Raw genomic sequence first — 60,948 nt, forward strand, 5'->3', positions numbered from 1 at the left:
CCCTCAAAGCCACCAGAATCCTGATCAGACCATGAGTGTTATAAAATTACATGTGCAACATATTGCAAATTGGAAAGCAAGAAAAATTCATGCAAATTTTAAGATAGTTTACAGTTCAGATGCACACTTATTTTTGAATGGACGAAAAGTAGACAGTCACATGCTTCTCTAAAGTGACCCTTGTAAATAGCTGCTTTTACTTAATGTATTTTGAGACTGTATAAAGTTTTATTACAAAAACACAACCTAGTAATCATACAGAAGCCAACCTGAGTGGTATCATGGACTTTGAAAGCACAGATGTTTCTGATGATGAAGTTTGGTCAAAGATTTCGGGCCGTAAAAAAGAAAAGAAAAAAGAAAGATTCCCATTTTGAATCAAGAAGTTTGCGAAAATTTTTCCGAAGAGACCTTTTACAGAAAATGGAGCAGATGTATGGGCAATGGCCGTTTCACTAACTAACAGGGGAAACACGTCAAGTAGTATCAATCAATGATGTTTTCATGCTTATGGAGAAAACTGTAAGAGAAGAGAAAATCAAGAAGACTAAGAGCTTTATTTGTCAGAAACAAAGCGGTCGAAGACTATAAACCAAAACATCCGTGTGTTCCTAATGCGAGAACAATTGTTCAGAGTCTGAAAGCAGTGACAAATTCTTGCTAGTAAAGTCTACGTCTTACACTCCCTACAGATATTTCTTGATTATTGCATTCTTCTTCACCCTATAACTATAAACCTGCTGGACACGTTATTACTGTTGACTTAACTATAGTTAATAATGAGGACCTTAAATCACTAATTTTAAAAGGTCCTAAATATGGAGAACCCCGATCCTTCAACTGGCGTCGGAATTTCATAAATATTATGGATTCTTTAGAGGATTACGCGAGGCGATCGGCCAGACATGAAAAAGAAGACCTTGACACTTTATCAGAATGAATTAAATGTATCAGATGTATGTTAAAATCGAGCATTAAAAGATTGAGGTGCAATATGAGAACCATCTATCCTTCTGTATTCAATAATCCAGACGTGAAAAAAGAATTAGATAGATTACATGATTAGTACGTACTGGTCCCTGCTGACAAAGCAGGTAACAACACTGTCTTTGCTTGTAAGGCTCATTATATTAAATGTATTTTAGAGGAATTTGGATTTAATTCTACAAGTGGTAATTCAACTTATACTCATAGTTCTCTTTCTGAGGAAGAAATTCTTCAAAATCATATGTCAGTTTTGAATATTTTCAATATTCCAAACAACCAAAATGAATTTGATCACCTTATCTATATTGGATTCCGAAACTTCATAAATATCCAACAAACAAAGATACATAACGGGTTCCAGTATATGTTCAACCAAGCCTCTTTCTTTACTCCTCACTAAGATATTAACAGTAGTGAAGGGGAAACTTCAAGAGCACTGTGCAACAATATATTCGAGAAGTGGTGTAAATCAGACATGTATACTTCACAATTCCAAGGAACTTTTGGAAAATTTGAAATCACAAGATTTTACCAAAATCAACAGCTTAAAAACCTATGACTTTTCAACTTTATACACAACCATTCCCCACGATAAATTATAATCCAAACTTTTTGATATCATTGACAGCTGCTTTTTCAATAAAAATGGAACTCGTAAATTTACTTACCTTGTCATTGGTCATTTGCAAAATTATTTTGTTAAAAACATTCTGATTGTACACACAAGTACTCTGAAGTTGACATTAAAAAGATTCTTGAGTTTCTGATTGACATTTTCTATGTGGTTTTTTGGAGACCAGGTCTTCCCACAATCTATTGGAATTCCCATGGGTACCAATTGCGCCCCGTTATTAGCAGACCTTTGGTATTCATATGAAGCAGATTTTGTCCAAAATCTTATACGTGAAAAGAAGAAAACACTTGCTGTGGCCTTCAGATTGACATTTAGATATATCGATGACGTATTGTCAATTAACAATGGTTATTTCCATTCTTATGTCGATACTATATATCCCGGTGAGCTTCAGATAAAAGATGCTACAGAGTCTGAAACATCTGTTTCATATTTGGCTATTTTACTTGAAAAAGTGTTAATGGTAATCAAACAACCAAGCTTTATGATAAACGTGATGACTTTAACTTTTCAATCGTCAACTTCCCTTACTTATGTAGCAATACACCTTCATCACCTGCATACTAGGTTTATATCTCTCAGTTGATTCTATACGCAAGAGCATGCTCTACGTATGTACAATTTCTAAAACAAGGTAAATTATTGACAAACAAGTTGATGTAACTAGAATATCAGCAGTCTCGTTTAAAGTCATCATTTCGTAAGTTCTACGGTCGATACAATGACCTTGTCAGCAAATACAATTTACCATTGAGTCAAATGCTGACTGACGTTTTTCATACTAATTGTTAGGCTATATTTACACACTGAATTGTCGATGGATTTTTCCGTTATTCTTTATCATGACAAGGAGCACACGGCGGGGGTGACCGGTCGGCAGGGGATGCTTTCTCCTCCACGGCACCTGATCCCACCTCTGATGTTTTGGAGATCTGTGTTTGCTCTGCACCTATTTTGTAATGTTTAATGGACTTTTGAGCTTGAATACTTGAATACTGTTTGTTAACTCCATATATTTTATCTAATCTTTTCAACTGGAGACAAACCATACATTGTCAAGATATTGACAATTTAATTGACAATTTATTGATATTGATAATTTAAAACAAAATCCTTCAAGTGTTCTTGCTTTTCCTCTAACATTATACACAAGACGTCGTGTAACGCAAATGTGGATTCTCAAAAACCTCAATGAACTTTTTTTTGGGAAATTTAAAACATATCAAAGCTTTTCTTTTCAAAAATTAATTAATAGTATCAAAATATGCGACTTTTCAACACTTAGACACCAATTCCTGATGACAAATTTCATTGTACATGTAAACTGCAAGTTTTTGAAGTCAGGGACAACTGGTTCGCAATAACATTGGAACTTGGAACAATAACTGACTTTTGATGAGGTCTACTCATGTTTATAGGGATCTTGACAGGTATTGGTTGTCCAAGGCCGAAGGCCCAGGTTAATCAATACCTGACCAAGTCCGTATAGTCTCGCGTAGACCTAATTCAAAAGTAAAAACTGTTTCATTAAAAATCAGGAGTTTGACAACATTTTTACACTATAGCTCTTGTTTCCAAGAAATATAAACTTCATAATATGTGTTGTGAAATAACATGTCATAATTATATTCCAACAGTTTAAAACTGTTTAATATAATTGAGAACTATATTATTTAACAATAAATACTCAAGTATTTACAAAAAAATGAGTTCTCTTCCATGCATCCGTCTTCCATTTTAACGTTTCACACTCTTTAAAACACGGAATTTGATTGGTCGATAAAAATGTTGGCAAGTCTATGGTTTGTTAAGAGAGAAATCCCAAATAAACCTCCCCGAAGTTCATTTCGAGGTGAATATACTCTGAGATACACCCCAGGAAAAAGAATCTGAACCAATCAGAGAGCATCAAAATTCCCGATCATTTAATATCATACATGTTGTCTTTGGAGAGAAGGTCTTTCAACAATCAGTTACATTTCCGATGGTCCTTTATTGTGCTCCTTTATTGGCAAACACCTTTTTAGATATGAAGTAAAATGTGAAAGTTCTACAAGAGAAGAAGAAACTCATGCTGTGGCATTAAACTCGACATTTAAATATATATACGACCTTTTATCAATGAACAATAGTTCCTTTTATTCATGTGTCGACTCGATATATAGAATAAATCCAAGTAAAACACCACATAGTCCTCTACATCGGATTCATGTTTTAGATGTTTTACTGACCATAGAAAGTAATGACAAGCTAAATGTAAACTGTTTAGCAAATGAGATGACCTCAGTATTTCCATCGTAAACTTCCTTTATCAATCTAGTAATATTCAACTTTTGAAGGACAAAAGATAGGGTATTCATATTTGACATATAAAGTACCTGTGACAATCATTTTCAAATGTACTAAGATTTTTAACCCCGTGACATTGACCTTGCGTTTGACCTAATTTTCAAAAAAAATTAACAAAACTGATAACTTTTGACTGAGAAAAGATATGGCATTTACATTTGACAGCGTTACCTGTTTCAAGACCATTCCAATTGTTGACATGTGCATTACCTGTTTCAACACCATTCCGATCGTATAACCTTGTATTTTATATTATATTTTTTCACGTATGTATTACTTGTTACACGACCTTTCGAATTGAATTATATTTGACCTCATGACCTTGATCTTGATGTCTGATGAAGTTTTATTAAGCTATAATCTTTGCCATAACTGTTTTCAATTCAATAATTTGTCTTTTTGTATCGTGGATAGACAATACAGGTGACACAAAAAAGAAAGCTATAATACTCAGTATGCCATAAATAATGGCATCCCATCCACTAACACAACAAAAGCGGGGACCACAATTCTTTGAACGTGCTTGTTTGCTATTTTGTTGGCCATTTGCTATTGAATATAAAATAATATTTACTATTATTTGTGATCCTAAATTTTAAGACTGCAGATATTAGTCAAGATTAAGTAGTTCTATGTGTTTAAAATTTTATTTATAATTTTTAACATTTTTTTCCATCTGTATTTATAGCTAATTATATTTTTAATACACAGTCACTAAAGTAAAATGCTTACATTTTACTATATCTCAAATTATGGCGGTTCTTAAAAAAATTACTGCGGATTTTTGTTCCTTTTTGATTTTACAATTCATGATTTGGAATGAATTTAATTCTTTTGAATGTTGTCGTTTTTATAATATGAATTCATCAAAATGATATCAATCTCAATAAATCAATATGATTTCACTTCTTTAAGAGAAAAATCTGCAAATGATACTGCAATGATAAGATTAGACATCAATCGGTCATAAACCAAAAATAAATCAAATAAATATTGCTAGAAATTAATTATAGCAATATACATGATATAACAATTACGTATACATTTCAACGGTTGGAGATACGGCTTTCATTCATGTGTGAATTTTTTTTAGAAGAGACCTTTCTTTGGGTACCATTTTTTTTAAAATGTCATTGACCTTGGATTTTGACCCACATTGAAGAAATCTGACCTTGACCATCAGCTGCAATAGGAAAGGGCATCAGTGTTCCACCATCAGATCTGTTTTTCTTCTTCTTCTTCTTCTTCTTTAACAATCTTTAACAATAAAATCTGTCTCTGAAGTTCTGAAATCTTCATGTTCTTTGATTCTGTCCATCAGTAACTGTAACAAATACAGGACCAACCAAACACAACACCAGAGCGAACCCAGAGTACCCTTTGAGTTTGCTTGGGGTCCATTATTTCAAATACCTGGGTGCACTTTGGATGCGCCGTTGGAGAGCGCTCTTGATGCGCTCTTGGTGCGCTTTGCGTTTGCTTGGGGTCAGTATGGGTCAGCTAGGCGTGCGTTTTTCTCACGGGTGAGACCCTTCTTTTTCTTACCACCTGTAAGCCCCAGACCTAATGTATTCATATAGTAGCTGAAACAGTTCATTTTTGTTCAGTGGAGATCGGAAGATATAAAATGGAGTACGTTAACTAATTACATAAAATGACAAGGTAGTTTAAAGAAGTTCATGGATGTAATGAATAAAAGGAAAATTGATTGGCATCTGCTTTGAGAAATAATGTATGTTTTAATAAATGACTAAGTATTGATGATTACTACATGCACACAAAAATCAGATACCTTTACTAAAGAATTATTTTCTGTCTTTCATTTTTTTAATATTATCAAATCGTATTAGAATAACAGAGGGGAAGCCAATGTTATCCCTTGGCTAATCTTGGCTACCCGAAGGCAAGGTACAACACTGATTACTGCTCTGGATTTTTTTTTTTTTTTTGAAAAAGAACACATGGCTTGTACATGTATAACTATGTATGGTCACTTGGCACACATGCTTTGTTTTTTATTTCCCATTTCCATAAAAAGGAGTATTCCCAAAGGGTTTGTTCTCTCTGTTTCATCCGACTAATGATTTTAATAGATTTCAAGCTTCATTCTGAATTGTTTAAATAAATGATTTTTGCAAGAATTCCAAGGTATACTGACTGATGGATGTAGATTTAAAGACAAAACAAAGCACTCTCATCGCAAACAAACCACACAATGCACATTGAATATGAAAGCTAACAAAAGAATAAAAGGTATGATCACTGCATTATGAGTGGGCATGACATCAACATAGCTAGAATCCTAAATTAGAAGTATATTTAACTCTATATAATGATATTCAAGCTGTAGTCATACATAGCTAAGTTTTTAAAGACAATATATCTAATAAAAAGATTTAGAAATATCACGAAGATTAACTTATTTTACTTGATTAAACTAAAGATTAAGCTAAAATTTTATTTACCAGACTTATCTTTTTCCTAATGTAATAGTGTTGGATTTGTACAAAAATAAAGTAACAGAACTTGCCAGAATATATGTTTTAACTTTTATTTAAATTTGATATTCAAAACCTAGATCCACCCCTTAGTTCTCCCTTACCTGTACATACTTATATATTACCTAAGGGCATTGGTCAGGTGTTTTGGAAGTGGTTATTGTTATTTTGGTTTTTATTGGTTATTGATTTGAAAGGTCTGATTCTATTGGTTTTATTGACTGGGTTGGAGTTTTCCCGCTTTATTAAGACCATTCTTTGTTCAGAGGTTGATTTGACCAGACTATATATATATTCATAAAGACATTTTTGACTTTGGACAGATTTCCATTTCTGGGCTTACACAATACAACACAATATATATAATCACTCCACTGTGCAATAAATCTGATGAACCCTGACAGGAGTGTTGTGTTATATACTTCCATAGTGATATGTACATTTAAACCTTCAACATAAACTTCCAAAGCCTCTAAAGTTACCTCGTCTGGGCTTTTTGATTAAAATAATTGATCTGCGGTCTTTTGGACACTGATCGGTGCATATATTTTACTGCTTCTTGAAAGAAACGTGAGATCTGTTCAACAGAGCGAACGTTCGCAAGCGCTCGCAAACATTTCTGTTGGAGGGATACGGAATTTTTGGCGACCCCTCGGGAGCGTTCGTTCTGTTGAACAGGCCTCTGATTGACATCTTTGGTATGTAATAGCAAACACGTTCGTTTTCTGGGTGCGCTTCTAAAATGGCGTTTGCATTTGGTCCGCCCGGGGTGCGCTTTGGTGCTTTCTGGGTTTACACGGTATCGATTTTAGCTTAGGAAAGCGAATCCGGGGTTCGGTTAAGTTAGCTCTCTGTTACGTGTGTCTGGTCTTTACTGTAGATTTGCAGTAAGATATTTGAATTTTATTAAGAGTAATATAGGTTTCAGAGAACCCGAATGTAATTTAGGCATCCAAGTACACACATTAATGTTTTAAATATCTAAAAGACCCCTGGTAGTACAAGACGGACTGATGACCATTCCTGATCACTGAAACTACTAAGGGTGAAATCAAGGGGTTACACACATGGCTGAAATGTGACAAAAACTGGTTTGAGCCAAGGGTGTTCAAAACAATAAAATTAAAATACATTATAGGTAATCTTTAACACCCTTTTAAACAATATTCTAACTAAAACGTTATATTGTCGATCTCTTTTCATGTAAGTCAACATTCTGTCCATACTTTTAACAGCTCATATTTTCGATAATACCATTTTTTTTGTAAATCTTCCGAGTATCATCTCAAAAATTCTTCGTGAAATTGCTATCACGACTGTCAGGATAAGATTTTGTCTTCGTCCAATATTAAGGTATATTAAAAAAAAACAGTCTTATTTCTCGGCCATTTTTTTTTTATCGCAAAATGAAAAGAATTTATACCCTTGCTGAATCGCTTGAAAAGAAATCGATATGGGTAATAAAGGATCACATTTGAAAATTTGAAATAGTTTCAGATGAACTGAACAAGGTGATGATTAAAATTTCATATTTCCAGATCAATCAAACATTTATTGCTCACAAGTATTATATTTCTATTTCTATATCATTTTAGGACTTGATGAGAGTGCAAAGATTTGTTTTCAGCCATAATCATGAGTCATGAAGATATATCTATGGATTATTTGCAACATGAACTACTGTTCCGATACTGTACCCTAGAAATATATACAAAAACAATTATAAAATGAGTCTAGTACTATTCTGCCAGTAGCATCTCGCAGAATATACTCATATATACAGGGAGATGCACACTTTAAAAGCCCATATCATCTTTGTTACGATGAAAATAATTTTTATATATGTTGCCGTATTAGGTATGCCATTCATCTGGTTTACTGCTGGACAAAATATCAAAAAGAATGTACAATACGGTAAGAGAATGTTAGGCGCATTGATTGACATCGTTCAAGGAGTAAGTTTTACAGAGTGTACTGAAGATTGTATCAGTCGGAGACGATGTTTGTCTGTGAATTACTGGAGAAGTATACTGTTATGTGAAATGAACAGTGTAAACACATCGTCACATTCACTCTCAGGTGAACGCAGAACGGCGTTTGTTAACATTGCATTATGGGACACAGGTAAAATACTGTAACTTCACTTTACAACCGTCAAAAATAAATTGATACAAGAATCCCACATTCAGCTAGTGAGTTCTTCCTGTTTAATTCTTCAGGGTGGTCGACTTGCAAACTCATTGCGTAATATTTATTTTCACAATGAAATACAGAGTAGAAATTCCTAAAGAGATTACAGAACCTAATACTTTCATAGAATTAAGAGATAACAAAGAGATGGAACTCTTAATTTTTGAAGGATGTGTTAGTTTTCACATATTTCAATTTTTGCAAATTTTCATATCTCTATTTAATGGTCAAAAAGCAATTCCTTGTCAAACCCAAAGTATATACACCTACAGGTATATCTCACACTGTCCCTATATAATATCATTACAGTATATTATCGTAAATTTCTTTATCTTCACTGCAGTCAACACCTTACAAAAAGAAAAAAAAATTTCAACTGTAATTTTTCACTCACAAAAACCTTGAACTGAGATAATTGATACAATATTTGTAATACTGAAAAAAAAAAAAATTCTGCTAGCCCTGAAAATACTACGAGCCAAAATTATTGATAAATAACATATCACTGATTGAATCTTTTGAAATTGATTAATAGGCTGACTATAAGATTTCATTTGAAATAGCAAGGTATACAGACAAAAAGCCTGAAAACAATCTTCAATTCATATTTTATGACTTTGTTATCATTAAGTAATGAAATGGAACAAAGTAACCAATAACCTTGAATAGGTTTTTTTAAATGATAAACAAAGCTGTATTTCACAATTAAAGACTCAATTACTTGTTCAAAACATATTCATGCTATTATATAAGACTTTTCTTTACTTTTTGAAGCAATTCATCGGAGGTTGTAGAAATCATCAATGTGCAATTAACATGAAGTGTGTACCTGGTCCTCTTCAGTCTCATAGGTGTGAAATTTCAGGTAATGTAAGAATACGTAGTTATAAGGGGGATTCAAGAACAAGATCATAAAAAACACCAGAAACCTTAGTATTTGCAAATTTTGGCGAAAGTTGGAAATCTTTTGTAATAGAAGGAAAAAGATATTGTCTGAAAAACCATTGCGTGCGATTGTTTACTTTACAGAAAGAGATTTTATGTACATCTTAAAGAGTGTTGATTTACAATACTTGATTGTTTAATAAAATGAATAAAACGATCAGTTACCATGCGCAAGAGTCCAATGAAACAATCACAAATTTTGAGAAGAGCAAAAATGGACCTCTGAGAACATCAGAGAATGCACCAGGTGCCATGGAGGAGTACGCATTTTCTGCTGACCGGTCTCAGCTGCCTTATTTTCAGTAGAACATGTTTTTGGTAGATTATCATTACATAAAATTAAAACTATATCTGTATATCCTGTATTGTGAGGTTTAACTCACCCAATTCATACATTTCCAAGAGCAAATTCGATTTCAATAGCGATAATATCATGCCGATATCGTATCGATGTTGACCGAAATCAATACTATGAAATTGAAATTATTGGATACCATATATAAGATTGAGTGCTATATATATATATATATATATATATATATATATATATATATATATATATATATATATATATATATATATATATATATCGTATCGATGTTGACCGAAATCAATACTATGAAATTGAAGTTATTGGATACCATATATAAGATTGAGTGCTATATATATATATATATATATATATATATATATATATATATATATATATATATATATATATATATATGTATATGTATATATGTATATGTATATATATATATATATATATATATATATATATATATATATATATATATATATATATATATATATATATATATATATATATATATATATATATATATATATATCATAGCACTCAATCTTATATACGGTATCCAATAATTTCAATTTCATAGTACATGTATTGATTTTTTTTTATATCTTTTTTTGTATTTCCAGTTTGTGACCTTTTTCTAGCTTGAAAAACGCAATAAAAATAAAATCAAATGGACAGCTTTTAAGAATTGGTACTGGTTTCTTTAGAATATTATAATGCTATTCGGTAACATGTGTCTGATCTGACATCGGTTGAGACGCTGGATATCAATAGTAAAGAAATTGATGTACCATATGTTTACTCGAAGGGATACAAATGGATCGTAAGTCACTTAAACTAGTTTCATTTTTAAATGAATATTTTTTTTAATTTGCAACAGTTCACATCTTGATGTCAGGAAAGTGAATATTATGAAGAGTGTTTTTCCTTCTTTTTTTGTATGAACCATTAAACATTTGTCAAAAAAAAAAAAAAAAAAAAAAAAAAAAAAAAAAAAAACAATCAACAAAATAAATGCATTTTCTTACCAGATATAGATTTTGCACTCTTCTTAAGACTTTTATTGAAATAAAATATCTTTCTTCACTGTTGCGCTTGGCCTTAAGTTTGAACAAAACTGATTCAAAATATAATGAAATTGAAAATATTTCTCAACTTCTTACATTTGTTACAATCATTCAATCTAGGATTTGAGCATGAGTGTCTTCATCATCAAGTTTTTGAAGATTTATTATCCATTCTTTATACATTTGATACAGTTTTTACTGTCAAAAATCAATATCCTTATAATGCCATTTTTTGTCCAAATAACTTTTTTCTGATTGCTGGGTAGCCTTGTCATGTCAACTCTACAGCAAAAATCTGTTATATGTAGTCATAGTAAACGACTCTGAAAATCCACTATAATAATGAATAAATTGCGAAGTATTGAATGCTATATTTGTATTTGACACCTTATTTTATTAGGTGATATAAAGAAGATGTTTTAACAACACAGATTTTTATAGACGTTGGTCCAGTTACAAGACTGGTTTCGGTAACTTTAAAGAGAAATCAGATCTTTGGATAGGTATGCTTGAAAAGTGATATAGTTATGATAAGATACCCTCTTTATCAAAGAACAACCTTCTCTAAGAAAAATCTATCACTCGTATTTAGGTTCTCAATTATTTATTTCCTTTGTACTAAAATGGATACATATGTATAATTTTGCAACAGGAAATGACGCAATACATATGTTAAAAATGGCTACAATTATATGAGAGTGGAGATGCTGAACACACGACAAGTTATTGGAGGCAGAATACAAACATTTCTTGGTTGACAATGAAAGCACCGAATACAACTTAACAATCAATGGATTCAAGGGGTTATACGGTGAGAATAATACATTACAAGCATATTCGAATACAAAATTTTACAATCACTGCAGTACTGTTCTTTGGAAGGAAAAAATAATATAGTATTCTGAAATATGAAGTACCATGAATTGTTTTATAGCATCATTTAATAATCTGCAAATTAAAAAAAAAACTTTAGCATTTAATATTAAATGTAATAGCTACCCAATTTATACGGTATAAACTGGGTTGTGGCAGTTTAATAAAACAAAAACGCTTGGCAAAGAAACAGCTACTACCTATGTTTATGTCTTTGGTTTGACGCGGCGAACGAGAATCGAACCCGGGTCTCCCGATGACAATTAATGTCGTCAAGTATGACCACCGGCCATTATTAGACATCGAAAAATAAACGTGTTATCGCAGCAGTCAGGCATGATGTCACAGCAATGTTTTAATTTTGATTGGCTTAGAAAATGCACATAGTTAAATGGCGTATTACATTATACATATGAAACGTCGTTGAGAGAAACATTGAAAATTAAGCCCCCCCCCCCCCCCCCCAGCCCCAGAAAATCATTGTTAACCAAGATGCAATCGAGGTTAAAATGGATGTTGAGGGATGGAAATTTTTTATTGTTACCCTAAACTACATATGATATTGATTTTATTATACTGAATGTTTTATAAGGGAAGCCTTTGCGCGAAGCTTTTGCACGGTCAACATTTTTTAGAGTATCACCCGCCGTCAAGCAATGTTGACTGTTGCCACGTTCTATAATATTGGAGGGCATGGTTTCAACATTCAAAGCGTTATAGGGTATTTAACAAATGTTTTTCGTATTACTCTGTATTACTCTGCTGGGATGGCGGTCATTTTTGAATTGGGTTCTATATCTTATAGGTTGCACAGTAGAAAACTGACCTCTGGGGTTCTTTTTCTATAAAATATTTAACTTTTACAGATGGGGAGGGGGGGGGGTCATTTTTAATGTAAAAAAACTGACTCCCGTCATCATTCTAAATAGGTAATTATTTTTTCTCTACACCGGATTTGGTTTAGACTTCATAGAAGTTATCGATTACCGTTCGGTCCTTGTCGTAAGGCTGTATGCATGAATTACGTCGGTAGTGGTTTCGCATACTTCATTTTAATTCCAGTCAATATACACTAAGAATGTAGAAATAGGAGAAACTTTTTATAGACATTATTTCTATAACATCATATTGTCCCCTCATTTTAAGTTTGTTATCTCGAGATGATATTTAATATTTTTCTTCATTTTTTATTGTAATGGTATGTTTGAACTTCATTATTTTGATGTTGATTTATCCTTGGAATATGCAATGGATGTAGGGATATAAATTTTATAGTGAAATCCACAGGAGTACAGATCCTGATATGTCTTACGCCCTAATATTAAAAACCAGGAATCTGAATTTATCTCATTAACTTCAGATGTATATTTGTATGTAATTGTAAATATATAACAGGCCCGTAGAACGCAGAGGGGGGGGGGGGGGTCTGGGGGGCCCATCCCCCCATTTTTCTGAGTATAGTATTTTGCTATAGTAAAATTTCCTTTCGATGCTGGTTGGCCCCCGATTTTTAATGTTGTAAGGTTCAACACTGGCAGTAAATTAGTTTTTTTTTTTTTTTTTTTTTTTTTTTTTTTTTTTTTTTTTTGTGCTTGTCAGATAATTTTGGGAAGTTGCCCCCCCCCCCCACACACACACACATACTTTTGTTCAGTTTAATTTTCTTTTCTTTTTTCGATTTAATAAAAACAAAGATTATTTGCATTTGATCTTTTGAATTTTCTTACACGATTCTGTTATTTGTTTCTAAAACAAACTCTTTTCTGACATTGTATCAAAATATTATCTGAAATTTTGTCCATCGTCTGGAAAAAAAAATCCTTGATGGAATTCATAATTGTACCGATGTTACGTCGCCGTATGATATACCAGGGCTCCCAGTATTTAGGGCGTTCGAATTAGTTACTTTCAGTGTATCATATTTAACTACATTAACACCAGCAGTAATGATGTGTTCAACGGTGCAGTAATTGTGAAACATTCGTAGAAAACAAAGGAGTAGACTTCATTTGGGAATATGATGGTATGCAGGATTGAATTATTTATTATTAAGAATGTGACTTAAGTTCACATCATCTTCACATTGCTTATTTCGGAAAGGAAATATGCTTTCACTATCTGTATAGGAGCCAAAATCTCTAAACAGAATTATTTATAGACTTGATCCTTTTGTTTTGAAGTATGACCCTTCAAATAAAATTTGGGAATCTTTCCTGAAAGATCACTTTATGGTGTTTAGACATGAGTCTTATCATTTGAGGGATTTTAGAATTTAGCAAACTAATCGGCACCAACTTATTGCCTTTCCACAATGAGAAGGAACAAAAAATCGTGCATCAATTTAAGTGACCTTGATAGTCAAGAAACAAACATGAATACTGAAGTTCTATCAGATATGTATAGTGTACTACAGTTAACTATAATTTTTACTACATATGCATAGTAGTTGGGTTTATTATTGTAAATACTTTGATTTATTTTGGAGCTCTATTTGATAACTTTCTTTAGGTTAAGGACCTTTTTGTTATTAAAATTTAATTTCAATGAAGTAAAGAATTTAAGATTTAATAATTTTGAGGTCATAATAAAAATACTATTATTTAACATAGAAATTTTAAATTACTTTAACTCAAACTTTGATACTATTGTAAACTATGAAATCAATAACTATAGTGACCTAAAGTATTTTTGGTTAAGTATATTCCCCTTATCTGTATTTCTTTTAGATTATGAAAAGCAATCGACAGGTTTGGTCATTTTTAGATCACTGTGTACATGTAACCGTATATACAGACGTCAAGACTTTTTTTTCGAAACAATGTTTTATTTTATAAATACATAGAAGAAACCTATGTGTTTGAAAGACATTTTAAAGTTTAATTTAATCAAATTAGCTTAAAGATGTCATATCAGTGTCATATTAGCTTAAAGATGTCATATCAGATGTAATCTGAAACACCATCATCAGATTATTTACTTTTAAAAGCATAAAAATTAATGAAAATATACTTTTCCGTTTATAAGTTTACTATAAAAAGACACTTTTTACTCAATAAAAAATCATTAAAGACATTTTTTATATTGACTGAAAACTTGATATTTTCTACTTGAATAAGTATAAGACATACGAACGAGTGGTTTGGTTTTATTCATTTCAAGACGAACACAGCATATTATTTCTTTTTGCCCAGACAGCAAAGAAAACAGTGACTACAACCTTTCCTTGTACAGTGATTGAAAAGGTGTTCTTTACGAAGCTGTGGATACATCTTTACATATTCATTCAATTCCACTTCTCCGTCATCTAAAGGGGGAATTAAAAGTCAAATCACATATTCATAAAAGAATTTTGAAGAAAAAATTAACTTCTGAAAAAAAATATATATAATCTGAAAAAAATATATAATAATCTTTTAAAAGCCTAATAATTACTACTGTATTAAGCTAGAAAAGTACTGACATTCCCTTTTATTGCTGACAAAGACAATTAAGGATATGTCTTCACTACGAAACTAAAACACATACTGACGTTTCTACAGGCAAGACCATCTTTAAAAATATCTTGTATACAGACCAACTTGCTAAAAATGATAACAATTAAGATTTATTTTTAATCTGTAGTAAACCATAGTTTTATTCATTCCAGATTTTTTTTAATTCCGTCAACAAATATTCTAATTATATAAATGCCTTCAATTTTAACAGCTTTTCAAAAACTCTGCATTGATGTTGAAAATTTCTGGTAAAAAATTTCCCACCTACCTCTTGACTAATTTCTCTACCCTGAGTCGGGAGAGGCAATCAAACATTATTTAGGAATTTGCCCATTGTTGATAAATTTAGAAAAGTGCTGACAATTCTTGTTGGTGCTGATAAACTTTAAATATAAATAAGTACTGTCTTTATTCCTCCCTTTCGGGGAGAGTGCAGAGGTGTAATTGTTTAATGAAAGGGAAGTTGAATTTAATTTAGAAATATAATTTTTAACAGACCTTCTTGCTCCTATGATCAACCTACAGTGGACGTTTTAGTTGAAGTATTTTGAAGGGGAAACAAATAAATTATTAAAAACCTTTCAGCAGATTAGCCATCCCTAAATTTCTTTTAGTGATGTTTTAATGAAGAAATAGGGTGATATACAGTAGTAATTTCTTACTCTTGATTCTGCGCATGTGAGTTAAGGCTAGGTATAGGCTTTTCTATGCAAATGAACTAATAAAAATGTATAAGAGGTATATTTATTATTCAGAGAGAGTGTTGATTTATTTTCTTATGCATACTTAGTACCCACGATATGTTTTAGCCAGTACACACTATGACGTCATATTATGACGTCACTGATCTTTCCTACTGGAGGTAATAAAACACATCAACAAAACAGCTTCGGCGCAAGGGATTACCCTACCTATTTTTACATAAAAATTGTATAATGCTAAGAAGAATATTCTATAGATTAATAAAACTGCTGCACAAATCCTATGCATTTTCTCATTTGATCAGAATTTGAGAAGACTTATACCGGACTGTACATTTTTACCCTTATTCATCTTAAAACTTTACAAATAGAAATTATACAGTTAAGCTGTTGATATTTGTGCTGCAATACCAGCAAACTTTGGAATATTTAGCTTCTAAGTATACCTTGTTTGAGTTGAATAAAATAGAGCATGCCCTTGCGCCGAAGCATTTTTGTTGATATCTATTATAATCTCGTGTAGTAAAGAACAATGACGTCATAGTATGACGTCATAATGTGTACTGGCTATCTCATGTCGTGGGCACCAAGTATGTATCAGAAAATAAGTTTGAACTTTCTCTGTATAATAGATATAGTCCTTAGGCATTTTTATTAGATTATTTGCATAGAAATGCCTATACCTAGCCTTAACTCACCTGCGTGAATTATAATTATAATTTTATTTTCCCCTAATGTAACCCTCATTTTGGTTATTGATGTAAAAATCAATTAATCAAATCTTTAATGTAATGTTTGTCAAATATTTTGCAAATACCGTAACCCATTTTGTACAAACTGGGTGAAAAATGATGATCTGTTTTGAAAATCTCAATGGTTTTAAAAAAGAAAACAAAATTAATATTGTCTGAGATTTAATACACAGTATCGTCAGCATGTATCTTTATTTTTAAATGAATTATGACTGTTTTACTCAGGTGCAGCACACGTGCTTGTTAAATCAATACCGTCAAGTCAAGTAAGTACTCTTGTTTTATCTATTTATACCACAGCGACATTTGGCAAGAATATCCTTTAAGTAAAAAAAATTCACCGTTGATTGTGAGGCATATTGACATAAACTTCAAAAATGTCAGTACCTTTCTAACTTAGTTGTGTGACGTCAAATTATTTCATCAAACGATTTTAGTTCGAAACATAAGCTATTTTGACTCTAAAATCTAGATAGATAAACTACAAATTGCAATCCATTTAACTCTAGCACAAATTCTTTTTATACATTTAGCTGTGGTTTAAAAAAAATATAAGATAGAAAGAATCAAAAATCAAATCACAAATTCATACGGTTCATGTCTAGACTTTCAAAAATCATTCCAGCTTCAATGTGTCCTTGGGCAACAAAAAGGAACTCGGTTCTTTGAACTCTACCATCGCTGTTCAGATCATAAACTTCAAAGGCACAGGGAAGTTTACTTTTACTACTCTGGAAAAAAAAACATTATTAATGAATTCTCTGATTATTTGTTACGCCAATAGCAAAAAAAGACCTTTGTCTTATATAGTAAGGGAGTATTTTCCAAAAGTGCATTATACCTCTGGTTTGAGTTTTAAAATTTGAAAAAAACACGTTGTCTGATATTTTTCTGGTCACTTTCATTTTTATTTAATTAACACATTCTTTGTTTACTGTTAAATTAAACTAATATGCGCTACTGTAAATTAATATAAATATATGTATCTTAAAGTGATAAGATTCTTTTTAGATTCAAACGATTAAAACAAAATGACGGTACCTTGAGTGGCATTTTTCCAGCCGTTCCATACACAAGAAGAAGCGACAGAAACACTTTCAGTATCATTGTCTTCTGTAATAAAAAGCAGGGACAGACATATGTATTATCAAGAGAAACTGTTTAGTTCTTAAAAGATTTCGGCCAATTCAAGGGTGGCCTTACCTTGCAATTTAGAGCAGAAATATAGAATTCACTATCAGTACCTGATATTCATAAAGAGCTACATTAGTTTCACATACATTATATATGTTTATTCAGTAGAGAATTCCATTTTCTGATTGGACTATCTAACGTTCTTGTCAAAATCCTGCAAACTGTTGTATATAAATGATCACTTGACTACAAAATATCTGTAACGATTGAGAAATCGTGTCAGAAATACGGAAATCTTTCGAATCTTTTGCCTCTTGACATATATTTGAAGTAGCAGAATGTCAGTTTTATTTTTCAGAATTATTAAAATTTGCTATTTTGCTACTCTTCAGAGAACATCTGGTTTTCTCTAAGATGAATTATCAGGGGAAAAAACCAACACAGGAATTAAAAGCTATGAATTATGTTATTTATGTTTCAAACTATATCATTCTTATATATATTAAATTTTATATATTATCCTTCTCATACGCGTGCTGGATAGTATTCATTAAATAAACCCATGCTTAATCCACGGGTATGCTTTATCATTAGCACTTCCGTTTTTTTTTTTTTTTTTTTTTTACACAATCCCTCGCTTCAATATGTAGATTTATCAAAACTTCTATTTGTGAAAATACTGCGTTATCAAATAAATGCTAATGAGCAAAAATGTTCCTTAAAAACATGAATTCAGGCTCATTATACCTCAATGAAAAGTCATATTTTATAAATGTATTGGTTTGATAAACGAATTGGCTACTGCGATGATGTTATTCCCCCTCCCAAACATTCTCATAGGAAACGTTATGTTAGTTGGTGGAATATTTTTTGGTCTGCTTTACCAAAAAATATAATTGTGTATAACAATCATTAATTACGTCGTTCCAGTCTTGAAAAAAAAATTGGAAGATACGTTTAGGCTAATATTTAAATCATTATAACAAACAGTTTGATTTCAGACTATTTTTTTTCAATTTGTAAATTATATGCATTACGTGTATGTGTATTTCAACGACCAATTGCAAGGAGGGTTTTCTTTCATGTATTATAATAAAATATTTTTGTGATGTCACTGAACTTTCCTAATCACGTGAAGGACACATAATTTTTCTCAAATATTATGTACAGACATTGTTTCAGAATCAATGAGTAACAAAATAATTATGAACGCTTTTATTACAGAAGTAAACTCAAAGAATTCTACAGCATTTATAAAATGCTCGGGATATTGAGATCTGGCTTTTTGATCTAAAGTAAAAATTCTATGCTGACTTCGAGTTACCCACACATATTCTCCATTGTAGTAAATCCAAAACTGAGTTGTGAGATCTGAACTCATTCCATAAGCAAAGACATGGTTTGAATACAAACAGTTTTTGAACTAAGGTATAATACTGACAGAAAAGTGGATGTCAGAGGGTTTTTCAACAATTGCATTTAAAGAAAGTACATGTATTTTACAAAACCCCGTGGTCTTTATGTTGAGACATTGTTTCCAGATATAACCTATCATTGGATTTTATTTTTTCTAACCTATTTCATACCATATGTTAAACCATTATTTTTCATACAATATTTAACTACAGATTACCCCGTCTACCTAATCAATACAACGGATTCATGGCAGTCGTGACCTCCACCTAGACACCTGGCATCAGTTGTAAAACTTCGTAGAATTTCTTTCAAAAACCAAATAGCAGGTTTTATGTAATATTCTTTATTATATATTGAACAACAATTGACTATGTTCATTTTGACTGGTTAATTACCTTGAAAGTTGGCCAAATGATTTATTCAAATCGATTTGCCCATATTCAAAATTTATAATAATTTTAAGATATGTCACATTTAAAGGCTGATATCAAGTAATCTCATTTAAAGGCTCTAAAAGTAAAAAAAAAAAAAATCATGAATCAATAATATTTTAATATGACCTTTTTTCTGCTTTCCCCAGCGGAAAGAACAATTAAGCTGATTTGATATTCTCAAGCTTAACAAGATCTTGATCAGTGAAAAAAGTATATGTGTAAAACAGATCAACGTTTGTTCAAATAATGACTCTTATGTGTTAAAAGGGTCACAATAGTGGATCAAAATATTACATCTGTGTTATAAGAAAAAGAACTAGAAGTGTAAAAAATAAAAATCCAAATCATTTAAGTGATTTTAACATGCATGTATCTTCATGTTGTTAGAGTTAAGTTTTGTTCAAATCATGACAACGTCGGGGAAAGGTACGGCCACAGTAAGGGATCAAAGAATTACATAAAGTATAAAGGAAGAATGGTGAGGTTCAGGTTATTGGTAAAATGTCACTGTACCAGCTGCAGTGAATTCTCTGAACTTTCATCATATTGCCATCTGACCCTCATCTTACTGCAAACTGGGGTTGATAAGATAGGGAAAGTGACATAGTTATTATATTCCTTTCATATAACATGCAGAATTTTTTAACAGTTTTTTTTTTTTTTAATTTAGTGTCTAGACTTTTGTTACAAGTTTCAGTACGTTGTTAACCAGAGAATTTTGCAACATAATATCGTTAATTCTTTCTAATTACTGTAAAACAGCACGTTCAAACAAAGACTAAAAACGAGAATTTAAAATGCTCTCTATACTCACCCATAGACAGAGTTAAAATTTATAAATGATATATACAATACACCTGCACAAATGATCCATAAGAAGTGATTGAAGATAATCTGTGTGTATGTATAAGAGAAAGATGAATCTTACCGGGGGGTTGTATCCAATTTTGGATTTACTACAATGGAGAATATGTGTGGGTAACTCAAAGTCAGCATAAAATTTTTACTTTAGAACAAAAAGCCAGATCTCAATACCCCGAGCATTCTATAAATGCTGTAGAATTCTTTGAGCTTACTTCTGTAATAAAAGCGTCCATAATTATTTTGTTATACTCATTGATTCTGAAGCAATTTCGGTACATAATATTTGAGAAAAATTATGTGTCCTTCATGTGATTTGCATAAGTCACGTGACATCACAAAAATATTTTTTTATAATACATGAAAGAAAACCCTCTTTGCAATTGGTTGTTCAATTATACATACATTTAATGTACATAATTTACAAATTGAAAAAAAAACCTAGTCTGAAATCAAACTGTTATAATGATTAAAATATTAACCTTATGACGGCCTAATCATTTTTCAATTTTTTTTTTTTAGAAAGGAACGGCGTAGTTAATGATTTTTATACACAATTATATTTTTTGGTAAAGCAGACTCAAAAAATTTTCCACCAACTAACCTAACGTTTCCTATGAGAATGTTTGGGAGGGGGAATAACATCATCGCAGTAGCCAATTCGTTTATCAAACCAGTAAATTTATAAAATATGACTTTTCATTGAGGTATAATGAGCCTGAATTCATGTTTTAAGGAACATTTTGCTCATTAGCATTTATTTGATAACGCAGAATTTTCACAAATAGAAGTTTTGATAAATCTACATCTTGAAGCGAGGAATTGTGTAAAAAAAAAAAAACGGAAGTGCTCATGATAAAGCATACCCGTGGATTAAGCATGAGTTTATTTAATGAATACTATCTAGCACGCGTATGAGATAAATAATATATAAAATTTAATTTATAAGAATGATATAGTTTGAAACATAAAGAACATAATTTATAGGTTTAAATTCCTGTGTTGGTTTTTTCCCCTGATAATTTTTCTAAGAGAAAGCCAGATGTTCCCTGAACAGTAGCAAAAATAGCAAGTTTTAATAATTCTGAAAAATAAAACTGACATTCTGCTACTTCAAATATATGTCAAGAGGCAAAAGATTCAGAAGATTTCCGTATTTCTGGCACGATTTCTCAATCCTTACAAATATTTTGTAGTCAAGAACTAGTGATCATTTATATACAACAGGTTGCAGGATTTTGACAAGAACGTTAGATAGTCCAATCAGAAGATGGAATTCTCTACTGAATAAACATATATAATGTCTGTGAATCTAATGTAGCTCTTTATGAATATCAGGTACTGATAGTGAATTCTATATTTTTGCTCTAAATTGCAAGGTAAGGTTACCCTTGAATTGGCCGAAATCTTTTAAGAAATAAACAGTTTTTCTTAATAATGCATATGTCTGTCCCTGCTTTTCATTACAGAAGACAATGATACTGAAAGTGTTTCTGTCGCTTCTTCTTGTGTATGGAACGGCTGGAAAAATGCCACTCAAGGTACCGTCATTTTGTTTTAATCGTTTGAATCTAAAAAGAATCTTATCACTTTAAGATACATATATTTATATTAATTTACAGTATTAGTTTAATTTAACAGTAAACAAAGAATGTGTTAATTAAATAAAAATGGAAGTGACCAGAAAAATATCAGACAACGTGTTTTTTTCAAATTTTAAAACTCAAACCGGAGGTATAATGAACTATTGGAAAAATGCTCCCTTACTGTATAAGACAAAGGTCTTATTTTTGTTATTGGCGTAAAAAAAATATTTAGAGAATTCATTAACTTTTTTTCAGAGTAGTAAAAATAAACTTCCATGTGCCTTTGAAGTTTATGATCTGAACAGTGATGGTAGAGTTCAGAGAACCGAGTTCCTTTTTGTTGCCCGAGGACACATTGAAGCTGGAATGATTTTTGAAAGTCTAGACATGAACCGTATGAATTTGTGATTTGATTTTGATTCTTTCTATCTTATATTTTTTTAAACCACAGCTAAATGTATAAAAAGAATTTGTGCTAGAGTTAAATGGATTGCAATTTGTAGTTTATCTATCTAGATTTTAAGAGTCAAAATAACTTATTTTTCGAATTAAAATCGTTTGATGAAACAATTTGACGTTTCACTACTAAGTTAGAAATAACTGACATTTTTTAAGTTTATGTCAATATGCACTATAATAAACAGTGAATTTTTTTTACTTAAAGGATATTCTTGCCAAATGTCACTGTTGTATAAATAGATAAAACAAGTGTACTTACTAAACATGATGGTATTGATTTAACATGCACGTGTGTTCCACCTGAGTAAAACAGTCATAATTCATTCAAAATTAAATATACATTCTGACGATACTTTATATTAAATCTCAGACAATATATTAAATATTTTTCTTTAAAAACCACTGAGATTTTCGAAAACAAACATTTTTCCAAAATTTGTACGAAACAAGTTACGATATATTGCAAAATGTTTTTTTTAAAAAAAAAACATTCTATTAAAGATTTAATGAATTGATTTATAAATTCATAACCAAAATGAGGGTTACATTAGAGGAAAATAAAATTAAAATAATAATTCAGAATCAATAGGAAGAAGTTACTACTGTAAATCACCCTATTTCTTCATTAATCACTAGAAGAAATTTAGGAATGGCTAATCGGCTGAAAAGTTTTGATAATTTACTTGTTTCCCCTTCAAAATATTTCAATAAAAACATTCTACTGAAAATTGATCATAGAAGCAAGGAGATCTTTTGAAAATTATATTTAGAAATGAACTCAACCTCCATTATGTTAAAAAAAAAAAATAGTCCTCTGCACAAGAATTGTCAGCACTTTTCTAAATTTATCAACAATGGGCAAATTTTTAAATATATATATATAGTTAGTATATTTGTTGACGGAATGAAAAATAAATCCGGAATGAATAAAATTATCATTTACTAGATATATAGAGATTTAAAAAAAAAAAAAAAAAAAAAAAAAAAAAAAAAAAAACTTAATTGGGATCATTTTTAGCAAGTTGGTCTGTATACAAGATATTTTTAAAGATGGTCTCGGCAGTAAAAACGTTAATAACTGTTTAGTTTTGATGTGAAGACATATCGGTAATTGTCTTTGTCAGTAATAAAAGGGAATGTCAGTACGTTTCTAGCTTAATACATTCGTAATTATTAAAAAAAAAAGTTTTAAAATAATAATGGTATAATTTTCTCGTAAATGATTTCTTTTTTCAAAATCTAACTGTTTTCAAAATTCTTTTACGCATATGTGATTTGACTTTCAATTTCCCCTTTAGATGACGGAGAAGTGGAATTGGATGAATATGTAAAGATGTATCCACAGCTTCGTAAAGAACACCTTTTCAATCACTGTACAAGGAAAGGTTGTAGTCACTGTTTTCTTTGCTGTATTGGCAAAAAGAAATAATATGCTGCGTTTGTCCTGAAATGAATAAATGCAAACCGATCGTTCATATGTCTTATACTTATTCAAGTAAAAAGATATCACGATTTCAGTCAATTTAAGAATATCTTTAATATTTTTATATTGCGTAGGAAGTGTCCTTTTATAGCAAACTGATAAGGAAACAAACTAGTTTAATTAATTTTTACGCGTTTGAAAAGTAAATAATTTGATGATGGTGTAATGGTATCTTTAAGCTTGAAATCTTAGTTTTTAAGAATGACTTTTTAAAATTATCACAAGTCCATTAACATGAAAAATAAAATTCTTTTTAATTTGATTAAACTTTAAAAGTTGTCCTTTAAACCCATTGATTTCTCTGTGTATTTATAAAATAAACCATTGTTTAGAAAAAAAAAGTCTAGACGTCTGCAGATACGGTTACATGTACAAAGTGATATTAAAATGAGCGTACTGGTAGATGCTTTTCACAGTCTGGAATGAATACAGATAAGGAAAATATACTTCACAAAAAATACATTACTTCACTATAGTTATTTCAAGTCTACAATAGTACTAAAGTTTGAATTGAAGTAATGTAAAGTCTTTACTAGGTTAAATAATTAGTATTTTTACTATGATTTCTAAATTATTGTATCTTAAATCCATTTCTTCATTGAAATTAAATTTTAGTCACAAAAATGTCCATAACCGCAAAAAAGGTATCAAATAAACTCCACAGAAAATAAAAAAATTTATACTTGCTAGAAGAATTTTAATAAACTATGCATAAGTAGTGCAACTATTCACTGTAGTAAACTATCAATGTCTACAGTAAATCAAAGTTAACTATAATTAGTTTTTGTTGGGTATTAATCAAAATGGCTTGCCTGATGATTGCAAGCACCAGAAAATTGTGTTGTCAAAAAATTAAAAAAAAATGGCAGCGAGAAATAATTTCAGTATTAATATTTGTTTTTTGACCATCAAATTGATGCACATTTTTTGTTCCTTCTCTTTATGGAAAGGCAACAAGTTGGTGCCGAATAGTTTGCTAAATCCAAAAATCGCTCAAATGATACGACTCATGCCTATACACCATATAATGATCTGTCAGGAAATATTCCCAAAATTATAAGTGTTAAATTCAGACACAACAAAAGGATCTAATCTATAAATAATTCTGTTTAGAGATTTTGGTTCCTAGACAGATATTGTAAACGCATTTCCTTTCCGAAGTAATTAAAGATGATGTGAACATGATGTAACATATTCTCAAAAATAAAAAAAAGTTCAATCCTACATACATGTACATGTGCCATCATATTCCCAATTGAAGTCTACACCTATTTTCTACAAATGTTTCGTAACTACTGCCCCGCTGTAGATATCATGACAGCTGATGTTAATGCAGTTAAATATGACACCTTGAAAGCACCTGTTTCGAACGCCCTATCTGCTGGGAGCCCTGATCTATCATGTGGCGACATACCATCGGTACAATTATAAATTACTTCAAGGATTTTTTCCAGACTATCGGCAAAATGTAAGATAATATTTTGATACATTGTCGAAAAAGATTGTGTTTTAGAAACAAATTACAGAATCGTGTAAGAAAATCAAAAAGGTCACATGCGAATATTCTTTTTTTTTTTTATTAGATCGGAAGTGATAAATAAATCAGATAGACTTCAAGAACAATATGTTAAAATACCAGGTGACAACTGCTTTTACAATATCGTCTTCGACAGCTGTGTTTAAAATGAACTAAGTTTGAATTCTACATTTAGGGAGCCAACTTATAATAACAATTGACAACTTTAAGAGTAAATTTTTCAGATTCAGGATTCAAAGTTAATACCTTTAACATTCGGACAGTCAGCGAAGCTGATTCAGATTTTTCTAATAAAGTATTCATTTGAAGCAGAATTTATTCGAAACGTTACACATGAGTAGAAGTTCTAAAACTCTAGCGGTGGCCTTCAACTCGACATTTAGATATATCAATGACGCACATGTATTATCAATTAACAATGGTTACTTTAATTCATATGTCGACTCGATTTATCCCCGTATACTTGAAAATAGGAAACTCATGTTTTGGCCTTCAACTAGACATTTAGATTAATAAGACGTTTTATCAATTATCAAATGTTACTTTCATTCATATTTCTGCTCGATGTATACTAGAGACCTTAAATTGAAAGACGCCATGTTCAATCAACCCCATTTTTTTTTTAATTTGAATGATTTACTGATAATGGGCAACTGAAGACTTAACTGTACGACAAACGAGATGATTTCAGCATTTCCATTATCAACTTTCGATATTGATGTATTAATATTTCATTACACGTACCAGCGATCGAAAAACGGATTTCAATTCTCACAATCACTCCATAAGCAAAGGACATGGTCTGAGTATGAACAATTTTTTAACCAAAGTATGACACAGACATAAAATTGAATAGAAAGAGGGTTTTCAACAAATGCATTTCAAGTAAGTCTTATGGAAACTCCGTGATCTTTATATTTACATTGTTTCCCATTAAAGCGTATCATTGGATTTTATTTATACATTGATATTCTTATATATTAACCTGCATGATTGACACACAGTCCTTTGAAAACCCAAACCGTGAAAAATATCTTTTTCACTAAAAAATATTATTTTGAGAGACATGAAGCTTTTCTCTTGAGTTTTATAGAGTTTTTGGAGCCTAGTGTTTCGCTTAATTGAAATTCAATTGCAATTTAACATTATCTCAACTTAGCTTTTGTATCTGTAATTAATAGAAAGACAGATAAATTTTTACATATTGTTAGGTTTCATCTTCATTGACAATATACAGAGCTCAACTTGGGGTTATTCTCTGATTAGACAAGGATTAGAGTTAAAATATATAACTTAAATCAAATCAATTTTTAGACCTTTCACATTTTCTTCATTCAAGGAATAAGGAGAAATAAAAATTAATATATGGTGGCATATTATTGGCATGCAAGATAAGTTATGTTAACTTGCAACAAAATTATGTAGTTACGGTATGTCAACATGCAAAATAATTATGTTGCCATGCAAGCACAGTCACCTGATTCGGTAATAAATTTTTTAACCCATAGTATAATAATAAAAGTGTTATCATTAAAATATACAATGGGTTAAAAAATTATTACCGAATCAAGTGCAGGTGCTTGCATGCTGACATAAATAAGTCGCATGTCTACATGATTATGTTGCATGTTAATATAAATAAGTCGCATGTCAACATAATTCTGTTGCAGCTTGCTTGTACATGTATGATGTCGTATATACTGGCATTAGTAAAGAGCAAGAGCCACGAACCATCAAAAATGGCCCTGTGTCGAAAATTAACGGGTTTTTGTCAATTGATAGTGAAGACCTTTAGCTTTGCTTTGCCGTTTTTCTTTTTTCGATATCGATTATATTTTTTGAAAAAGAGAGTTTGAAGTATGATGGTGTTTTAAAAGAAAAATGCTAGCAGAACGTCATTTTCTGTAACGTAACGTCGTAGGGCGGAAAAATTTCATTGATCGATTTTGCATGTATGAATATGTGACTTTGAATTAAAACTAGTATCAATAATATAATAAACATCATAATTAATTTAAGACGATTAAAAGCATTTGGAACTTGATTTTACTTGCCGTCTTTATGGTAACCTCGTGTTTAACTGATTGAATTATATAGATACATGAAGTAAAAACTAGAGATACTGTGAGCACTGAGCTCACAAAATGATACCCCGCCTATCATATATTTATAATGGCAAAGTCCATGTTTTGCTATGGGAGACCCGAAATATGTGTCTGATCAAAAGTGAAATAGGAGGTGCACAATGGCACAATGTAAAAAGATTCTGTGAAAGTATCATTAAATCTTTAATTTATTCAGGCGTATAAGAGGAGTTGCGGATAAGAGATGGGTACCCTAAATATTATTTAAAGAATGGCAGTGTCTATGTTTTGCTATTGGAAACCTGAAATATGTGTCCGATCAAAAAGTGAAATAAGAGGTGCACAATGGCACTATCTAACAAAGATTCTGCGAAAGTATCATTAAATTTTATTGAGTGGTATAGGAGGAGTTGCGGATAAGAGATGTGTACCCCAAAGCGTAATGGACGGACGGAAAGGACACCCCCATCACTATATACCCCAACTTTTCAAGCGGGAGTATAATAATCTGTGTGACTGTCTTGGAATATTTTCATTCTACCTGGTCCCTATGATAATATTAAAAAAAGGAACACTCTATTTATATCCCTTCAACACATTTTTGAGCGATGCTTCGCTCCTAGTGAAGTATTGTGTATAGATCATCATAAACAATATACGACATGCTTCAAATGCCGATAGTCTGACCAACTAAGTTTTCCGGATTTTTCAGATATTAAGCTGATCTTTGTCATGTGCGTCCAGGCACATAGTATCGTTTTTTAAAGTTGGGAAGGGGGCAGTCGGGAAAAAAATAATTGACAACATACCTGAAATGATCTTGAAACGAATGTTTCTGAACTGAAGAGCTAATTATTATCACACGTAACCAATGTGTAAAATCCACACTTTCGATTTCATTTGCACATTATGGTTTTTATGGTTTATAAAAAGAGTAGAGCTACACTGATATTGCTGATATGTGGGTCACTATCATAATTGAAATACATGTACAGGTGTTCATTTATCCTTGTTTTATTATCTCACAATCAGCACAAGATTGATTTTAATCAACAAAAGCTTGCTTAAAAATATTTTACTCGAAGAAGCAATAAGAGTTGTCCGTACATATTGTTTTCAATTTTCTTTATGATTTTTTTTCGTGAAAAGAGGCGCTGCCAAAACAGTCCCCACCCCCCTTCTCATTGAGGAAAAAATAAGAGGAGTAGGAAAGTCTTTAACAATTTTCAATTTCTAGATTGATTTCTATTAATTAACAATAAAGAAAGTTAAATTCAAGACAACCTAAGAGAATAAAATAAAAATAACTACATTAGATAAAAATTTTGTTGCCATTAGTTTGTAACACCCCCCCCCCCTCTTTTTTTCAATCTCAACTGGAAGTCTTGGATCTACCATTCTACATATCATGATACTAATAGTTTATACTGAGGGAGGAGGTACATGTACAAGTGTACTAACCAGAATAAGCTGACAATAGATTTAAAAAAAGAGTAAAAATTATTATCCAAAAAAAAAAATCTACTTCTTTGGGTTTAAAAAAATCTAGCTATAAACAACTTACGGCCATACGTTTTAAAGAACATATTCCCGTTTTATTGATTTGTTTTTTAAAACACATTCTAAGATCTCTCTCTCTCTCCATGTGTTTTCACATCGCTGAATTCTTAGATAAAACCGTATACTAATAAAGTTGCAATGAAGAGGTGATGACGGATAAAAACTTTGGGTAAATTATATGTAGTGTACTTATTTATTTAATTTATGTTTTGTCTAAATAGACCTATAATCACTACCCTTTCACTGACTGACGATCTGAAGCATATTAACTATACTAATAATTAAATTGTGTTAGTTACAATGAAATATTTGGAGCACAGTACAAAAAAATGCATAAATATTTTATACTGATGTCTAAGATATACGACATGCATTTAATGCAATTTTACTCACTGGGGGTATATTTGAATTATGTTTCACAAATTTAAGGATGACAAGATCGGGTATATGTTTTATGTACATATGCATCAATAGCCTCACTTCGATTTTAATAAATACAGACATATTAAAAATATACCGATATATTCTTTTGTTTTTGATCACGGGCGCGGGATCGTCATGTGCAAGTGTTTTGACGATACCCGATATCGGTGCTCACATAACTGTATACTATAACTATACATTATTTATGGGTACCTGATTACACATAACCTCCTTAATAAAGACAACACATAACATTCTGTATAGGAATAGAAGAGGTCATTTATTTAGTCAAATAAATGACAGGATAATCAAACAAGTCATGTATATGTAAACACAAATAAGACAATGCAAAACATACTAAACATAGTTCTCAACAATTATGACAAAGCAAAACATACTAAACATAGTTCTCAAACCATTATGCAATATTTATCAAAAATGTGATGTACATAATAAAGTATTTCTCTGAAGTAGGCTCAATATTCTTACATAATATACAGAATGTGATTGAAAAGATGGGGCACCCGCCATAATACTAATACAATCAAAGTTACATGTTATTGGATAAATTTACACAATGTTCAAAAAATAAGGAGGTGGGGTGGGTGGTGGTTACTTATTTTCTTGGGGAATTCCTCTGTGAATTGATAAAAATGGCGACTGACGCTAGAAACTGCGCATGCGCAGAGGACACATACGACTTTTCTATTTAAAGAAAATGTGGCAAATACAAAATAGCAAGGATCAATACCCATAAATGTTTTATTATCATAAACCTGTTTTTGTATCAGCTTGTATGAGCCATGGATATAACTGAATTTTGTTAATCAACTGAGATGATTCTTCTGCATGTACATAAAAAAGGTGGATTTTGGTGCGGAAATGCAGATGATTATCTTAATGCGTATTTTTTTCATTCCTTTTTTTCAATTTTTTTTTTTTAATTTTCACTTTGGACAGCAACCCATATCATTATTATTTCGCTTGTTTTAAAAAGGTATAGCGTGATATCTTTGCTACACTCTCTATTAATTTGTTTACAATTTAAGTCATGCCTGATAACACTACTAACAACAGTATTTTGAATTATTTCAGAGAGGGGAGGGGGGAGGGGTAGTAAAGAAAGACACCGTGGCGGGAATTTCTGATAACTTATATAATTTGATGGTATCATCCAGTTGAGTTTACATGTAATTAAATCATATACATGTAAATACATGTAGGGGCACTATCTAGAGCGTTAAAAACTTTTCAGCAACATCCCAAATAATTTACAGCCTTTATGACGTCACAACTGACGTATTACTAGTAACGTCATACATAATGACCTAGTCATAGTAAAAACCACAAAGTTTTTCCAGACATTTATTTCAGAAAATGTATGTAGTTGACTATTTTTCACATTTAGCGTTTTAAATGAACAATTTACTGATTTTCTAGCATATTTTGTGAAATTTATATTTTTTTTATTATTACATGAATTGAATGTAAACGATTGATCTACAAATTAAGGATTATTTGATCCATCAAAATTTAGATATAAAATCAGATTTCATATTGGCCACAGCCACGAACAACAACGATATTAAACATAAAGATTTGTATCGGTAATATCTATATCTATGGGAAGTATAAAAGTTGTTCTTGACTGTGGCCACATCTAACTTTGGGAAAATCTGTCGAAAAAAGGCATTTTTTTAACGTTTTTATGAAACCGTCGCATTTTCCAACCGTCGCACGTGTTTAATGGCGCATTATATAACGATATAAGTTATGTATGGAAAAGAAGAATGTTGTCCTCTAATATTTAACGTATAGTACTCTTCTTGAACCGAAACTTTATTTTTGTGAAAAACACAGGGCCAAATATGATGGTTCGTGGCTTTAGCTCTTTATCCCCATTAACCCTCTTACTGCCAGAACTGTGTCAAAATTGTGCAGTTGATACGCCAGAACTTTTTCTTACAAGAAACAGAGTGCATTGAATATTTCTTTTCTAATTGTAAGCAACATCCTTAAGATAAATTCTTTATTGTAATAATTTTATAAATTTACTAAATAACGAACACAAGGACATTTCAACTTTTGAGTTAATGACGTCAGCTCCTTTGCTAATATTACGTCACAGTCGTAAGAAAAAGTCCGCGTAATTTGTCAAAGTAATAAAAATCATAATGTAAAAGAGTATTTAAAAAAAGAACATTTTAAACGCAATAATGAGCTGATTTTTTTCTTCCTGCTGTTTAAATTACAACTTATAAATCTCTCATTTAGAAGAGAGAATAACATAATTTAAAAGTATTCTAGTTATAAATTCAACTAGTATTTTATGTAAAACGCTTCTTCCTTTTGCTATAAAAACAGGAAAACGTCATCTAAATAAACCCCACACTTTTCGCCTAGATTTTTTTTTCTTGGACAAATAAATAAGACTATTCTGTATGTCTATTCGATCCGCTGGGATACAAAAAAAAATCCTGCGTTACCAGTATTTTTTAAAATGTTTAGGCCTATAATATAATATTTACTACAGATCGAAGCTCGTTAAATTATATACAATGGATAATCTCATTTTTGCCGAGAGACGAATTCAAACAAAGCATATTTTATCTGAGAATTTCAAGTGCAGAAAAAAAGAGAAATTTTCATAAATTTGACACATAATTTCAAATAAGATGTTTCTTACAGAAGTAGATCTAGCCGAATATCGCGGGGGGGGGGGGGGCGCTAAGCAAACGATGCGCACATGTGTTACAAATATTTGGAGGGGTGCTGGGGGTTGGGGTTGGTGAAATTAATAGATATAATCATATGTAACATAAATTGTTTTTGGAACATTCAGTCATTGAGAAAATTGTTTGATGTAAAGGTGTGCATGTGGAGTTGGTCTACGTCATTGCCATAGAAACCGGGGGGGGGGGGGCATGGGGGCCGTAACGCATCCATAACTTTACCGATATATGGTAGACTGTGGGAAACATAGCTAGTACAATATATAAACATAGTTACTTTAGCTTCCCCCCCCCCTTCCCAATATTAACATAAATAGCGCCTGCATACTTTTTTTTAGCTTGTCAAAGAATTTTTGTTTGATAGCCCCCCCCCCCTCTCCACCACCCCCAAATGAAATTCCTTACTATGGATATTGGACTGAAACGTCGACAACATATACATGGAACTCAAACAGTAATTTTAAGAATTTAAAATTCATATATGTCCCACCTAATTTTACAAATTTGATTCATTATTCTGTTCAAAATTTTCTGCTGATTGTAAGCAGGGTTAATCGAAATCTTTAGGCAAATCTAAAGAATGACGTATGAACTATCTGAAACATATGGAATATAAAAGAAACACACAGCTTACGTGTAATTGCAGAACACAACATTTCTTTAATTACATGTAGTCATATTGTTAAATAGTATTGCTTGCATGAAAATTTCGATATTTCAAAATTGTTGTAAAATAAATTCTATTTTCAAAAAATTAATGTAAAGAAGAAAAGTAATTAAGTTACATGTAATCATAAAATACATTTTTCTGATAGTCGTTAGTTATTTGGTAAAACAGACCAGTTGTATACGTATTCTTATATACGTTTGTTGTGCAGAACAAATATACTAGTAATAGTCAAAGCAGAGGATCGAAAAAAGGAGAAATCATTTCAAATCCCAAGCCCCCCCCCCCTCCCCCAATCCCAGACACTTCTTTGACGGTCAATTCAGCATTGAAATTGAAACAATCCTAAATGAAAGGACAATCGGCTTTCCTACAATTGGTGCAGAATATGTTCAACTCTCGCACGATTTTGCATTTAACAAACGTGGAAATCACCAATCTCATCAAGAATTTTTTTTACGGATAAACGGCCTGTTTCTGACACAATTCAGAAACTGTAGCAGATCATATCCAATCGATGAATGTTGTTTAAAAATGTAAACTAATTCAACCGAGGTTATACAAGTATTACTTCGGTAGCTATTAAATTTATTCATATCAATACACTGTTATAATTTAACTATCAAGTGTAAAAGAGGCGATGATTTCGCCTCAAAAATGCCTTCGAATTGAACAAGCATCCAGCAGTAATATGCATCCATGTGCGTTATTAGCAATTTGTCCCCCACCTTTCTGGTTCTTTCATTGATGGATATGTTGATATCAAGGTCGGTGGCAAATAATGAAAATTTTCAAAACAACAGCTTAAGGATGAGAACAGGAATAATGTTATAGATGTTTATTTCAGTGGCGTGGCTATAGGCAAAAATAATGTGGATGCTTTTTCTGAATCAAGCTAGGGGGTCTGGGGAAGCTTTTAGCCTTCCCCCAGCCGGGGGTTGGGGGGATCCACGGAAATTGACAACATTTAGGAGTGTTAGATTGAGTATGCAGTGTTTGGATAATGCAAAAGAATTTATCTTTGAACACTGATACCAATTTATTAAAATACGTTCTCTTTTCAAAGAATTTTGTATTTTTCTTAAAAAAAATAATAATAATATGGATGCTTAGGCATGCAAGCATACATAGAAGCTCTGCCACTGTAATTTATAAAAACCAGGAAATATTAATCCCGCTAAAAATGTATTTCAAGTATTCTGTCTCGTTACTACTATATAAAGAAATTGTCAGAGGAATATATGCACAAAGTGCGAACGATTTTATTTGCTCAGAAACATATCGGAATTCAGGAAATAAGTTGTGTTTCTCAGGAACGGATCTTTCAATATGTAAAAATAGTCGGTGCGAGAGGAAAGGTTTTTTCTTCGTGTGACATTCCGCAGTCATGCACCGAATTTACAAATGTATAACAAATCAAGCGAGTATTCTATCTGTAGATCTTTAGATATATACATTGTAATATATTAATCGAAGAAACAATGATTTATTGAAGATGCACTATTTCAAAACATAAATTAAACTATTTTCCTTCTTTTAAAAAAATGGCGTCTACACGTCCCATGATTCACTTGAACATGTAGTACATGTACTCCTGGTTTGATTTTCTGAAATTCCCATTACATTTTTTTTCTTTTGATTCCCAAAATCAGGTTTTTAGAGTGAAGTTTACTAAATAGCCATAAACATCTGATTTATTTCTGATCAGTTAAAAATTCATAATCTAATTTTTCTGTATATACTCAGGCCCCAAGATCGTTTAGCAATCCTAGACTTTAAAATCAAAGAAGATGGGCGTGTTTGGCGTGTGATCTGCAGGAATCATGAGTACGAAACATTTATAGTTTAAATGTCCACGATTTGGTTGACTGACTACAGCTGGACAGGCGTTACAAAGCTACGCACATAGGAAACTGTTATATTTAGTTTGAAATAACATGTCAAATTGTAATATTTAGGTCCGCTTATCTTAATAATTAAACTTTAACATATATAGTAATGCTTCATATAAATAATAAACACCTACCAAGATAATAAGGGTATAGTTAAATGTAATTACAAGTACATGTGTATATACAAGTATTACTGAGTATGTTGGAAGAATTGCTTTTGCTCTCGATGCACCACAACAGAACCAGCATTTATCCATTTTAAAATAAATCAGTACAAAAAAATTTAAACTGACAAAAGAATTGATTGCTTGCATAATAAAATATTAACGCTCCATGCGAGGATCGAACCAAAATTTTTTCGACTCCATTGCATTGGACGGGTAACGCATATTACTAAGCTATCATCACTACACATTAAACTTGGCTTTTAAAACGACAATGAAGGACCTCATTTACACATTGGAATTTTTTTGGAAAAAGTTCAGTTTTTATGGTCTCTGGGTCTTCTCTCCATTTTTTACAAATGATTGTTTGTTTCTTTGAATTAAAATGCATACAAATATCATTAGAAAATCATGGAGAGATGACCCAGAGATAGCAAATTTTTAGAAAAACGTGTTTAAATATGTGACATTTTGTACCAATTGAATCATCTACCCTATTTTCATATTATTTTCTAGCAAATCAAAATACAATTTCGGAAAAATATTTCCCTTTCCTATTTCACAGGAACCCAAATGATCAAAAGAATGCTAAAATTTCGTGTGATAGATCAATGAAATTCTCACTTGTCAAGTGCGCCCAGATTCCTGCCGAATGCCAATCAAAAGCGCCCTCGTTCTTTCAGTAATTCACAAAACGGATATTTATTACAAACTGACCTATGAAAATTAAAATTCTGAGAGGAAAGTTAGGTGGAGGGGGTAATTTTCTCGATTTAAATTATATATTTTAATACCCTCGCACCTCGCACGACAGAGTACTGTAGATCACTAAATTTTAACGACACATTGTTTCCGCGAAATAATCCACCCTTATAATAAGCGAGACATTTCTTTTTACGAACTGTGGTAATTGCTCTATATAATTTTTAGGAATACTTCTATACGCGAGAATGAAATTTTCGCGAGCACAATGTCTCGCGTAATTACGCGAAAATAAAGTTCTCGCGAATAAAAATTGATTAACATCTATTTCCAAGGTATACAATTTTAAGATTTTATTATTATTTACTTTCTTTACCAGAAAAAGTTTCTTCCTAAGGTAGAAGAGATGATTTATTAACAAAATTTTCAAGGGCAGATTGTTTAATTCCAAAATCTGACACCCCCCCTTTTAAATAATCGTCCCCTTAATAACACGAAAGGGAAAGATACATCTTAAATTCTATGTATGTTTCTATGAATAAAAATTAATACAAGTATACTTATCATACTTTGCAAACTATAAGCGCTAACAACGATTCTAAGCTATGTCTTTAAAATAGGCTATGATATTTATGAAGTCATTATCATTATTCTTTGTGATGTTCTTTCTTTTTTCTTTCTTTTTTTTTTTTTTTTTGGTGACTCTTCAAGTTAATCTATAGTAAAAGTACCAAAAAGGAATCAAAGACCGTTTCATTTATAATTTGCAAAGTCCATTGCAAAGTGTTTTGAATATGCCCTGTACGTATTGTGACGTTTTTGACGTCATCACTGTGAGTTTGACGTCGTCATTGTATCACGGTTGTCTTTCAATATTTGCCAAGATAACGTTACAATTTTTATTACTTGGAGCAAATAAATGCTTAAATAAATACATGATTTATAAACTTAAACACTGAATAGATCAATACTTTTTTATATAAAATACTTTTGATGGGACATATATGACCCCTGTGGCAGCCAGTGGGTAGAGCCCATATATGACCCCTCTGGCAGTAAGAGGGTTAAACATATACCACCACAGTAATTTGATATTTTTACCACGTGCATTGCAATATTTCAGTTTAGTACATATACCTGTAGTAAATTTCTCCAGTGTTATTTCATTGTAAGTCCTTGTGAATAGATTTTAAGAATATATTTACACATGTTTTAATAAGTTTTATTCGGGTGAATATAGTCTATACTCTATCGTCGACACTAGTTGATTAAATGTACTGATATGTACTTAAATGTAAGTGATACTTTGAAAAAAGTGTATATGATGACCATTGAATTTTAACAGGGCGACAATATTTTTTCCGCTAAAATATCTGCAAAATCTTTCGCTAAGTAGTAGTCAACCCTTAATTGAAACAATAAAAAAAAAAACATGGCGACCTATGGTACTTACCGTTTAAGGGTGCAATCAGAGTATCTCTAGAGGTACCATCACCTGCTTGCCAATGTTAACAATTTGTAATGGACTCATATGTATACTGTGGTGCCATTGGTGTACCATTGTTAACATTGGCTGATTATTTAGTGGAAAATGTCAAACCAGGATATGATTATTGCTTCTTGCATCGGCATTTTGCAGCAAGAGAATGCGTTCAGAAATAGTTTTTTTAGTACAATAAAGTACTTAATTATCCCCAATAAAATATTTTCTCCTGCAAAACCATAGGGGCTTGTCTGTCTTCAGGATCGTTAAATGTAAAATAAGTTAATAAAATTTTGAATCTTAAACACACTTAAAAGTTGTTAAAATAAAGATTCTGACATTTTCAGTCAAGAAAAACCAGACATACTACACCTATATACATGTACGCAGAGTTTATGTATATAGGTGTGGTTTGTCCATATGCGCATATGGACGGATTATATAAGAATAGGTGATTTATAAGCAGTTAAAATCCGGGAGCTTTAAAAAGACACCATTTTCAAGGCGGTGTAACCGTGATTTCTGTCGCTAGTACTTAGGGTCGCTCTTCATAGAGCGACTCTGAGCACTAGCGACAGTTTTCACTGGTACAGCGGTACCAAATAGTTAGGAACCGAAGACCTATGAAACCGTTTTATCGTAAAAAGTATGGCGACATGCGAGCGGGAGCCTGCAGAGGGTTTTTCATTCAGAGGAAAGAAACGTCGTTTAGATGAAGAAGTTTTAAAAATATCAATATGCAAACAGCAGTTTAAAAGATGGCGTAATTTCAAAATTAAAGTCAAATGTACACGCGACTCGGAAGGAATACAAATCCTGCTAGACCATTGGTAATTTGACAGAAGATACCACGATGTTATCACAAATGTTTGCAAATGAATGTTTGACTGTCACACTTTATTGATAAGTAAATATGCATACATATGAAGTAGGTACAACTAAACCAGAAGTGAGAACTGATAATATAAATGTACCTAGTAGGCCAGGTTATTAATTCTATATGGTCTGTCATGTTTTTATTTGCAATGTCTGACCACAGGAGTCGGCAGTTTTATCCATAAAACAACGTAAACAACAACCAGTGAGCTCCGCGAGCGAAGCGAGCTACGCTCGCGAAGCTCACTGGTTGTTGTTTACGTTGTTTTATGGATAAAACTGCTGACTCCTGTGGTCTGACCCAAGCATATTATTTTAAATTAAGTGGTTAACAGGTTAATATATCAGTCAATTAATATATCGGGTCTCAATAAGTCTGGTTAGAGCTTTGGCATGGTAGGCCAGTGGCCCTGGGTTTGAGTCCCAGTTGAGACTTGATTTTTCACTACCTGTGACGATTGGGCCAAAAAAAAATAATAGTCTTGCTTCCTGCTACCAGCCTGAAAAAAATAGAGTAGGTAGGTAGGAAAATTATTTTATTTTATATTTTTATTTTATTTTTTTCCGACAGCATTTTTTGAATATGAACTAATACAAGATCAAATTAAATATGTCACAGGTCAGTATTGTCATTTAAAATTAAATTTCATGTCTTTTTATGCACAACTTAAGTGGAATTTTATGAAAGTCCATATTTAAAACAAGAATTTCATGAATGCTTGTTTTGTGTTAACAATGAAACCGATAATGGTGACAGAACGATAAAATTCTGGAAATTTCCGATTTTTTTACTTCCTAAACATGCTTAACTTAAAAAAAAACTTTAGGGTCGGGTAGCAGGAAACAAGACTTTTATTTTTTTTGGCCTTGGCGCCCAGTGTACAAAACCCACTATTCCCTTGGAACATGCTTCATGCATTTCCTTAAGTCATAGAATTCAAGGACGAATTTTTACAAAGGGGGGGAATATGTCACCGGGTTCACAGGTGTGTGAAAGTCGGTCAGTATATCAGGACTCAAAAGCTCAGTGGTTAGAGCACTGGCAAGGTATGCCCTGGGTTCGAGTCCCGGTTGAGACTTGATTTTTTTCTACCTGTGACAGTTAAAAGCATATGAACTAGTAATAGGCAATGTATGACATATTGCACACAATAAGATCTTGAGTCCCACCAAGGAAAATAAGTCCCATCAGTTACTACGTGTACGATATTTCAAAAGTTTTATTTAAAAGCATACCTCTATCTATAGAATGATTATCATTGTTTAACATCTTTAAAGAAATTCATTTTATTTTCTCAGGTATAGGACTTTCCCAGATACCTCATTAGAGACGGAAAATGGTGCAAAGAGAAAAGGGAGGGAAACCAGACCTATGTCTAAAGCAGGAAATGGGTAAAAAAGAAAATATAGATATTTATCTGAGTAGACCATATTCTTAAGTAATGATAGAGCTGAAACTGTTCACCGTGGCATTTTTTCATGTTTTGATACATGGTGCAAAATTTTCTGTTTGTTATTGATTCATGTTTGGCATAAGTAAAATCATGCTACTTAGTATAATTGAATTTTGAAAACATAAATTTTTGAGGAATGATTGTTTGTAAATTAATATTTAGCAGTCAATCAATATCTTTTAGTCAATTTACATGTCGATTAAGTGACTGGATCTAGTGAAACAAAGCAATTAAACAATGTTGGTTTTGTTTCCTTCTATCAAAATTTACTGTATCGAAAATAACCGTACCGAGAAAATATTATACGTATCATATCATGAAGGAGGCGAATCATTCCACCCCTAAAAAAGGAGTGTACATGTGTATATATGTGTACTAGCTAGATTCTGAGAGTCTAAGGGTCAAATTGAAATTTACAGTGTCCAGGAACTTTAAGGTCCTCAAACACAAACTTTTATCTTCTTAATATTATTTAGGACACTGCCTGACACAGAAACACAGAACAGTGAAGATGAAGATTGTGTTACATGTACCAGTAAGTAAATGTACTGTATTAATTATGTTACTATGGTTAACAAGGAACTCTCATAATTACAGTATGAAAGTGATCATTTGACTTACTGTAAACCATCTTTAATTCGCATGCGAGAAATATCCCCGAGTTTCGGGACCTACTTTAACTCGTGAATATTGATCGCCACAAACCATTTATTTTGCTTTGTATTTGTAGAGAATGTTTCCTCAATGATATATTTAGCCAAAGCCTCCTTTGAGATATCTATATAAGACCACAATAATGTCTCTGATTAATTTGTTTTTCAAACAGTAGTAATAATTGCAGAGAGTCTAATGTTTTGAAATATGAAGAAAAAATTGTCAGGGAAAATTATGCTGCTTTGAGTGGTTTGAACAATTACTGATGTATGTATTACAACACAACCATGGTTAAAATTAGAAAATTGTCTATAATGGCTTCTAGTTTACTGCTTGTAGTTCATCTGTAAACTCTGTACATGAGTTTTTTTTGTAAAGTTATATTCTCTCCAGCAGGGTTGTCACCAACAGAACATGTACATAGCATACCATTAAAGATGGAGGGTAAGGATTTAAGGTTCTCTGACCCTCTGATAAGGGAGACAACTCTCAAAGATGTAAAATGTAGAACACCTCCCATTCTTATGCTGTCAGTTGAAAGGAATGAATAGTTTAACCTTTGGTGTATGTTCCTTGCTGGACAATGTTTGTTGAATATAAAAATCTGACTGTATTTTTGTCTTACTTAAGCTCAACCTTTAGACATTTAGGCACTCTGTATGTCAAATGTATATTTGATCTCTTATTCAGTGGAGATTTTTTTTGGTTAAATCTGTTTATGTTTTGTTTGATTGCAAACTTTCTATGAAACTAAAAATCAACAAAAATAAGACAGGGGGGGGGGGGGATAAATAGAAATTTAATAAGATTTTTTTTGCAATATTGGAATAAGAGTCATAAATTTATTTTGTTGAGTCTTAATGAAGGATTACAATCTCTATGTCTATGACTGTGGTATCTTTTACAGTTGATGATGATATTGTAACTGAGGAACCAGAAGACACAGAGATTGAACGAGTACTAAGTCCGAGTGTGATGGTCACAGAAGATAATCTGGTACCTGCATTTCTTATTATAGTTGTTAAAACATAGAGCAGAAGAAAGTGAATGAAGCATTTCTTTGTTTTGCTAAAATATGTAGAATTAGGCCAAACAAAGTTAAATAATAGTTTCTCAGGCCAAAAATTTCAAAATTCAATGCGGCAGACAGGTTCTTCTTTTTTTTTGGAAGCAGGTGTTAAACCTTTTTTTCAAGTCAGTAGTTCAACAAAATGATATCAACTGATTCTTACTTTTTTGTTCTCTTACATTAATTTAATTAATTTATGATATGTATTCAGCTTTTAAATGATGTTATTCCAAACATTTGTTTAAAAGTTAATTCATAAAATAAAGTATTAACAAGAAACGTATCCTTCATCTAATAAAAATGTCTATCTGTGGCTCCATTAACAGTTGAACACATATATTTATGAATTTCTTTTTTTCTAGAACAAAGAAATCAAAAATGAAAAATTATGGACTCAGAAATTCTGTTTTTTGTCAAATTGCAATCAGGTAAGGGATGAATCAATTGTAATTGTTTGAATATGTAATCTGCTAAGAATGCAGGCCCAGAGCAACGGTTTGCAAAAGTGTGTGTGGGGGGGGGGGGGGGGGAAACTTCCCAAAACAATCTGAAAAGCAAAAAAAAGAAGCTAATTTACTGTCCAAATCCTTGAATTTGCCAGAGCTTGACGTTGAAACCTCAAAAAATGTGTGTGTATGGGGGGGGGGGGGGGGGGCTGACCATCATTTAAAGAAAAATTTACTATAATAGCAAAATACTATGCTCAAAAAAAAGAGGGGGCTGCCCCCCCCCCCCCTCGCAGCGTTCAACGAGTCTGGAATGTGTAATTAAAGTTGTCATAAAATCTGGAGAGAAAGTATCTGTAAACCCAAACTTTCTAAAGAACGTTCAAATATATCTTGGGATCTTGGGGGATATTTTAATATCTAAAGTATAAAAAGTTTAAAATCATTGTGACTGTCCAATTAATTCAAATATGTTTTGAAGGTTAGCATCATTGTCATTTCAGCGTGTTGTTCCAAGGCATGCTGAAGTCAAGAAGCTAAATGAAGCTGATCTTGGTAACAAGGTTGTGAATTTTACCATTGACGAAAACCCTGCAACATTCCGAGAATCAATCTTCAGTGCGTGCCCGCAATTGAGGGTAGCAGGTGGATTTGAGTTGTTCCGAAGGAAAAGCACATTTAGTTTAGAGAATATCTCCGAACCCCCTGATGGATTTACCACTTCATATTTGATGGAGAAAAATGAGCTGAATGGAATCATCTGTTATGTTAGGCCACGGAAGAGTATAGCAGTGAAAGCAATCGAGGCTTGTCCAAGGGTGAGCTGCATGTGCTCTTTTGTAAAACTGTCATGATGGATTTAGGTGTTTCAGTCATACGTTTTCTTGATGGTCTTTACAATAATTTTATTTCTAAATGGTTGATCATTTAACTGTTTAAGAGCAAAGGTTGTTTTTAATTCCTGATACAATACAGTATTCATATTATGTTTGGCTGTGTATTCTATTTAGCATCTTTTGCAATGCACAGCTCTGCTAAATCAAGTACATTGCTAAATGTCTTCCATATGTATCTTAAGATCAAGCAGATTTAGGAATATGCTTAATCAAAACTCGAGTATTTTAACTTCAAATCAGTTTACACCAAAAATTGTGCACATTTAAGACAATACATTTACAATGTACTGTATTAATTTTCTTCCAATTCCAGAGAACCCGTAATGACCTTAATTTCGCTCAAAAAATGCAAGTCCTAGACCTGCTGAAACAAGGCAGAACTCAGACAGAAGTTGCAAGACGCATTGGTTGTTCTCAGTCCGTGATTTCCTTTATTGCTTCCAAAAAAAAGGAGATCTGCTCACAGGGGAGTAACTTAAATCCAAGTAGAAAACGCCTACGAGCAGGAAAAGCGGCAGACATGGAGGTTGCCCTGACAAATTGGTTTAAAAGCATTTACACTCCCGGTAAATACATTCCTAATTATATAATAAAGGAGCAGGCCGAGTTGGAGGCTAGGAAGCTTGGAAACTTGACTTTTAATCCTTCCTCTGGGTGGCTCACTAGATGGAAACTACGGCACAATATACCCTCAACAATGGTGAAGGTTAATTAGAACTATACATCATTTCTCTCAGGTTGACATTGGCAAAGACCAAAAAAAAAAAAGACAGAGACAAATATGCGCTCTATAGTAAAATATATAATCATGACAGGCTTAATATGTAAATACAGTTGTGGACTGCATCCCTTTCTTATGTCTCAAAATATCAATCCATTCTTATTTATGTTTGAACAGTATTAAGTAATTATATGTACATATATATTCAAGTTATCATATTTAAGTTATTAAGTAATTATATTCAAGGTATTATTAAGAAAAAGGGATTAAATATTTGTAAATATTTTCATGCATTTGGTATATATGTACAGCTGTATATATGATAAACTTTGCCAAATTATAAACTTTTTTTTTCTTTTTGAATTTTTACCAGAAAAAACGAGGTGAAACTCGGAACAAGTCAACCAATGAGGAAGAAGTTTCTCAACAGGAAGTTGAAGAAGAGGAAGTAGCTCCTGATGATGCTGAAACCGAGGCTGTATCTCAAGATGATGACTCAAGATCTCAGAATGATGACTCGATATCTCAGCGAGATGGGACCTTGTCTCACAGTGAGGACTCTAACTCTCATCACATTGAAGAAAATGGAATGAAGCAGACTGGAGTGACTAAGTTTACTTATTTATATTTTAACTTAAAATGCTTATTAATCTCTAACAAAGTTGGAAGGGATATAGTACAGTGGATTCCATTTTATCTGATAGAGGTTTAACAGATATTTCGGCTATTTCAATATAATACACAAAAACATTTCTTATATATTTATTAAAAATTTCTCCTGATATTCTGATGAGAAAATATTGGAATTTCTTTTTGATAATCAACACCTTGTTCACACCTCTAACTTCGTATATGAAGCCTTTATTTACACAGTCTGACACCTCTCACCTTGAGTACGACAATGAGGGTATTAGTTAAGGCTGAACGCACACAGGCACCTTACCTGTGTTGATACTGGGCACAGTAGTATACAGTTGTGATGATCAGCTTGGGTTTTAATTACTTGTCAGTCATGCACCTGTTAATTATGGCAATTGTTTGCAAATTTTAAATTATTTAACTGATTAGCTTGTGTATGATAATTTGCTTGGACATTGAAATCGTCATAATTAGCCTATTCAATTGTTTAACTTTGTCGTTTGTCTTAATATTTGTTCACTTTTAAGTGCAAATTTTATGATTAAAATCACAAACGGCCCATATAAATAAATATACGTCTCAAAATTCATACCATCCCTCTCCACATGGCTCTTAAAATCTCTCTTTAGCAGACAAGTATGAGACTGGTAAACTCATTGACCAGAGAATTGTCACAAACAGTATGAAATACGTAACCATATTAAAGAAACAAATAAATATGAAACAATTTAATATTTTTGTTTATTTTTCATTTACCATCTATCCAGGGGAAAATAGTTTACGGAAGAAAGTCAAGCATTTAGTCTACTTCCGTTTCCATAATGCAGACCATCCAAGAAGGAATGTAAACATGTGCTGAATAAAGATGGCAATTACCATCAAAGAATAATTTTTATATGCCTGTTTATTTGAAAAATGTTATATTAAAGTTATAAATAAGTGAAACAATTTATTTTAGGAAAGTCACTAAGTAAAGTTATCAAACGAAAACGAATGTGCAAGCTTGAAATTTGCTACGATGTATTATCAATACCTGTAGCTCTAGATACTTATGTTTGGACTCAGTATGGAGCAATCGGCTATTCTAATATTTGGCTATTCTGATAAGATTAGACTGACAACTTGACTATTGGATAAAACGGGATCCACTGTATAAACAAGCTTGTGAGTGTGAAAGTGAGTGGGTGAGTTCATGCGAAAGTTTTGCTCTGCTTTGTGATGCCTTTGTTTTAGCAGAGTTCAGAAAGATCTTATTAAATTGAAAAAAGAATATTTTAAATAATGATACTAATGTCCTTACTACTAGAATGATACATTGTCTTTTCAAACCTTAGTCTAATATTTTATCAATAAATTTCTAAGCCTATTAAACAGATTGTTTGGTGCAGGTTGAAAGAAGCTATTTCAGATTGATGGGGGCCTTAATCCTAGAAGGGAATTGTGCATTTATTAAACTATCTTTCTGGAAAAAAACTTAATTTAGATTATAAATGTCAAATTGTATTTATAAACTTGTTTATTTTGGCATGTAACACAAAATTGGCAAATAATTCTTGACTGTCTGAAGAAGTTCAAGATTCAGTGTGTTCATTTATTATATGCTTTTAGGTAGCAGAGAAAGCAAGTGAGAAATTCAGAAGTGATGGGATTGTGACAAAGGTTTTGCCTGATAAAGGCAAGGAAACCTCCACAACAAGCAATTCAGTGGAAATTCCTGTGTACCCCAGGGTAAGACGGCATTCCATGTATAAAGGTGATAGTTATCTAAGATGTAAAAGGGGTAAAGGTGGTTTTAAAGAATTTGATATTTAAATATCTAAAAGTCAAGCCTAGTTATCTGGGTGCTTGTGTTCACAAGCAAATTGGCCAGATAAATGAAATATCTGGATTGCTAAAATATCCTTGGTGTATTTAAATATAAATTGTTCCCCCCAAATTTCATCCAAAAGGTGAAATGTCTGGGTTATTAGTGTATGGATTGACAAGCCCCAAGGCTCCACTTTTGGAAAAAGTAGAAAGTCTTTTATATTTAGTGTGAAATCACTTGTTAATTTCAATATTTCCACTTACCTGCCTCCTTAACTATTTGCAATTTCCCTCTAGTTCCCCATACAATGTGTCGATATATTTTTTTAGAGTCACTACGGTATTACTCATGAACACGGATTTTACCCCCAAAAATCCAAATTTTCATGGGGTCAAATTTTCCTGCTTTCAGATTTTGAGGGGATTTAATTTTGTGATTGGTAGTCATATACATACTGTACTTCTTTGTAATTTTAAAATTTCGTTGAGGACATGAATTTGTGGGTCTCTTAATATCACAAAATCAAGGAAAATTTAACCCCTTCGAAAATTTATGATTTCAAAGTATATGAAGAATAAATTTGATAGCTAAAATAGTTTTACAAAGATATGAAGACTGTAGATATCTTAAAAAAAAAAGATTGTTGACAAGGTAGGAGCATATAGACAAATTTTCTTGTACTGCGGAATTAGTATTTGTACATTGGGCACCTTGCAATGTTTATGGATTTCTGGGCCACTTTTACCAACAAGTTTACATCCTCACAAGTCATAACATTGTCAGCATATCGTTATAGCAAATCTTTTGTAAGTACAAGTTACTGAGGAAATTATGTCTCCTTGAATCTGTATACTTTTGATTGCACAAGTTTATTGTCCTCCATGAAATAAAATTACTTCACAGTATTTGCCTAGTTTTCTCTGTTGTATCTATATAGCTAACGATATAGCTTTTTAAAATTGTAAATATTTATTTTGAAGTTCATATTATTATCTTTTAACAGACTCATAAACGTAATGACCTGAGCCTGAAAGACGAAATGCGTGTCATAGAACTTCTAGATCAGAAACTCTCACAGACAAAAATCGCCAAACAGTTGGGATGCTCGCAGGCCCTTATCTCCAGAATCGCTAACAGTAAAGATGAAGTCCGAGCACAGTTTCTGACTTCAGAGAATCTGAATCGGAGAAGGAACAGGAAGGGAAGAGCCCCGGACGTCGACAATGCACTGTGGGCTTGGTATCAAAGCCTACTGGATCAGGAACCCGGAAAACAGGTCAGAGGCCAAAGGTTAAAAGTTTTTCATTTGTCACTGTTAATGTCAAAGTGTGTTGGACCAGGAACCCGCAAAACAGATCAAAGGTCAAAGGTTGAAGGTTTTTTTCCTTTGTCATTGTTAATTGACAAAACATTGATGGAATTATTCATTGACTGCTTCAAAATAGCCCATTCAAATTTTGTTAACAATGGATAATTTATGTACATGTATACCTTAATTAGGCCAATTTTTTTTCGCTGTTTACATTTTACCTACACTGTATGATTCATGAACATACCATCCATGAATTCACAAAAATTCAAAAGCCAAAGATCAAAATACACACACAAAAACATCTTTAAATGGATTTGACTCCTTAATTCTATATTTTGTAGCTTTACACATTCTTTTGCAAGGAAGTATATGCTAGATATACATACCTGATTTGACAGATTCTTGAGCAATTTAATATTATAGAAAAGAACTGAAAAGGTTTGAACAAAAAATCAATTTCAGAACAACTAATTTTGTGATTCTTTTCTGAACTTAATTGCCAAAAACCAAGTCGGATTCAAAACAAAAAAGTCCATGGAATGGCCTTACAGTGATTCACATTTTGACACACATTAGGAAGTACTTATTGTTTATAGATTAACTCGCAAATATACCCAAAATATTGATATTTCACATAAAGTACTGTGTACAGGGAAATTTTTGACTCCATTTTATTTTTGCCCCTTAATGCATTAAAAAAAGAGCACATAGTATAAAACAACAGCTTCGTTTAAATACATGTATGTGCTGAACTTGGTGATTCCCACTCAGAGCGGCTCATGTTCAAAGTACATGCAAGTCTTTGTGCCTGCTCATACTATAGGTTTAATTTATGCCAGTTTTTATGATAAAATTAAAGAATATAGACATGTCAATTATTATGAATACAGACAAAGTCAAGATTCGATGTCGTATACTCCTGTCAGCACAAAGATAATGCTTAGATATGGGGATGCACCTTACCAAACTTGCTTGGAATGGTACATATGACCTAGTTCATTTTTAATTAAACACAAGTGTGGATATTTAGAGCAGTTCCATTTCCAAGAAACTATAAGCCCTATCCAGACCAAAGTTGTGTGAATATTGCATTCACGAATACCATGGATATGTCAAACTGATCTGGAAATCCCAACCCTTTATTCTTTAAGTATTTTATCCTTGATATCTAGAGCCCCTGGATATATTGAAGTTTTTTTCTCGGTCCCATCAAGTTCAAGATAACAAGGATTAACCATAGTCAAACCATGTTATATCAATCTCAATGGGACTGAGAAAAAACTTCAAGTTATCCAATGATTTGAGATATCAAAGGTAAAATACTTAAAGAATAAATAGTTGGGACTTCCAAATCACTTTGACATATCCATTGTATTTGAGATATCAGTGTTCGAGATATCGAAGTTTAACTGTGTTTCCATACAGATATCGAACAAGATGTTAAAGGACCAGGCAAGGAAGCTGGCAGATGAATTTGGAATTTCGCCTTTTTCTGCAAGCAAGGGATGGCTTAACAGGTGGAAAAACAGATATAACTTAGTTATTCAGCCTTTCAAGAAGGTAGATACAGTTCATATGGAATAGGCAAGCTTTAATTCTTCTTATTTGGAATGATCAAATATTGAATATTAAGGTCAAGATCTAGTAAATGAAAGGTGCCTTCAGATTTCTCAAATTTGAGGAACAAGTTCTTTCAATGATCCTTTACAAATATAGCTTGGCGAAATTAGGTGTATCGGGGCATAATTTTTAGGTAAACTCAACGAAAAAAGATACTGTTATTTTCAATGAAAAATGAAGGAAGTCAGGTATAAATATGGGATTTTTTTCCTTCTCAGAAAAAGAAAATGTATCAATATTGCCTACAATCTCTCAGAAAACAGTTTTTCATATCTTCTTGACCTTTTCTTTAAAATGATATTAATTTGAATATAGGTATCGGGGTTAATTTTGAAATGATTTCAAATTGAATTCCATGAAAATGTTTCATTTTCTACATAATTCTATAATAGCCATAAAGTACGGGAAAAATTAAGTTTAAATTAATTATGACGTCATAATGGATCTAGCACCAAAAAGACAGTCTAAACTTATTTAGTAGATCTTGACCTTATGCAAACTTTGATCCTTTCATATAAAATAGGCAAACCTTAAACCATTTAAATGGAATAAGCAAGACTTGATCATTTTAAACGGAATAAGCAGGACTTGATGATCCTTTCATATGGAATTAGCAAACCATGATCCTTTCATATGGAATAAGCGTCTTGATCTTTTCATATGGAATCTAAATCAGTGAACAGTTTTAACCATGTTTGCTTCTGTAGAACATCAAGGCCATGTAAATCAAGTTAGGTTACTGTAAATCAGCTATTGTGTGTGTCATCTTTTATTCTTGATTCATCATTTTGAAATCAATCCACGACAATTAATTTTCAGGACAGAGGAACAATCTACAAGTTAAAGATGGTCTTGAAATTTGGGCATATTTCTCACACACAAATAAAAGGGGGTTTACAGTTTGTCATGACCCTTCTTGTGCTAGGTGTGGCACAGTATGGGGAGACTTAGGTTACTCAAGTGAATGTCGTGCCACATAGGCATTTTATTTAACTGCATTATCCTGTTTCTAAATTCTGGATTGTTCTCAAGTTGTATTGGACAGTATAGACTTGGCCAGCAGATTTAAACTTGGTACAGTTTCTTTGTTTAGCAAACCATAAATTATGTCTATAAAGATTCTAACTTTTATTTTGAGTCTTGCTCCTTGCAACTCTCTTATTTGACCTAAAAATAGCTTTTTCAGGGTATAGGGTTCAGCATGAATCATCATTATTTCAATAATGGTTACTTACTGATAGAAAAAATAGCTGTCAACGCAGCTAGGTTAAGGACGCCCATGAAATATACGCCTTTATATATTCAGGGGAAATGAATACAATTTTTAATATTTTTAACAGCAGTGGTTTTGATAAATGTGAATTATGGTCTTTGCATTTGTAAATATCGGGTCTCTGCTGAGTTCAGCCAAAGTGACATCGCTTACATCAGCAGTTTGTCACGTGACAGGTTTAAAATTGGACCATATATGTACTACTACAAAGATTGTAAAAGTTCAACGATATACGAGCATCTCTCCGCTATAAAATTTATTTTATTATCTTTGAGGCAAATTCCTTAACCCGAAAAGTGCTGGGAGCAACTTCCTCATGCTCGAGAATTGTTATAAATTTAGCTGTCTTTCTATAAACTACAGACAAAAATGTAATACGCACTGGAATAATATTAGATTACAAAATAAATAAACAATGCACAGCCAGCTCCCAGCACTTTTCAGAATAGTAGGAATAATAGCTACACGTGTTTAAAAATTCGGAATTTATAGTAAAGCGGATATCGTTGAACTTTTTGATATTTTGGAGGGGCTGGACCTGTCATTCTAGCACGTTACTGAACAAATGTGCTCCCTACGGCTTTATTTAAAGTCTACATATTATCAATTTAGTTTGACAATAAAATGTGGATTAATATATTTCAGAATATGTCTCTCTTTTTGTCCGATTACGCATGCTTCGTATTTATTTTTATTTTTACAAGCTACGATTATCATAAAAGCTTGATCCACGCCTCAAGTACAGAGAAACTGCGTGTCAAACTAAGAAATGACGTCATCTCATTAAGTACAGCGAGATCAAACTGGCTTTCATTCTGCATACGCTAAGTGCTATTATGGCAAGATAAGTTGCACATCCATTTATCTTTATATCATTTATGAGAAACGAAGGTATTTAGCGTGTTTTAAAAAGAACATATTAGTATTTATTCATGGAGATTCATTTGTGTTGTTTTAACGTGACGTCGTAATAGCTTTCCCGAACCTCTGCACAGGCTGACATGTATATGGGAGTCCTTAACCTAGCTATGAATTTTACCTAGTAATAAGTTTGAATCTAAATGGATGAAGGAACAACAAGATGCAAATAATGTAGATGCTCAAATGTCTTCATTAATATGCCTTAATTGCTTAGTAATGGCAGAGCCTGAAAAGAGTTTAAACTTTTTTGGTTAGAAAGAAAGAGCCATTAAACTGTAAGATTGAATGTCCTGTATAGGCAAAAAAATGCTTTGCATTCACTTTCAGCTATTGCCTACAAAATATATACATGTACAATCCCCAAATTAAGCAACGATCTCTGTTTAGCTCCTCTGAGCCAAAGGCTCAAAGAGCTAATGCTATGGCCATTTGTGTGGTGTGCGTTAACTTTTTAGAATATGGGCCGTAACTCAAGAACCCCTTGGCCAATTATTGTAAAATTTGTCACAGGGTATCCTTGGCCCAAGGGCTCCCATTTATACTACATCTAGGGCACTCTCTACCATCGGCTCATACATTCACCTCTGTCCTTGGCTTGCATTTATCACAGTGATAAGCACGAGAAATAGTGCATTTGTTCAAATTCATTATAATTATATTTATTATTAATGTTTTTCTTCTAAGGTAGATATTTACTAAGTATATCTAGAACAATTAGTTTAATTTGAAATAATCCTTGCAATGTCATGTTTTTTACGTTATGTCAAAAATCTTGACGTGAGCCCATCGCAGAGGTGTCTGAGAATGAGATGAACAACAACTCTGCAAGGAAGAATGAAACTAGGGTTGTGACCCTTAAACAACGGGAGATGATTAGGTAAATAAAACCAAAAGTACTGGTTGCTAAAAAATCTTCTCAAGAACCACTGGGCAGATTATCACCAAACTTACACAAAAGAATGAGGATATGTTGTAGATTGAAATTACACGGGGATTTACTCTGGGACAAAGGGCGTTGTCTCAAGGTCACTTCAAAATTGATATTTTGCTTACTATTAGGACTAGCATCATCAAATCTTGTCAGTTGATGCATCTAAGGACCTTATATCATGTTGACTCAAAAGTAGGTCATGGTGACCTACTTTTGAAATTTTGCGACTGTTCTTTTTCAAAATCATTTAGAGCATATTTTGAACTTTGACCTACTTTCTGAATTTTATAGCTAGTCTTTTAAACATTTAAGCCATTAATTCAAACACTGAGAGGTTTAGAATCATTGAGTCTTGTAAGATGATGCATCTTGTGGCCATAAAACATATTATAAAAAAGTAGGTCACAGTGACTTACTTTTTGAACTTTGCAGGCATTCAATTTCAAAAGCGTTTTAGAGGCATATTTTAGACATTTTAAGGCTTATGATCATAAAACTTTGTAAGTTGGTGCATCTTAAGTCCTCAAGAAACGTCAACTGAGAAGTAGGTCATTTTGACCTACTTTTGAAATTTTATGGCTATATTTAAATATTTTGGGTACTATTTGGCTTAGAATCATCAAACTTTGTCAGTTGGTCCATCTTGGGTCCTCGGAGTAAGTTGACAGAAAAGTAGGTCACAGTGACCTACTTTTGAAATTTTATTGCTTTATTTAAATATTTTCTAGGTACTAATTGGGTTAAAATCACCAAACTTTTTCAGTTGATGCATCTTGCGTCCTCAGAGTTAGTGAACTGAAAAGTAGGTCACTTTGACCTATTTTTGAATTTTTATGGCTTTAAGTAAATATATCATTTACTAATTGGCTTAGAATCATCAAACTTTGTCAGTTGATGCATCTTTGGTCCTCAGAATATGTCGACTTAAATGTATGTCACTGACCTACTTTTGGAATTTTATGGCTATATTTAAATATTTCGGGTACTAATTTGCTTAGAGTCATCAAACTTTGTTGGTTGATGCATCTTGGGTACTTGGAGTACGTCGACTAAAAAGTAGGTCACTGTGACCCAATTAAATATTTTTTCAGGTACTAACAGGCTTAGAATCATCAAACTTTTTCAGTTGTTGCATCTTGGGTCCTCAAAGTGTGTCAACTGAAAAGTAGGTCACAGTGACCTACTTCTGAAATTATATGGTTATAATTAAATATTTAGGTATTAATTGGCATAGAATCATCAAACTTTGTCAGTTGTTGCATCTTGGGCCCTCGGAGAACGTCAACTGAAAAGTAGGTCAGCATGACCTTCTTTTGAAATTTGATGGCTTTATATAAATATTTCAGGTACTATTTGGCTTAGAATGATCAAACTTAGTTGATGCATCTTGGGTCCTCAGAGAATGACAAGTGATAAGTTGGTCATCATGGCCTACTCTTAGGTACTAATTGACTTAGAATCATCTTGGGTTCTAAGAGTGTTTTATCTAATATGTAGGTCATGATGACTGACCTTTGGAATTTCAAGGCTTTAACTTAGAGGCTTCAAATAGAAGTGATAGGTTGTACAGTTTATCAGAAGAGCGATTCAAGGCCCTTGGGCCTCTTGTTACATGTTGTTTTTTGTCTGAATTTATTTTTATGAGACAAAAGCCTTGTGTTCATTTGGGAGACATGATTTTAGGGTAGGATATCAAATGTATGATACAGTGCCTACTGTCCAATCCGACAACTGTGCAATCCAGCAAACTGGACTTTCTGACCTCATATATTTTTCCCAAAAAATTCTTTATAATTTTTATAGAATAAAGCATATTCCGACCACTGAACATTCCCAATTCCGGCACTTTTTTGTCAACGAAAGTAGATAATTACATATGATTTCCTCTGGGTAATCTGAAATAATTACATGGGTGTACCGTAATTGACCCCTGGCCAGGTAGCATGAAATTGTCCCCTTTGGTCACAAGATTGGTCTACTTCGAGAGTAGATAATTACTTGCATGAGTTTGAAAGTGTTTATGTAAGCAATAAATGAACAGTTTTTGAATTTATGAATTAGGCAAGCAATTCTCTTTGTTGTTATCAATTTTATTCTCGCATTAACATGATAGCATCCGTGCGACAGAAAATTAAGAGTACATGATATTTCGATCGCCTTTACCTTTCAGAATAAATAAAGAGTCAGAATCATTCATAAAGCCATGTCGCAAAAAAAAACAGTACGGCGAACTACTGTATTATGTACATGTAGACAATACACGATGTTGAAGGCAGCATCTTTTCTTATAGAAAATGTTTTATTTCCATGTTATTATACACTGAATTAAGCAAGACTGTGTACATGAAAGATTTGCCAAAAGCAAAAAATACTGCTTTTAAGTTGCCCATCAAATTTTAAAATATTATGTCTGCTGTTTTATGAAAATTCAACCACAATGTTCAAGAGTAACGTTCCATTTGTATGAAAAGTGATGGTATTAATAGCACAGTCTATGCTGAGAAATAAACAATGGAAAAAAATCGGAAAGAAATGTGTAAAAAAAAAAATAATAATACTATGTAGAGAAGGTAGAGGAAATATTTCCTTTAATATCTACTGTCAGTAAGTAAAATGCTAAAAATTGAATTGCAACATCTCAAAGCATTCAGCACTTCCATCTGTTTTAAAAAATCATCATATATTACAACAATGCTATCACAAACGCTGTTTTTCAAAGAAACTAATCAGCTGAAGGTATATATTTAAAAACAAAGAAACACACAATTATGCAAACACCTTGACAATTAAATACACGTGTACTTTAAACCTAATGAAGTCATCTGACTCCAGTCATAATGCTCAGAAATATTCAACACTGGCTAATCCGACACTCTATGTAATCCGACATTGATTTTATTTCCCGCATCATGTCGGAAAAGACAGGTTTCACTGTTTTTCCAAGTGGTACTTGTATGAAAGTTGAGACAAGACTCTCTGTCAAATTACTGTACCTACCTTGAGAGTAGAATAAATTAAATACAGACCTTGACAGTAAAATCTGATATTAAACAGTACTTTCATTTACAGACAAATGCAAAATCTCATGAGAAAAATAACTCAACACTGGAAAATCTCAATGCAGAGACAGAGAATTCTATAACTGGAGCTGTATCAGGTCTACAATCAGTGGAAGAAGAAGACCAGGATGATGTGTCAAGTAAACTGTGTGGTGAAAACAATAACACAAACAAGCAACATCTGTCTCAGAATGTGGAACACAGTGTTGAGCTTCTTGCTACCCAGCCTGAAAAAGATACCTCAGGATCATCTACCATGAATATTCCTGATTCTGAAATGAATGAGCAAGTTGAAACACATCCTGTTTTAGGAACGTCAGAAAAAGATACAAGTGCAACATCAACCTCAAATATTCCAGGGACAAATTCACATGAGAGAGATGTTAGGGCAACTACACTGGACAAACAGTTGGAGACACAGAAGTTGTTGGCAACAGCATTCTTGCATTCACTTAATATACTTGGACCTCAGACCTCTGCTCAAGGCAGTAGCTCATTTTCTCCACAGCTTAGCGGTTCAGCTCAGGAAATGGTTCAGAACATACTGGAACTATGTCGGGCTCCAGAGCAAAATCCTCCTATTCCAACCAAAAATCAGTTGGAGGAACCTAAGCCTGCAGAAAGTTTTTTGGCTCTGTCAGGGGTAAATACCAGTATGCTATCTCCAAAACAATCAACAATTGTATCAAGTGTTCAAAATTGTGGAGCAAATGAGACAGAAACATGTGATACTGGACTTAGGACTCCTTCACAGACCCACATGTTATCAGATTCAACATCTTTGGATGCGATTACGTCTTCCATTGCACATGAACCATGTTCAGCAATAACTTTCATGCCAGCAGCAGTGTCTGAAATATCATCATCATTCACCAATACTTATTGTATAGATGGAACAATAGGGACAGTATCTTCTACATCTTCAAACGCCCCCAAGAAACAAACCTCAACCACTTATGGTTTTAGTACCACATCAAAGTCCAAATCAAAATTGAAGGGTAAATCTTTGTCAAATGTGCTTGAGGAGCCTGTGACTCCTAGGTATAGTACTCGTAAAAGGACCATGAATGTAATCGTACAGAAACTTGCTGAGGAGGAGAGTGAGTCTGACTTGAATGATGACAGCGATAATGATCCTAACTGGGAGGAAACAGAGAGGAAGAAAAAAGTAAGTGCCTCATGTGCATCTGTTCTGTGTATGAGAGAGAAAGAGAGAGACTCAGAGAGAGATAATCCCCTCGCAAAAAAATACTGTAATACATATACCTTGTATACACAGTTATTTTTGCCTCATTTAATTTTTGCCCTATTAAACTTGTTAACAATTTTGACCCTTATTAAATCACCTATAGCATATATAGGTATTGGTGGTTTTCATTTTGCCCACTTTTAAATTTGTCCACTGAGATGGGGGCAAAAGGGGCAGAAATGCTAATAGACTGGTGACAAAAATTCCTTGCATAGATTATGTACAGATTGTCTCTAAAAATAGCCTAAGATTTTAGTTTTTTTCAGGATTATTACTAAATTTTGGAATAAATAGAATGCGGTGTGTATTTTAAGATATGAGGTGGTATATAAAAAAAATTGTTTGATAAATATTTCTTAATTTTCTTTATACAGTCATCCAGTGGCCACAGAAATCCCAAAAAGGTATGGTTTAGTTTATTACTGAAAAAAGAAAATAAAAAACCATCCTCGTGTCTGCTTAAATTAATGTCAGATAAGAGAAATTTATGGCATTCTGTGTTCCAAAGCTCTCTGACTTTAACTTTTTGCCTAGGACACTGATTTCTCATCAGATTCTGATGACTTAATGGATTCAGAAAAAGATGAGGATGCTTTTGATGAAGATGATGATTATGAAGATGAAGATTCTGCACCTTCAATGGAGAAGCCTCATTCTGATGATTTCAAACGAAAAATAATCTTGTATGCTGAAAGACATGGCAACACCAAAACTGCCATTAGATTTCATATTAAAGAGGAAATGGTTTGGAATTGGAGGGAAGAAAAGGACACATTATTTTCTGTGAAAGGGTCTTCATCAAATGATGTTCTTACATCCAGGTCCCAGGTAAGCAACAACACAGAACAGTAAATTAGGCCCTCTCCTGACTGAGTGGTTAAAAATGGCTGTACCCAAAACATGTTTTAACCTTCAAGAAACATTATTTAGCTCACCTCGACGAAGTCAATATGAGCTTATGCTATACCCCCGGCGTTGGCATTAGCGTCAGCGTCCCGGTTAAAGTTTTTGGAGCAGGTCCATTCCCAAGTAACTATAAGCCCTACCTGGACCAAACTTGCATGGGTAATGCATCTAGGGGTGGACACTACCACACTTGCTTCAGATGCTGATTCTGACCTTCATTTTCCAGATGAGTGAATTTTAGCCATACTTTAGCAAAATGAACATGGATGATGAATCTAGGGATCGACACTTCTAGACTTGCTTTGGATGCTGAATGTGACCTATATTTTCCAGATGAGTGAACAGGATAATTTGTTTTTGGAGAAGCTCTAAAATTATATGTCCTGTTATGACTAAGCTTGTATGGATGATGCTTCTAAGGATTGACACTTCCAATCTTGCTTCAGATGTTGGAACTGACCACATTTTCTTGATTAGAGAACAAAAAAAAAGTTTTTGTAGCAGGCCCATTTCCAATTAATTGTAAGTCCTACTTAAACCAAACTTGCATGAATATTGAATCTTGAGATTACACTAACTAGGAAAAATCAGATGTGAGATTTTCCAAGTACTGAAAGATATCATTCGTTGAGGTGAGCTTCGTAATCTTTGATTACCTATATTTGAATTTTTATGCTAATCTTTTTCAAACATTTAATGTCATGAATTCGAATACTGAGAGGTTTAGAATCATTAAATCCTGTAAGATGAAGCATCTTGGGGCCATAAAACACATTTATTAAAAAGTAGGTCATAGTGACCTACTTTTTGAACTTTGCAGGCATTCGATTTCAAAGCGTTTAGAGGCATATTTTGGATATTTTAAGGCCTATGATCATAAATCTTTGTAAGTTTATGCATGTTGGGTCCTCGAAAAATGTCAACTGAAAAGTAGGTAACCAAAACCTACTTTTGAAATTTTATGGCTATATTTAAATATCTTTGGCACAATTTGGTTTAGAATCATCAAACTGTGTCAGTTGATGTACACATATCTTGGGTCCTCAGAGTAGGTTGACTGAAGAGTAGGTCACAGTGACCTTCTTTTCAATATATGTGACTGTAATTAAATATGTCAGTCACTAATTTGCCTAGAATCATCAAACTTTGTCAGTTGCTGTAGCTTGCTTCTTCGGAGTAAGTTGACTCTAAAGAAGGTCACCGTGACCTACTTTTGAAACTTTATGGCTTTAATTAAATATTTCAGGTACTAATTGGCTTAGAATCATCAATTTTTCTTCAGTTGATGCATCTTGGGTCCTCGGAGTACGACAACTGAAAAGTAGGTCACCGTGACCTACTTTTGAAATTTTATGGCTGTATTTAAATATTTTCATGTTCTATTTGGCTTAGAATCATCAAAGTTTGTCAGCTGTTTTTAGAAAAGTAGTAAAAATATGCAAATGCAATTTATTACTCGGACAAAGTTTCAAACATTTTTAAGTATAATTCAAATTCCATGGTTCCCCATCACTCTGCTCTGCTTAATTCTGTCCAGCATTATTCATAAACTTCATAAATTAGTTATATTAGTCGATGTAAAAATTTCAATTAATAGTTCATTTGACTTTATATTATTTAGAAAAATATCAAAGCCTACGAATCTGTTTTTACCACTCAAACGATGTATATTTTTACAGGGTATTACAGAAGAGGAATATGTCACTGCGGCAGTTGTAGAATACAACAAGCAGAGAATATACTTGGGAGTTATAGAGAAGGACAAGTTGACGTACTGCAAGACTTTTCTCGGAAAACTCGATGAACAATTTAGCATGTCTAATATTAATGCGAATTCATTAATACTAAACAAGAAAGACATACAAAAATTTGGCAAAAATGAAAAACAATTTCTCATTTTGTCCTTTTCATGTCCCATTAAAGACTTAAAACTAAATATTAACCAAGAAAAATGTCAATACATAACTGAAGAAGTTTTGCGTTATTACCAACAGAAAAAGAAAATTTGAAATGAAAATTGTTCACTTTTGATAAATTATATGGAAAGAAGTATAAAATTTATTGCTAATATTTGATGTGGAATCAACCATTGTATCTGTAAGTTGATTTTTTTTCCCATAATTAATTTCTTTTGACCACTTTTTACATTAACCAATTGTTAAACATGGTCTTGTTGAAATATGTGGTATATGCCAAGAATGTTTACATGTGAAATAGAGTTATTAAAACAGAGTTTTTTTATTCTGTTTTTTGAGAAATCTGTGAGGGAAAAACCCGAGGGTATGTTCTTCCTTAACAAGCAATTGTTCAGATTTGCCCTTTTTCAATATGCCCGTCTGTAACAGGACATATAAGGTACAGCGGTCATGTCCGTCATTCTGTCTGTCTGTTAGCTTTTTTGTGTGCAGCTAGTAACTTTAATACTGTTGATGTTATTATAAACATAATGATTATAATTAGTATTTTGATGTTTTACTAGGCAGTGGCATTGTTCATCTTAGACTTTTGTAAACAATAACAATAAACAAAATTGCAGATTGGGTCTTTGTGACATGACAACTTGAATTTTTTTTTTAAATACTGTTTGTTTAGTAACTACAGCTTTTTTTTAAAAATGAAAAAAGAAACTTAAATCTTTATACCAATGTTGATATGAAAACATGTAAACTATCTATTAATGATAAGTGAGCAATATCTGACAGCCGTATCGTTTGCTGTGGCTATGTACTTTATTACTTTTACCTTAAATTTTCTTCAACTAATTATTAAGACCATGATATTAACTTGCATATTAGTTAAACCTTCACAAGTAAATGTTAAGACATACATATAATATTTTTTTTTTAATTTTAGCACGTTTTCAGGTTATTAGGGCCCCGCAAGGATTTGCGGGTGCCCTATAGTAATCACTCTGTCTGTCTGTCCGTCTGTCCATCTGACTGTCCGTCTGTCATTCTTCCGTCCACAAATTTTCTGTTTTTTCTAATAACTTTTTTTAGGGTTGACCAATTAAGTTCAAATTTGGTATGTTGGTTGAATAGGCAGTAAGACATATTTTGATGCTAAGTTTGGTTCTCTATGTCATCCGGTTTTGAGCTGGGGTGGTGGGGTATATTCCTTAACTTTATATAAGAGTGAATGGGCAAAGAGAGATAACTGCTGAGAATGTTCCTATTGTAAACTATGAAAGGCTGCAATGAGTCTCTTGGGATTAATAAACTTTCCTCTGGAAGAAAATCCAAAGCATTTATCTTTATCTGCCACATTGAGATTAATTAACACCTCTGTATGCAAATGAAGTTTGTTTTGAAGTTAAGATCAATTCTGAATAATGTTTACATTCTCTGAAATGTGGATTTAAATAATGTTCATACTTTATTTTGTTAAAATACACAATGAGTTATGATTTTATTGAATTCTAAAAACAAGATATAGGTGAAGATATCGTTTTAATTATTATTTTCTTTTTTCTTTTCTTTTTTTCTGCCTTATGTAAATTCAAGAATACTAATTATTTTAACAGGTATTCAGATAATAACCTCACTCTATCATTGCTGAAAAAGTTCTTATTGTAAACTTAGAAGAAAGGGTTGAGAGAGCAGTATAATTAATCCTGTGGGTTTGATTATCTTGCTGGTTTGCAGAAAATTTTAGAGGGTTATCTTTCTGTCACTTTAAGATTAATTAAC

At 32.4% G+C, this 60,948-nt stretch overlaps 2 protein-coding genes across 2 annotated transcripts; both read left to right on the forward strand.

Moving 5' to 3' along the window:
* The first annotated feature begins 39,270 nt into the window (after positions 1-39,270).
* LOC133189441 (uncharacterized) lies at positions 39,271-45,993 on the forward strand. The gene is made up of 10 exons (XM_061324814.1): positions 39,271-39,332; positions 39,602-39,694; positions 40,233-40,291; positions 40,789-40,854; positions 41,318-41,406; positions 41,842-41,907; positions 42,429-42,743; positions 43,135-43,527; positions 43,916-44,146; positions 45,790-45,993. The coding sequence occupies exons 1-10, from the start codon at positions 39,271-39,273 to the stop codon at positions 45,991-45,993; spliced, it is 1,578 nt and encodes a 525-aa protein (XP_061180798.1).
* Positions 45,994-47,000: 1,007 nt separating this feature from the next.
* Positions 47,001-59,386, forward strand: LOC133189496 (uncharacterized). The gene is made up of 6 exons (XM_061324854.1): positions 47,001-47,264; positions 48,726-48,860; positions 55,115-56,272; positions 56,728-56,757; positions 56,888-57,181; positions 58,939-59,386. The coding sequence occupies exons 1-6, from the start codon at positions 47,028-47,030 to the stop codon at positions 59,266-59,268; spliced, it is 2,184 nt and encodes a 727-aa protein (XP_061180838.1). The 5' UTR covers positions 47,001-47,027; the 3' UTR covers positions 59,269-59,386.
* The last annotated feature ends 1,562 nt before the right edge of the window (positions 59,387-60,948 follow it).

The sequence above is a fragment of the Saccostrea echinata genome, unplaced genomic scaffold (genome assembly GCF_033153115.1).
Source record: "Saccostrea echinata isolate AGI-Se365-2 ecotype Australia unplaced genomic scaffold, CSIRO_AGI_Sech_v1 ptg000018l, whole genome shotgun sequence".
NCBI classification, from domain to species: Eukaryota; Metazoa; Mollusca; class Bivalvia; order Ostreida; family Ostreidae; genus Saccostrea; species Saccostrea echinata.

Excerpts from the sequence above, each read along its gene's own strand:
- LOC133189441 (XM_061324814.1), top strand. The coding sequence starts at position 39,271 with ATGTCACCGGGTTCACAGGTGTGTGAAAGTCGGTCAGTATATCAGGAC. Across the intron at positions 40,292-40,788 it reads AGATTGTGTTACATGTACCA|TTATATTCTCTCCAGCAGGG; the intron begins GTAAGTAAATGT and ends TTTTTTGTAAAG. Across the intron at positions 43,528-43,915 it reads TACCCTCAACAATGGTGAAG|AAAAAACGAGGTGAAACTCG; the intron begins GTTAATTAGAAC and ends AATTTTTACCAG.
- LOC133189496 (XM_061324854.1), top strand. The coding sequence starts at position 47,028 with ATGCGTGTCATAGAACTTCTAGATCAGAAACTCTCACAGACAAAAATC. Across the intron at positions 56,273-56,727 it reads AAACAGAGAGGAAGAAAAAA|TCATCCAGTGGCCACAGAAA; the intron begins GTAAGTGCCTCA and ends TTCTTTATACAG. Across the intron at positions 57,182-58,938 it reads TTCTTACATCCAGGTCCCAG|GGTATTACAGAAGAGGAATA; the intron begins GTAAGCAACAAC and ends ATATTTTTACAG.